The sequence below is a fragment of the Passer domesticus genome, chromosome 16 (genome assembly GCF_036417665.1).
Source record: "Passer domesticus isolate bPasDom1 chromosome 16, bPasDom1.hap1, whole genome shotgun sequence".
In the NCBI taxonomy this organism is placed as follows: Eukaryota; Metazoa; Chordata; class Aves; order Passeriformes; family Passeridae; genus Passer; species Passer domesticus.
Window position 1 is genome coordinate 8,033,879 of NC_087489.1, and position 55,044 is coordinate 8,088,922.

Consider the following 55,044-nt stretch of genomic DNA (forward strand, 5'->3'; position numbering starts at 1 on the left):
GCCATTCTGAGCCTGTCTTGGAAAGCAGCTGGAAGGTGCCAGGGAGATGCCATTACCACTGATCCAGCTGCCTTACAGGACCACTATTCCCCACACATTCCCCACCACCTCTCAGGTGCTCTTGTCCCTGCTGCACAGCCCATGCACACTCACGTTAGGCTCACCTCTGGCTATTCCCAGTGATGGACTTGCTCCCTTCTAGTGAACAACTGGCATCCCCTAGGGATCCTGCACATTTCAGTTATTCTTGTGGCTGCAGGTGAGGAGCTTTCTCCTGGGGTACACTCTGCAATCTCTACCTGGAGCCAGCTCTACATCTTCCCACAGGCCACACACCACTAATCACTTCACACTGGCATGCAAACAGGTCGAGCAAAAACAGAACTGGTGCTCAGGGATGAGACCAGAAAACAGATCACATTCTGCTTCTCACAAGCCCACACCAGGAGATGAGCTTGGCTTTCCTGTTCAAAGTCCATTTTATTGCCATGTGCACAGGTAGGCTGCAGGAGGAGGCTGAAGCCCCTTCCTCACTCTGTGCTTGTGGTTGCAGCCAGGTCTGTGTGGTCCTTTCCACCAGTGCCTAAATACCAGCATGGAAATAGAGCATACATGACACAGAGGGAGCTTCTCTGTATCAGATCACACTCACAAGGGAAGTTAAAAACATTGCAAAAGATAACCAGGGGATTTGGAATTTTTTTTTTATTACTATAAATAGGTCAGCTCTTCAGCTGGGGGAAGAATCTCCAACATTGAAGTGTCTTGTTAGAAACCAACCACCCCTCACTTTTGAGTCTTTGTTTTGAACTACTGTGCAAGGGGATAACCAGCTCTAGCATGGAATGCAGGGGACTGGGACAGCTCCAGGGCTGCAGGACAGGGACAGCCTCCAGCTCCTGGGACAGGCCAGGCTGGCTGTGTCCAGCTGAACAGGCCATGGACCTGCCTGCAGCCCTTCTCCCTCTCTAGTCAGTGTCTTGCAAGAAGGTAACACATGAGCTCTGCCCTCAGAAGCCACTGCAGGGTGCCATGCCAGGATGCAGAAGCCTGCATGCTGCAGCACATCCCAGAACTTCTGCTAGAAGCCTCTCTGGAGTTTCAGATCTCCTCACCCTACTGAGTGCCTCAGCTTTGATGCTTTGTGGAGCTTTCCCGCTTTAGTGAGTCCTGATATTTAGGAGCAATTTTTAGAAAGACTGTTTTGTAACACTTGAACCAGTGTTTTCCTTGAATGAGGATATTGAAGAACACAGAGCTGTTGGCTGATGTACTCTTGAGACCCAGGGTAGCTGCAAGGACAAATAAGAACCTGTGGAACCCCTGGGAGCAGCCAAGCTCCAAAACTGCTGCTGGAAGAAAAGCTGCCAAGTGATGCCAGGAACCTCTCCCAGCACAAGCTCTGCCATCCCCCACAGGAGCCCATACACATCTCACTGGAAGGTGAAGGGTTTGGGATCAGCCATGGGAGGGGATGGGAAAGCCACAGTGTCCCTCCCTTCACACTGTCCCTTCTTGTGCTGGTTCTGGACAGGCCCCGTGCCTGACCTCCCTCCCTGCAGCTACAGCTGCCAAAGCCAGAAACTTCCCATTGTTACAGCTCAACTGGTTTTCTAAAAACAAACTTTCTAGCACTTTTACACAGAGTGAATAACCTCTTTCAAAGGAGTGTTTTAGGGGCTGTAAACAAGGTTTTTAAACTGTAATTAAGTGCCATTAGGAAATGTATGGTTCATCACTAAAATTAGCTCTTGCAAAATGAAGTTCAAATTGAAAGCATCTTTTATAATGAAGTTGTTTATTAAAAGTACTTGGATCTACCCCAGGTGTCTTCATGGAGGGGAGTTTGGGTTTTGGTTGGATTAAGACAGGATAGAATAACAAGGCAGGTCAAAGACACAGTTCCCTACATGAAGCCAAAGAGGTTCTTAAATTTCTGCCAAGCAAAGAATTAGACCCACAAGAAAAAGACCCAGCACCCAGTGGGGAGGCAGCCACAGCAGACACCATTATCCCCTGTCAAGGAGAATAATGTTTGTTAGACACAAAGTTCTGGTCACTTGGTTTCACTAAAATTTCCAGCCCATGTGGCAGCATTTCAGACAAGCTCAGCCCATTCCCCCTCCCAATAACCCCAGCATGCACTGCTCCCCACAGGAGAACCAGGAGCAAACCTCAGCTTAAGCTACAACTGGCTGCAGGCACCAGCAGCATTTGAAGATGAAACAGGGCAAAGCACACAGGACCCTCCTGGGATTCTCCTTCAGAACATGGATTAAAAGCTGACAGCCATGATCAGTGTTAGGTGCTTGTCTAAGAATGATCTAGTTTTCAGGTCTAGTTTTCATTTCTAATTCAGCCACCATTAAACGTGCCCTTTCCTCAGCAGCTTTCCCCTGGTGCTGGGGACTGTGACAGAACATGGATACACTCATCTGCCAAAAATAAGTTCAGCAGGGATTGTCCTGGTGCTGGAGCTGAAGCTTCTTTTGCCTTTTTAAAGGGAGAAGGGATTATTCTGATGATTTCTGAGTTTTGATTCACGTATTTGCCAGCTCTGGTCTCACCCACAGACACTCAGCAGCCCCCGACACTGGACTCTAACCTGGGGGAATCACATCCATTGCTCTGCTGGGCAAATCATCTCAGGAAAAGGGAATTCACTTTGCCTCCCTCAGCCAGCTCTCCAGCAGAGGCTCGCTGATCTCCTGCCACATCCCCCCCAGCAGAAACACACAAGCTCTGGGAAGGCAATGGAGCTGGAAGCCAACGCTGAGGGCTCAGCTTCTGCAGCAGCAGCACTCCTCAGACTCCCTTCCGAGCTGTCCTCTCCCCTGTGCTGCTCTAAAGCACTGCCCAGCACTGCCACCCAACAGTTCTGCCACTCTGCCCATCAGTGCCACACGGCAAATGATGTGTCTCACACCAGACATGAGCTGCTCAAGTGATCTTACCCAGCAGCAGCAGATCCAAATGCCTCAACTGGTGGCATAATTACAATATTTGGCAGCATTCAGGGCATGCCACACTGGAAGAAACTTAAGTTTACTAGGAGAAAAATATTACAAAGAAAGCCAGAGTATTCCAAGCTCTGCTTCTGGCTGAAGCCACACATCACAGACCACAAGGGTGCTCAACAGGCCAAGTGTTACAAAAAGAAATTCTCCAGAAGTGGCTTAGGAGAACCCAAGAGAGCAGGATGACAGGACAATGGCAGATTTATTTACAATAGGACACAAAGAATACATACATTAATTAAAAATTACAAAGAATACAGAGAAAACACTTCAGGGAAGGGAGAGAAATCAACGCTGGCTGAGCCTCTCCACTGCGGCAGGGGCAGAAGAAAAACAGAAAAAAAATCAACGAAAATCTCAGAGAGGGACCTCAAATCAGAACTGACACAGGATTCCACAGCACAGTTGGCTCACACATCCCCTCCTCCTTTTGTCCATCCATGATTCCTGGCTGATTAGACTTTGGCATGACAGGCAGGGCCAATGGGAAGGGACACAGGCCCTTGCATGGACCTGGTGGAAACTTATGGTGATTGGTTTAAAAAGGCCCCAAAGCCCTCCCTGAGATCAAGGAGGGCTTTGGACAGTTTTGGGTTGGAATGATGTGACCTGTGGCAGCTGGTCATTGGAAGTTCTTACTCCAAGAAGAAAAATTTTCATAGATGTCACTAAAAAAACCTCTCCTCTGTAGTCCTGGCTGAATCCAGTGAGTCTGGGATGGAGGGAGCCCTCACTGCAACGTGGAACCTTTTTACTGATAAACATCACTGAAGTGACCAAAATAAAAAAAACACCACAACCCAACTTTAACTCTTTTAAAAAGAGCTTCCCACAGGCTGATTCAGGCATCAAGCCATGGGAAAAGAAGAACCCATATCAGCTACCCAGGAGAGCTTGGACTGGTTTTTGTGGAGAAGAACAAAATACAGCTATGGGGTGTACACTTTTCCTGTTCCCTGGAGGTAGAGAATTTCAGAGGAGGAGCAGAGAGCAGTAAGGGCAGTCAGAGCATAGGGCCAGCAAGAGAGCCCTGCTCCCAGCCATGGGACAGCTCCTGGGGCCACCTGCCTGTGCCAGCCCTTCAGCATGGCCTGCACCGCCCTTGGGCAGCTCGGGCCCAGCACTGCCTCAGATCACTTGGCACGAACACCACGGCACCACAGCCACCTCCTGCAGGCTCCTCAGGATCCCAGTGGCATTCCCAGGAAGGAGCCTGCCCTCATTCCTCACTCATCCAGAGCAGAGCTATTGACAGAACAAACTCTGGTAGTTACCTCAGGCATCCTTCCAGTCCTGTATTCCAGCACAACCACGTCACTTCCACCAGCACCTTTTGTCCTGCCTTCTGCAGGAGAGGCAGTCCCACCCTCCCACAGCAGCCTGTGCTGTCCGAGGCTGGAGGGAGGGAGAAGCGATACCGAAGGCTGCTCAAGCTCTCTCAGGGTGAAATTGCACTTCCCAGGCTCTGAATGGCACCTCCAGCAAATTGTAAACAAGCCGAAGCTGGGACTTCGGTGATCGGAGCGCGCCGGGCTCCCGCTGGGTGAGCCTTTGGGCTCCGGGTATTCTGCCACAGTCAGGCTCCCTCTTCCGTGCAGACACGAAGGCAGGAGAAAAACCCAGTCTGATACTTGTCTGAAGAGTCTCCCTGAATCCTAGAGCACCCCAGGGGCTGGAAGAAAACGTTTTCACAAGTGTTTCCACTGCTGTCTCGAATCCGCTCATCATCAACATAAAAAAAAGGATGGATTAGCAAAAAGGGCGTTTACTTATACAGAGGGATATTTCTCTGCTAAAAAACTCCCTCAAATATGGAACAGGATAATAAAGTTAAAATGTAAGGTATCTACAGACCCCTTTTCCCCACAGAAGTAGCCCAGAATCCATGTACACTGTGCCAAAGTTACATTCCAAATCGAGGAGTTAATTATTTCTCTTGTGACTCTCCCACTGGATTTTTTGTTTCCTTAAAAAGAGCTGGGAGAAGATGTCCCTGTCCCTCCCGGGAGGACACGTGTTCAGAGGTGTCTGATTCCTGCTGGGGGATCCCAGCTTCAGTCGATTTTCACGGCAGCATAGATCTTCCTCACAAACATGTAGGCTGCGTAGAAGCCAATGGTGCCCGTCAGGAGCCAGAAGGACAGGACCATGAGGGCAGTGTAGCCAAAGTACAGTAAGGAGGGAATGAACTCAACAATATCCAGCTGAAACAGAAGAGGATGAAAAAAGTCAGTGAAATAACGCACACAGGTGACAAATGAACTAGTGCCCTCTGCAAGGAGAGCTCTGGCAAAGGGAGGAAAACTTCCACTTTTGTCCAGCTGAAGGGAGATCCCCTTTGAGGTGGGGTCAGGGAATGCTGCTCTGCACAAGTCCTGGGGCACCTACACCCTCCTTTCCTGTCTGGAAGGGCTGTGAGCACTGCCTTGGGCTGGCATGGGCAGACTGGGACTCAGCAGGCCCACCATTTCCCTTCCCAAATCCCACAGTCACCCCCAAAAACATGGCACTTCCAGCCAGGAGGAATACCTTGTTCACAAAGTAGAAGACAGCATAGATCAGCACGTAGAAGGCAGATCCTCCAGACACCAGGAAGGTCCTCCACCACCAGCGGTAATCCTGACAGGATAAAGAGCCTCATGATCCCCCTGACTTTCTTCTCCCCAAGCTCTGCCTCAGGGAAGCTGTGACCTTTCCAGGAGAGGGGGAACACCACCCATCTTCCTTCAAAGGAAATCCATAATTTGGGACTGGGGAATTTCTGTCACAAACGTGTTTCCAAACCAAGGGATGTGATGCTGACAGTCAGGCTCAAAGCACCTGCTGCCCAAGGACAGGGCTCACCTTTGGTTCTGCATTTTGTGTTGTATGTGGATGGAATGGAACAGTTTGGGAACAGCTCAAAACATCCTGTGCCCACTAAAATTCCTGGTATGAAACCACAGCTTAACAGATAACCAAGGAGCTTTAATTCCCTGACACTGGGGACATTCACACCTGTGAAGCTGGGCCACACCAATCTTTGCTGAGCAGCAGCAATAATGTGATCTGTGCTTTTCCAGGAGCAAGTACCCTCTGCTACCCAAATTACAAACATGGAAATCTCACCTCAGCACAGAGCTGGAAATACACCATGACAATGCTGATCTGGGAGCAGGATACCACCAGAATTATAAATACCAGGAAGAGGAAGCCAAAAAGGTAATAGAACTGGTTCTCCCAGATTGCCTGAAATAAACACACAGCAGGAATTTATTTCCATGTTACTGGGATCAGTCACTGAACATGGGACTAACTTCTGCCAGCCAGCCAGGGGAAAATGAGGAGCCCCCTCAGCCTCACCTAGATGAAACCACAGATCTAATGCATTTCACAATGCCACTTCAGAGGATTCAGGTTGCAAAAAGGACAAGGACACCTCTGACATAGCTTGTTCATTCCCTTCCATCTCCCAAGCAATGGAACAGCAAATTCTTCCCCATCCAGGGGAAAAATGGTAGCAGCAGAACAGTGACTGTCTCAAGACCAGGACCCCTCCCTGATGTAATGTTACAGTAAATTTTGTTTTTACCACAAAACCACCAGGAGAGTCCCATAACTCTCCCTGGAAACTACTGAATGGCCTGGAAGAAAGCAGCTACCCCTTCAAAGAACACAGGAACAGGAGACTGCACCAGTGGAAGCATCCTCCCTTTCAAAAGCTTTGGCATGAAAAGAATCCCATTGAGGAGGAAAGTGGGTTAAACACTTACACTGAAAATGAAGAACAGCTCAATGAACATGGCTCCAAAAGGCAGAATACCAGCCATGAGGATCCTACAGAGGAGAAACAAAAACCATAAGCACCACAATATAACTGTCTGGACATTAAAAAGTCCTTGTAACCACACAGAACACTCCAAGCAAAGGCTCTACATTTCCAGATTACTAAATTTCACAGGCAATGGCACAGCTGCTCCCACTGCTGAGCACGTACCACAGCTACAAGTACCCTTCATACCACATCCAAATTATCAATGTGGCCTCAAGGAACCTGATCTGCCATCTGTCCATGTCCAGAGAGCAGCAGGTGACACTCAGCAACCCAAGGGGACCAAGGAGAGGGGGCTTAACTCACCGTATTTCCCAGACACTCATGACTCACCCCACAAATTTGTTCATATACCACCTCTGCTCCGGGATCTGCCTGGGAATCTGATTTGTCCGTACAGGATTGTCATAGGGCTGCTTGCGAAATCCAAAGTAGTAACCCAGGTAGACCAAGGGCAAGGAGATCCCAAACCACATGCAGAGCAAGGCCACCATGGTAGGGAAAGGCACCTGGAATCACACCAAGAGCCACAGAAGTGAGGCTGACATCTCTCCTGCCCTGGGGACTGATGTCATTGGCCAAGCCAACCCTCCAGTCACCCACCTGGAAAGGTCTGGGAAGCCAAGTGGGTCCCTATCAGCCCAGTGACCCTCTCCCACCCAGCAGGCCCCAGGCTGAGGGTGGCACCTACCGCACCAGAGGAGTGTTTCCCCCAGATGAAGCAGTTGAGGACAAAGCAGATGCCAAAGACAACGCCCGGGTACAGTGTCGCTGTCTGCAAGAGGAACCACAGCATAAGAGAAAGCACCTGATTCATCAGCCAGATGTTCCTGTGGAATGAGTCCCTCCCTGAGGCAAGGCACACGTGGAGAAGTGTCCCTTTTGTTACAGGACAAGGACACAGAGCTGGGCTGTGGGGAGGATCTTGGACAATCCTCTTTGCTCTGGTGGTGTCTTTTCTGTACAGCTACAAGGACTCAACCCACAGCAAAAGTGCAGCACAGCCAGACTGTGTCCAGCTACCACAAACGTGTGGAGCTTAGCCACAGATTCTGCCATCAGCAAACCTGGATAAACAGCACAGAACATCCCAGACTCACACAAAAGGCTCCCTTCTTCCATCGATGGCCTTTGAGAGTTCGGTACAAGCGGCCAGCAAAGAATCCACCAAAAACCCTGGACAGAAACAAGCCAGGTCAATGAAAATGAGCTGCTGTTGCTGGGGGGAGGCAGGACAGCACAGGGGGAAGCTGTGGAGGCACCTACCCCATGAACATGAAGAGGAAGCAGGCAGTTGTCATCAGTGCACCCCGGCTCGAAGGCGACAGCATCCCCAGCATAGCAACAACTGCAGAGGGAAACAGGACAAGGAACAGCAGCTCTGAGGGACGTGTGCTGCAGCAGCTCAAGGACAGGGGTCTGTCCCATCTGCAGCCCACAGCTGCCTGCAATCCCTGCACAGGCCTGATTTCCCTACAGCATCACATATCCACAGCCTCCAGCACCGGCCAGAGAGGAAGGCACAGCTTTGAACTCAGCTACAGACCAAGCTTCAGCCTCAGCTTCCCCAGGGATGGGAGCAGGTGCAGCTCAGCAGGCAAGGCACACCTGTGCAAAAGTCTCCCAGCCCTCTATCAGCCAGCTCACAGCTTGGCAAAGGAAATAAAATCACACAAAGCTGCCTTCAGCTGGGCAATGTCATCCAGCAGCTCTGCAGTGCTGAGCCCAGGCTGATGGCAACAGGAAGCAGCTTCATGGGCCTCACTCCAGCTGAGCACAGGGTGAAGTCAAACATCCTCGAGCATCATTCATGGTACAGCCACCCCATGCAACATGTGCCACTTACAGATGACAATCAGGATCATACAGAAGAGCTGAATTCCAGAACCCAGGAGGGAGCTGAGGATCATAGGGTACTGTGGAGGCCTGAAGACATCTCCATGCACAAGTTTCCAACCAGATTCCTCCATAGTATCTTCCTATAGCAACAACAGAAAAAGGAGGTTATTTAGATGTGATACACACTAGTGGAAATTAAGGTCCTACCACAGGCAGCCTAAGAGGTTAACTTTCCTGGATCCAGTTTTCCAGTTTTTTACCACTCTAGCCAAGTAGCTTCTTTCCTCTTGGGCTAAAAACAGCTGAGACCTGAATTGTCAGTGCCAGGGCACACATTTACAGAGCTGTCTGCAGTCACCCCTTAGGTCTGAAGACATCCTAACTGGTATGTGATTGTTCAGGCAGAAAAAGTGTGTGGCAGCACAACACAAGTGCCTGTCCCATGGCCAGGGCTCAAAGGAAAACAGGGGCAAGGGAAGAGACAATAGGGCCAAGTCTGCACACTGGATCCCCCCTGCCTTTGCTTCCCTCCCTCTAATCCCAGCCCAAGGAACAAACACATACAATGTCATCCTCTTTGTTGTAGTTGGCAATGTCCTTGCGCAGAGTCCGGATGATGATCATGCTGAGAATCCCTGAAAACAAGCACAGAGTTCAGCTCAGAGGCTCCCACATGGCTGTGCTGCTCTCATGCTGTGCACCTACATGGCTCCCACCAACACTCTGTTCTGGCTGGGAGAGGAGGTCTTGAGTCATCAGCAAAGACAGAAACAAAACCCCAAGGAGCAGGGAAGGCAGTATTCCAGCAGAAATGGGGCATTGGGGCTTTCTTGTGGTTTTTTTTAACTCCCTCAATGACCCCAGTAAGAGAAAGGCTGGTAACTCCCTGACCCCACAGGACACTGTTTGAACTGGGAGGCTTTAAATTGGTTTCCTGCTCCTTCTGACCAGGTTCTGATACCCACATCCTCCTCAAGCCACCTGCAGCTAAGGCTTAAAGAAAATTCCCTGCAGATGATGGTAAAGCCTTCCTCTCCCCACACATCCACTCACCTGAAAGGAAAAAGACAACCACAACCGAGTTAATGATAGAAAACCAGTGGATCTGCACGTCACTCATGGTCAGGTACGTGTCCCAGCGGGAAGCCCACTTAATGTCACTTTCCTGAAAGAACAGGAGAGTTCTTCTCACACCAGCACATCCCCAATGCCTGCCACAACTCCAGAACAGACACTTGGAGCATCCCTGCCAGCCAGCTCCTCAGTACTGCCTCACCTCCCAGTGCACAGAGTAGGTGAAGAGCAACTGGTTCTCTTTAGTAGGATCTATTTCCTGAGGGGCAGAGCCTGTGGCTTCGGGCAGGGTGCACATGCTCTTCTCATCAGCCTTCAAGTCTGTAGGGGAAAGCAGAGCACACAGTGAGCCCTTCCCTCACCTCTCCCACTGAGCAGCACTGAGGGCATTGGGTTGCAGTAATTCCAGGTGGGGAAGCAGTTGCTCCTTGCTCACCTGCTCTGCAGTTTGCAAAACTACTCTCCTGACCAGCAGTGGAGCACCATTAACAAGCTTTCAGGAAAGCTATGCACAGGGCTCTCCTTAACTGGAAGGATAAAAGCCAGAGGTTCTGAAGCCAAGGATCTAGACCATGACCAAATTCTCTATTCCACATGATATGGTGAGAAACAAGACCTCTATAGCAGTGCCTGCCCTGCCAGAGGGGAGCTGCATGGGGTGATCCACACCATGACCAACTGCCCTTCTAGACACCCTTTTCCACTGGGCTCACTGAGGTAGGAGTGTTTTCCCCTAACCATTATTTTTAAATTTCAATTCCCCAGAACAGTTCCAAACATCCTGTGTGTCCCTGAACCAGCACAGAGTGTCCCAGTTGGGAGATCTGTGCCACAGCAAGAGCTAGAATGCCAGACATGCCTCATACCAGATGACACAGTGCAAAAAAATCCAACCCCAAAACCTCAAACTCGGATCTTTTTACAGGAATTGATTTTCCATGGATTGCAGTTCATGGATTTGTCTCTATTGTTGGTACTTCCTTAATAACAAAGTGGTTTATTATTCTTGTAATTTAGACTCATTTCTGTGCCCTGTGAAGCAATAACTGGCACCCTGATACATCACTGGCATCTGCCTTTTGTCCATACAAGAGATTCTTCCCCCTTGCTGCCCTCCTCAAGGGTCTCTTACCTTCCAGTTTAATGCTTTGGGGAATCACCTCGAAGCGCACCACCCTGTAGGTGTGCTCCTGGCTCTCCTCCACATCCTCTCTGTGGTAGTAAAGGATGAAGGAGAGGTGGTTGTGCAGGTAGAACTGAAACAGTGACATAAAATAAAACATTAGCACCCTGTGGGAGGAAGAGGCAAAGCTGAGAAGCAACAACTGCAGAAAACAGCTTCAGTGAGGGAAAACTAAAGACTCCAGCACCAGAGATCAGCCAGTCTTGGTGGCACAGTGCCTTTGCTCTGCTGAGGGGAAGCCACTGCATGAGCCTGTCCAAAGTTACACAGTGAATAAAAGCAACGACTCCTGCTTTTATTCCCACCCTCTTCTGCCCACAAGAGACCCCTCTCTCATATTCCCACTATTAATAAAACCTTTTGGTTGCATTCCCAATTGTGATACTCTCTGGCAGTCCTCTAAGAGACACCCCAATCTCCTCCAGGCACCCTCCCACAGCACCTCAGTTCTCTACCTTGTTCCCGTCCATGAACCCAAGCCTATATCCGTGCTCGAACTGCACATCCTTCTCCTTCTTCTTCTCCTCTTCCTCACGATTGGAATAAAACTCCAGCCGTGTTGCCACAGGGAGATTATCAGCAATGCTGAAAACACAGATTTCAGATCAAATTTGTCCAGAGCATCAAATCCCCCTGCCACAAACCCATGCTCTAGTGACTCACAGGTGGACATAGTAATCCTCCCTGATGCGCTCGGCGATGAGCTTGCTCTGCTCCACTGTCAGAGTCACTGGCTTGTTGGGAAAGTTGCACAGAACTTCACATTTCTTCTCCACATTCATGGAAACCTGGAAAGGTGTATTTACAATTCGGTCCCCTCGAAGAACCTCACCTGGAAAACAGGAAAACATGGGCAGGGTTGGAGACTGCCAGGCTTCCTGCTGCTGATCCTGCTGCCAGGCACTGCAGCTGCAGGGACCACAGCAAGCCCAGGTGCAAGGATAAGATTTCCAGTCAGTAAAGCTGCTTTGTTGAAGTATCAAGCCCTACTTATGAAGCAGGTTACAGCTCTCCATCAGGACAGGCACTTCCTCTGTCCCACACATGGACACTGCCGTTTGCAGACAGCCAGCACACAGTGAATCAGAGGAAGCAGGTTCTCTCAGCCCAGCATAAGGGACACTTGCAATTCTTTTACCCCTGTAAACACCCCCCACACTGTCTGACAGGTACACACCGAGGTTCTCAGCCTTGTATGTGATCTTGCTGGGCTGGCAGAAGGGCAGTGAGTAGTACTCGTAGGGCAGCTGGGTCCGGGAGCTCGTCAGCTTCACAGCCTGCAGGAAGAATGGAAGGATTATCCCCAGGAAAAAACTCCAGATAATTTCCTGTCCTCTCAGCATCATTTAGAAGCTGATGCTTACTTCAAGACACCTTCCATAAAGCTCACTTCCAGAAGATACTACTACTATTAAAAATAGTAACAGAGACAGATGTTCCTTAGAGACTTCCAGTAGCAATTCATTCACAGAAAAACACTCAAAGAACAAAACATGGTGGTTTCACAAATTTATGTCTCAGTGGAGTCCTAAGAAACAACAAAGACCTCAAAAGAGATTCGAGAGTCACATTTCATATAAGATTTCCTCAAACAAAAATTCATGTCCCACTGGACCTAGAGGTCTGGCCTCCAGTGCTATGGAGAGTTCAGCAGTTTTAATCTCTGCAAGGAAAGGCAAAGAGCCATCAGTCTGGGAAGACAAGGTGACCAACCACAAACATTCCTGGAGAGTTTCCACAAATCACAGGGTACAAGGGAAGTGCAGAGACATACTACAACAGCCACGACCACAGTTCCACTGAAAAACAGAAGTGTTTTGTAACACAGCCAAGCTTGTTTATTGGAAGAGTGCTGGCAAACACACCGACTTGCCTAAGCACTTGAGGAAGCATTTAGCTCCTGAAATCCCTTTGAGAACAGCTATTCCAAAACCCTCTTCTTCTGGGAAGCTTACTGTAGCCACAGGCAAGTCTCATTTGCTTAAAAATAGCCTATGTCTGGCATTCTGTGGCCAAAGAGAAAACTGTGCTGCGCTTCACTTGAGAGCAGCCAACCTCAGCAGCCCCAAGGGTGCTGGATTTGCTGAGACAGAGGCCACAGCTTTAGAAAAATAAATGAAATGGGCTATAAATCACTGATGCCTGAAAGCACAGCCTGGCTTCCCCATGGATAGGTACAGCAGCTCTTGTCACTGAATACCAGCAATGCTGCACAGGAACAGCTCTCAGCAAGGCTGGGCTGAAGGATCTGCAAGGCTCAAGGACAAACACCTCCAACCAGGGAAGAGCTTCTCATGAATTCCCCTAAAGGCACAACATGAGCAAACTGGGTATGAGAAGGTCTGATTCAGACCTTATTCCACCCAAAGGCACCCTCTGCATAAGCACTTTTAGAGCCACTATAATGCTGGAGAAATTAAATTCATCTCAAAGCCACAGTGAGAAAGGGACCCTTTTCCCAGTCAGAGCAAAGTCTTGAGGACTTTGGTGCAACTGCTGAAGGAATTTGGTAGAAGAGATCATGGGCAAGAACAGGAATCGTGACGGGACCCGAACGTTGTGAAGCAGAGGACATATCTGAACACAAAATCTGAGCAACAGGATCCCCAAATTTAACTTTACAGCCCATCTTAGTTGTTATGGTATAAAAAAGAAAAAACCCAAAAGACAAAAACCCCCAAACCAAACAGACTAACAGCACTGAGTTCATCCTACCTTTATCTCTACGGGATCATTGCGGTGGAAGTTGATGGGAGCCACGCCGGGCACGTAGAACGAGTCTGTGCTGTGTAACAACAACAGCAGGCCCAGCACATAGCTCAGCCTTTCCTGCAAAAAGGACAAGGAACAGTAAAATACAACAGGAACACTGGAACAAGTGTTTCCAGAAACACTGGAACAGCATTAGAGATGGGCAACAACACTGGAAACGTTCATCCCAGACATTCGAAAGGCTGCGCAGTCAGGTGATTAAACAGAAATTAAACTCACAAAAGCTGTTCTTAGCTTTGTTTTGTGACCCTCAACAAGTCACTTTCCACTCAGCGTGTCTCTGCCTCTTCATCTGCAATCAGGAAAACTTTGGCTTTGCTCAACCACAAGAAAAATGCCATTTTTATCTGCACCATTGGGCACTGAGCAGGCCATCACTTTACTTTTCTGCTCACCCCCACTGAGCTCCCTGTGACAGAAAACTCCATGGATCAGTGGAGAAGAGGGCTGTAGCCCTGGCTCTGGACGTGTGTCAGCTCTGCACAGCAGCAGCTACCCTGGAGCTGATTACAGATGGATGCTCACAGGCCACTACCTGCAGGAGTAGCTACTGAGGAGTCAGGTGTGACACCAGAAACTGCACCCAAAGGGACAGTCACATCACCACCCCTCCTGCTCCATCACCACTCTGCCTTCCTCACCCCTCCAGGCCAGAGCACAGCTCAGTAACATGGCAAACACTTTTTCAGCTCTTTTTTAGGGAGCAGGGTGACAAGTCAGGCTGGAAGGTTCAATCAACCCTATGGGGACTCCAGGAGAACCCAGACCCTAACACAGCCACAGCAAATCCTTTATTGAACACACCTTGCTGCCTCCTCAGCCCCTCCCCTCACCTCAGGTAACCCAGCTGAGCATGGGCAGGAAGGCTGTGAAATGAAAACCGAGCTTTAAAGAGCATGAGCCAGCAGCAGCTTGCCTTGATCAGGACATCAGCTCTGGTAAAACCTCACAGCACTTCTAGATTCAGTCCCTTCTCCTGAACTCCCTGTGTGGATGGCACTTCTGGAAAACCACACAAAACCTTGGTTTTGGACAACTCTTGAGCTAATGCTGCAGACATAAAAACCAAATCCCCACTGTCCCTGTGTGTCCTCAGCACTGTCAGTCTGACAGCACCAGAGGGAACACTCCACAGGCCAGGTGTGACAAACAGCAGCTCTGTCATGGGGATCCTTCCTCAGGCTGGGGGGAAAAAAATGTTTAAAAAATCTGTGTTTATTGCCCCCACACCTCTTCTTCTTCATCATCTTCCTCCTGTCTCATTCCAAGGCAAGGAAAGTATGGGCTCAGACACCTGTGAGGCCAACCTGAGCATCCAGAATCAGTGGAAATGAACAAGATGGAAAAAAAAAAAGGCAGAAGTATCAGGGGGTTGAAAGTCTAAAATGTATTTAAGATGCAAATGCTAGGCACCTACAGAAAATATAAATACTGAATCATCAGATACATGTGGCCTTCCAGTACCTGAAGGGAGCCTACAAGAAAAATTGGGAGAGACTATTTACAGGATCATGGAGCACAGGACAAGGGGGAACAGCTCTAAACTGACAGAGTAGGGTTAGACTGTATATTGGGAAGAAATTCTTCCCTGTGAGGGTGGTGAGGCCCTGGCACAGACTGCCCAGAGAGGCAGTGGCTGCTCCATCCCTGGAATTGCTCAAAACCAGGTTGGATGGGGTTTGGAGCAACCTGGGATAGTGGAAGGTGTCCCTGCCCATGGCAGTGGGGTGGAACAAAGTGAGTTTTAAGGACCCTGCCAACCCAAACCATGCTGTGATTCTGTGATCTTTTTTGCTTACAAAGGGGATTTTCAGATCTACTCTAAGCACAGCCAAATACACTTGGAGCAGGCATAAAGCCCCAGCTTGGAAATATTCTTGTTAAAACTGCCTGACCTTCAACAATGATCTGCCTTGAGGCAACATGGGGCTTATTTTCTGTGCTGCACTAAATTTTGCCTTTCCAGTCTTTAAAGGGAGTGCTCAGTGGCTCTCCACAGAGCAGGAAAATGTCTCCTGCACAGGGAAAGCAGTGGAAGGAACCTGCACTCTTGTCCCACGCTGCACTCCAGCCCTGCAGTCCTTACCTCATTTGTCACTGAAGTGACAGACCTACACAATGCTACTCAAAAACCAAAACCACACCACTGCCACCTGTGCCCCAGCAAGCTGGGAGGTGAAAAGACCAGGACAGAACTTTGGCAGACACTCAGGAGACACACGAGCATGCAAGAGATGAAATTTTGGATGACAATTTTGGCACAAGTCAGGCTGTCTTTGCATACAGATGATGATGACTCAGGCAGCAACAGGAAAGACAGGAGGGTGACTCTGCAAAGCCTTGCCAGCAAAGAACAGTTGGTAGCAAGAAAGGGGGGAAGCTGCTCTGCAACAGGTGGGAAAAGCTTTGGAAGTGAAAGGTGAAGGAAATGCCCAGTGCAGGCTCCTGGGCTGGCAGAGCATAGGGAAGCTGAAGCCAGGGGCCCTACTCATCAGCACCTTTGTTCTTGAACTGACAAATGTGCCTCATCTTCTCCAAACAAGGCAGCAGCTCAGAAATGGCAACACGGACACCCCCCAGAAGATGTGTGTAACTCATGGGCCTGGCCAGCTGATTGTCTCACACGGGGCATGCCTGCAAGCTGAGTTCTCTCCTGTGCCAGGTCAGAACTTCCAGGAGGGAGCTCAGTTTTGGGTCAGTCACAGGGCCCTGGCAAGGCCCAGACTTGCAGCAAACAGGACACACAGCTTCACACCCTTTTCCATTTCCATTTCAAAAACATGCAAAAAAACCCCTCAAATGACAATCTTGCATCTGAGGTGCCAGGAAATCGTGTAATGGTGCAACAAGCAGCACAACAAATATGCACAACCCCAGACTGAGAAAAACCCAGCTGCAAGTGGGGAAAAATAGTTCAGCTTGCCTAAGCCTGATTATTTTCCTATATGCAGACAGGCAGAGACACCCTGTCTTAGGAGAATTTGATCTAAACAAAAGAAGTAACTGCAGGAGCACAATCACCCATTCCTGTCCCTCAGATCAGAAGCTCACACACAAACCCTCTCCAAGAAGGGCCCTCTGGACAATTATCACCAGTCTTGGGGTTTGCAGACCAGGTTTACCCCACTCAGAAACACTTAAAACAACGTTGCCACTTTCTGTGAATTCACAGAAGGCTCACAAACCACGCTGCCAAAGCTGAGGACTTGTTCTCTAAACCCCAGTCTGACCCAGCACGAAGAGGCCCTAAAACACCCAGTTATTACCACACTTGTCCCTCCAGCTCCCACTGCCAGAGTCTGGCCTTGATTTAAGGCACAGGGGAAACAGCAGCTGCTCCCTGGGGCACTCTGCAACAGCTCCAGAGGGTCCATGGCCTGGCCACGTGCACCCAGGACATCCCTGCCCAGGGTACTGCCAACAGCTTGAAGAAACCCTCAAGCAGCAGCAATTTCAAGCATCAGAATTGAGCCAGTGCTGCACCAGGGCTGGTTTAGGTCTTAAGAGCTTCACAGGCCACACAGGAACTGAAGAACAGAACACAGGATTTGTTCAAAGAGATGAAAAGGAAGTAGGAAGTGACAGAGATGGATATCACGAATCATCTCATCGCTTTTTGGCAGAGAGAGAGGCAAGAGGGACATCAAAGAGCCATAATCAAGAGCTGTTAACTTTCAAAGACAGCTTTGAAGAAAAACAGGGAAAATTACCTGTGCAGAGCCATTTGTCCAAATGGATTCACACAGCTCCCCCATTCCATTCCACTTACTGAAACTTTTTAGAAATGGTGACAGAAGGGGAAGAAAGCCACAACCTTTGGAAGGTTTGCTCCTCTGTGGGAGCAAAAAACCCCAGCAAGCTCTCTCACACATGTACCCTTCATTCTGCCCTCAGGCACACTAGCAGGACAGAACAGTACTAATGGCACCCTGACCCTCATCCCCTTTTCCAAGAGCTGCCTCCCTGGATGATCCTGAGAACTGTTTGGAAAAACTCATCTTTACTACATCCCTGCACTGGAGGAGCCACAGAGCCCTTCAGAAGGAGACAAGTGCTGCATTCACACTGACTTCAGAGCTCCTCTGACACCAGCAGAGCTGCTGGCAGCCTTCTCTGCCCTTCTCACAACAGGGAGCCACGAGGAAATTCCCAGCAGGACGATCCCAGCTCCCAGAGCCAGCTGAGCACTGCCTCCCCACCGCCTGGGAGGAAGCCAGCAGGGTATGAAGATGCTTAAAGCAAATGAAAGGAAAACCTTGGCACTCCCAATCTGCCCATGAGTCACCTCACAGCCCAGCCAGCAGCGACCTTTGTATCAGCACACATCCTTTATCCACACCGCTATTCCTGCGAGGCACTGCCACAAAAATACCCCCCTAGGAAAGCAAGGAGGAAATCCGTTTGGCTCCTACACGACTTCAAGGCAGATAACAAACGCCTCAGCAGCTCGTTTTCTGCTCTGTGAGGGAGCACTGATGCCCAGCAGGAACACCTTCGTTTCTCTGAGGGCTCAAGGCATCATTCCACAGCAACACCAGGGATGCTGGACGCGGGAAGCTGAAGCAGCTGCTCAAACCCGGACCCGACAACCGCCACCAAACATCTGAAAACCACACAGAGCAACAGGCTCCGCGCTTGGCACCGGCCCGGCCCAGGCGGACAGCTCGGCAGGGAAGGCACGGGACGGGCCGGTGCTCCCGGCAGCCCGAGCCGCGCCCGGCGCCGCCTGCCCGCGAACCGCACACGGGAGCCGACTCTGCAGCCGAGGCAGCGCGGGGCAGGCGGCACAGGAGCCCCGAGCGCTGCCCGCCGCAGGTGACAGCGCCGGGAGACGCGGGGCAGCTGCAAGGCCCCGGGCGGCACGGGCAGCTCCTCCGCCAAGGGGCCGGGCCGCACCGCTCCCGGCGCGGTGCAGATCCCACCGCAGCCCCCGAGCCGAGCCGAGCGGCGCCGGGCCGGGCCGGGGCAGAGCGGGCGGGCGGGACGCGGGGCCGGGCCGGGCCCGCCGCACTCACCATCGCCGCCGACGCCGCCATCTTGGATCCACGTGTCGGCGCTGACGTCACCGGAAGCGGCGCGCGGTTGGCTGCGGGGCCGATCGCCATGGCGACCGCGGCGGCCGGGCAGGACCGCGCCGGGGCCGCGCTGCCGGGGCCGGGCCCAGCTCAGCCCCAGATCGGCACAGCTCTTCTTACGGGCGGGCCGGGGCGGGGGTCTCCGCTCCGGTCCACAGCGGGTCTCCGGCCCCGCGAAGCCGGCCGGGGAAGGGGCGGTCCGCGCCGCCATCTTTGCTGAGGGCAGCGGGCTTTGCATGGCGAGCGGGCGCGACGCCGCGGCCGCCATGTTTGGTGAGGGCGGCGGGGCCGGGAGGCGCCCGGGGCGTCCCGAACCTCCCGGTCCCTCCCGGTCCCTCCCGGTCCCTCCCGGTTCCTCCCGGCTCCTCCGAGCCCCAGGCCTGCTCAGAGGGCGCTGCGGGTCTGCCCGGCTCTGGAGCCCCCGCTCCGCGGGGCGCTGCTGGCCCAGCTCGTCCGCGTCTCCCCCGCCCGGGATGCGGAGCAGCAGGAACGGCCAGGAGAGGAAAGGTTGATAAATATTTTATTGATTTCAAAAAAAAAAAAAGATCCCAAAGCAGAAGCGATGGCGTTTGCCTCTCGGTATCAAAAATATAATCACAGGCACCAGTCTCCCTGCTGTAAGAGGTACATGGCTGTCTTAAAAAAAAAATACTGTTTACTCCTTTTCCCCAAATAACCTCATGAAATACTAAAAATAAACATCAAGTGAGTGTGCAGGGAGCACCTGGCCCTTGCTGACACTGCAAATGCCCCAGCAGACAACGAATGGTGCCTGTAAGCTTTGCCATGGCTTTGGGCTCCAGCGGTTCCTCCCAAGGCAGGTGCGGGGGGATCCTGGAAAAGCCCTGTCTGTGTCCATCTGCCCCTGGCACAGCCTCACCACACCTGCCCTCTGCACAGGGCCTGCCATGAAAACACCGGGGAGGGAAAACCAGGAGGAGAGAGGAGGGCAGGTGTTCGTGACAGCCAAACCCCAGGATCCTGTGCTGAGGAGGAGCCCAGGGCTGCACTGCAGCGTGCCCCGGGGGATCCCCTGGCAGCGATCACACAGGGAGCACAGGCACCATGGCCAGCAGCTAAGGCACCTACTTGTGCAGAACGACGTGATAAAAATCTCAGAACTATTTTAAAAATACCGATCTGGGTTTTTCCTTGCAGCAAAAGCAGGCCTGGCCCCCTCCCTGTCCATCCTCCTGGGCATCCAGTGCCCAGCCTGCCCTTCCTGGAGCCGCTGCCGTGTGGACACTGAGGCCCCTGGGAAAGGCACAAGGTGTGGGCACGTCTCTTGTCCCTCCATGGTGTGCTGCCTGCAGCCCAGCCCCTCCAGCAGGGCTGTGGCTCCTGGGCCAGGCTGGCAGGGCAAGCAGGGCACGGGTGAGACAGGGAAGAGCTGGCAGCGACCGCCCCAAGCATCCCGTGCTAGGGCTCCTGCTGGTACTGGCTCTCTGTGGCAGTGAAGAAATCCTCCAGAATGCTTTGTATGTACTCAAAAGTGGGGCGATCCTCGGGTCTGGCCTTCCAGCACCTCATCATGATGTCGTAGAGCTCCTCGGGGCAGTTTTCCGTGCGGGGCATGCGGTACCCGCGCTCCAGCGCCCTGATCACCTCCACGCTGGACATCCCTGGAAAACGGGGACAGCTGAACATCACCTGCCACCGGTGTCTTTAAAAGTCATGAAATGCCCAAACCCAAAACTTCTCTGCCTTTGGGCACTGTTTCCAGGAAGGGAAAAGTGGTTAGAGGGGCTGGGAAGGGGGAACTGCTGTTCCTGGTCACGAAACATGTGGTCAAAGGAGATGCTGGGTTAATGTGGGATGGAGTTTTGTGCCCCAGGACAGATGGAGTTTATAATCTCTTTGTGTAAATTAAAATAACTTTGTATAAATTAAAATGCTAAGTCTGTGATGAGCCATTGCTTCCAATGAAAAGTCAGTGTGAGGGCAGAGCTGCTCCTCAGAACTGCCTGTTGTGCCACCCCAGATCCTTCATGGCCCACTTGCATTTACAGAGTAATTCCCCATTGAAAAAAAGGTATCAAAGTAATTATTAGTATAAAATACAGGATGGTCTGTTGCCATGATAATTTAGGGAAAAAGCCTCTGCTAGGATTTTTCCTGTCCTGAGGAGCTGAGAGCCTCAGGAAAGAAATGTAAACAATAACTCTCTGCTGCTGTGGAAGGCCACAGGTGCATCTTCCATTGGTTCATGTGGATTGTTTTCAATCAGTGACCAGTCACAGCCACCTGTGCCAAGGCTGTGAGCAGTCACAGGATTTTTGTTATTCATTCCTGTTCTATTCTTGTCTTTGTAGCCTTCTGATCTCTTTCTCTCTGTTCTTTTTAGTATAGTTGTAATGTAGTATTTTAGTATATTATATAACATAATAAATCAGCCTTCTGATCAAAATGGAGTCAAGCCTCGTGGCCTCGCACCAGGGGCTGCAGTTTAAGCAAGAAGGGTCCCTAATGATAAGGATTTACAGGGTTTTCCCATGGAGCTGGAGAAGCTCAGGTCACATGCCTGGAGCCCAGAAGGTGGAATGTGTCTTTTGGAATCAGATAAGAGGAGGCATTTCACCTCCTTACCTGGGTAGGGGATGCGTCCATAGGTAATGATCTCAGTGAGGAGGATCCCAAAGGACCAGACATCTGATTTTATAGTGAAAGATCCATAGTTGATGGCTTCTGGTGCAGTCCATTTAATGGGAAACTTGGCACCTGGACAAAGAGATCCAATGGGAAACACGAGCTCAACCCCAGCTGCTGAGAAAGGGGTGCTGAAATATGGGGAACAAGAAACAAACAGAAGAGGAACAAGCGCAGTGATGCAAATGAGAGGAGCTTCCCTCTGCCCATGCACCCAGCACACCCCTCCCGGGGTCAGGAGCACCGTGGTGGCAGGTGGCCCTAAGGGAGCCCCCCAGCCTTCTGCCCCCAGCACCTTCCCGGGCCGTGTACTCGCTGTCCTCGATCACCCTGGCCAGCCCAAAGTCTGCAATCTTGCACACCAGCACTGCTGACACCAGGATGTTGGCAGCTCTCAGGTCTCTGTGGATGTAGTTCCTCTTCTCAATAAAAGCCATTCCTTCTGCAATCTGCCACAGGAGAACAAGGCAGATGCAAATAAGCTGCTCGAAATAACGCACAGCCCCTCAGCACCAAAAAAGGGTGCTGGCCAGCACTCAGAAAAGGGTGAAAGGAGGCTGAGCCACGGCAGGAGATGGATGTCCCATCCCTGGAAGTGTTCAAGATCAGGCTGGACAGGGCTTGGAGCAACCTGGTCTAGTGGAAAGTGTCCCTGCCTGTGGCAAGGCGTTGGAATAAAATGAGCTTTAAGGCTCCTTCCAACCCAAACCATTCTGTGACTTTCCTGCATGGAAACTGCTCTCCAAGCAGGAAATCCCTTACAGGAGAGGTTGGGGTTTAGGTGACCAGCCCAACATAACACCTTTAAGCTGCTGTGTGAGGAAATCATGTGATCACCAGAGTCTGTGGGTGTTTGCAGAGCAAGGTGTAAGTGCTTCATCCACAGCCATGAGGATGTGGAGGAGGAGTAAATCATTCTCTGCTCAGGGAAGACGTGAGACCAGTCTCTGAATACAGCCACAATGGCTCACTAATTGCTGCAGCGAGGGTCAGCATGCCAGAGCTTCCTTAGCTGGGGCAGAGAAGCATGGGGGAAGATGCCTGAGTTCTTCCAGACTAGTTTCTGAAGTCACCTCTGCCTGTGGACAGGATTCTGTGATGGCCCCTGACAATCCCCCCTCACCACTGTGCCTCCTCAAGTCTCAGTGCTGTGTGTGCAGGTCTCAGCCCTGATCGGGCAGAGGTGAGCTGGTGTGTGCACAACCAAACCCCAAAGCTGTCCTGTCACCCCACAGAATCCAGAACGTGAAGGGGCTGGAGCAGCCAGAGGGGAGATCCTCCCCTCCTTATCACAGCCCCACAAGCTGGCCCGGGTGAGGTGCAGCTCTCACAGAGCTCTCCCCTCTGAATACAGAAGTAACCAGGCAGCGCAAGAGCGGAAGGATCATTTCCATGGCCACAGATGCATTTCTGCCCGCAGTGACTCAGCCCAGCACGAGGGCCGGGCTGCTGCCTGCCCCTGACAGCCCTTCAGCCTCTGCTCCCCAGAGCTTCTCCAGCAGCCCCTCGGAGCCGTGGGCTGAGCCAGGGCTGGCACGAGCCAGCTTGCTGAGAGCAGATGGTGCAGGAGTGCACAGCTGATCCACAGAGCCCAGCACAGCCAGTGACCCGATCCCAGCCCACAGGGCTCCCATCCTGCCTTTCCTATTGCTCAGGTGCCTCCATGAAATATTTGAGCTCAGCACAAAGGGTCCCTGGGTTCAGTCCTCACCCAGGGCCACTGGAGAAGCAGCAGGGACTCAGTGGTTGTGCAAGTGGTTGCACATGGAGTGAAGTGTTTGACAGCCTGTTCCGCTGTACTCAAAGACAGCTCCTGAAAATATCCCTGAAATAATTATCTCAGTCCTCCTGGCTCTCCACTGCCTTTCCCTGCCTGTGACAGCTCTCTGGTGACTTTACTGAACCACAGCCCTCCTGTAGGCATTCCCCTGGGGCAACACAGCCTGCTATGCTCCCTCCAGGAGGCTGGGAACCATGCCTGGCTCAGCCTCTGGGGATTGGGGGCACACAGGATCATGCTGCAGGATTCCTGTTAAACCCACAGGGCTCACACCTCCTGGTGCTGTCCTGAAGTAGTGCTGGGGGTGGGGTGGGATGGGATGGGATGGGATGGGATGGGATGGGATGGGATGGGATGGGATGGGATGGGATGGGATGGGATGGGATGAGCTGGGTGTGTGGCCATGCTGCATTTGTGGGGCTTTGGCCAAGTTTGCAGGTAAAGTTTGCAGGCAACTGTCACAGCAAATCAGAAATTATAGTTACCAGTATCAATAGTTATCAATTATAGAAATTGATAACATTGCCCTGGGCTTGGTTGGGCACACCAACCAGCACCAGCCCATTCCAGGGCTGTGCAAATGTGAGCTGTGGAAACAAGCCCCATCCTCAGTGCCACTTTCTCCACAAAGCAGAGTCTCCCATGGGCTGTGAGGGCTACAGGAACCGTGGCAGACATAGAAGCACAGCCAGTCCTCTCCAGCACCTGTGCAGCTCTGCTGTGCACTGCCCAGGTGCAGGTGGGCTAGCTGAGTGCTGCAGATACTGGCGTGGTGAGGGGGAAGCTGCCACTTCTCCTTTCACACAGCCCTGCTCCTGTGAGGTCAGCGGGATGGGGATGGTGAGCAGGCAGTGGCTGCCCACAGGAAAACCTCACTGCATCTCCAGCACTGCTCAGACCAGGCTCCTGGCTGGCCCTGCACAAGCTCCAGGTAAGTTCTCAGGCTCCTCACTCACGCTTTTCAGGGGGACTGAAAGGGGCACTCAGAGCTAGGGAAGGTCTGCTCCTTCCTCACCTGGGCAGAGAAGTCAATCAGCTTTGGGAGCGGCAGCTTGTTCCCCTCATTGCTCTTCAGGAAATCCAGCAAGCTCCCTGCAGACAGGGAAAGGTGCCAGGGCTGTTGGTTTAGCTTGAGCCTGCACCCACCCTTAGGGTGGCACAGGGTCCTGAGGAGCCAAGCAGGACAAGGAGGCTCTGGACACACACTTGATCCCACTCCCATGGGTAGGCCGAGGGGGGAGCACCTCTGCAGGCTCCCTCCTGCCTTGCAGAGTGCTTGTACTCCTCTGCCCCCTCTTAGGTGTCCCTCCTCTCCCAGTGCTGTCACCACATCCCCTCTCCCAGCACCTGCCCTGGAGCTGTGGCAGGAGCCAGAGCTGCTCCCAGAGTCCTGGGAGCTGGTGCAGGGCCCACAGCCGAGCCTGGGGATGTGGAAAGGATTGATCCTGCACCATCCCAGGGAACCTGAGTGCCTACAGACATCCCTCAGGATGCAGATTGACCTTTCTCCATGAATTCGGTGATGATGAAGATGGGCTCCTCCCTGGTGACCACTGCATGCAGCTTCACCAGCTTGTCGTGCTGCAGCGTCTTCATCAGGTTTGCCTCCTGCAGGAAGGCTTCCACGGACATGCTGCCCGGCTTCATGGTCTTCACTGCCACCTTGGTGTGCTTGTTGTAGGTAGCTGGGGGTGCCACAACAGATCATTCCCACACTGCCCTGGGAGCACTGGGCTTTGGAGCCAAAGTCCCAGCCCTGCTGAGCTGCTGTGGGAAGGCTGGAGACCACACACAGCCCAGGGCTGTCCCCACATGCCCAGCCCCATCCCTCTAGCTTCTCACACACCCCTCACCCTTCCTCCTTCACCATCCTCTTCATCATCCTCCCAGCCACCTCGCCCTCACTCTCACCCATCCACACTTCTCCAAACTGCCCGGCTCCCAGCTTCCTCTCCAGGCTCAGGGACTCCCGAGGGATCTCCCAGGCATCTTTCTCCCAGGGCTTCTGTGGTTTGGGTACACGGCAGGGGTGGGTGAGCTTCTGGCACAGCCCATCGCTCTGACCTGAGGAGAGCACCCAGGGCCATCAGCCTGCCTGTCCCACTGGCCACACCGTGCTCCAAGGGGGAGTTCTGGCCACCGTGGGTGTTCAGGGACACCAGCAGCACAGCTGTGACAGCCAGCAGGCAACAGGGGAAGGTCTGGAAGGCGCTGCATGTCGCAGCCAGAGCCCAGGGGTGATGGGCAGGAGCCCCTCAGCCTCTGCACCCCGGCTGCTTGGCTCAGGGACAAAGCCCCATTTGGGAAGGGGAGCCGGGCACCCCAGGGCTCACCCTTGTAGTGCTGGACCAGCTCCTGCAGCGTGCTGAAGTTGTTTCGTGGGGAGATGTAGAAGCCGCCGCCGTCCAGAGTGCGGATCTTGTAATGCTTCACTGCCCCGCCCCGCAGCTCATCCCCGTCCCGCACCGAGAGCGAGTAGGAGCCTGCGCAGGGAGGGCTGAGCTGGCAGCTCCCCCGGGAGCACATTCCTGCTTTCCTGCCGTCCTGGGTGCACTGAGCCATCGCCCAGCAGCACCCACCCCACCGCGCTGCCAGCACCCCTTCAGCCCCAGCCCAGCTACGCCTGCACCCCAAACAGCCACAGCAGCCTCAAAGGGACACATCCCGTGGGATTCAGACATGTGGGCAGCACCATGGGTACTGCAGGGGCACTTCCAGCCGGAGCATGGCCCCCCAGTCCCTCCCTGCAGCACAGCAGATCCCCAGGGCTGGGAGGGAGCTCCTCTTCCAGGCAAGGGTGGATGAGGGAAGCCCTTTGGGCAGCTGTTCCCCACCACGGTGCTGTGGACACCCCTCCACACCTTTTGTTGTCTCGCTGTCCCTTATCATGAAGGAGCCAATCATGTTCCCCGGGCCAAGGAGCTGCCGCTCCGCGTCCTTCCTGCTGATGTTCCTGAAAAACCACCTGCAGCAGAGCCAAGTGAACCAAGGAGCGCTGGAGTGGGGCAGGGCTGGGGCAGGAGCAGGGACAGTGGCACTGGGGAGGTGTGGGACAGCATGGGGCCAGGATCTGGCACATGGGGATGGACTCACTCCTCTGTCTCCAGCGAGTTGTCTTGGGCAACGTAGTTGCTGGGGATGAAGCCTTCACGTCCTGTCACCAGCGAGCGTGCTTGCCACCATTCCCCTGACCTGTGACACAAGTGGCATTGGCTTGGCTCCTGATACCTGGACCTCAGCACCAGCAGCTCATCCAGGGCAGATTCCAGAAAAAAATCCCAACAGGGCCACACAAGGCATCAGGAGATCCTGGACAGGGGTCTGGCAGCAGCACTTACTTCTCCAGGACCTTCATCCGCTCGCCCTTCTGGAAGCTGAGGTCCCCAGCGTTGATGGCCTCGTAGTCATAGAGTGCCAGCACCAGGCTGTCCCCCAGGCCTGCAGTGAGGGAGCTCCTGGGCACCCCTCCCCATGCTGGGATGGGGTGCCCGGCCACTCCTGCCATGAACACTGGCCAGGACCCCCACAGCACCCAGCACCTCCATCTGCATCGAGTCACGTCTGGCCCTTCAGGGGAGCCCAGAGCTCCCACCCCTCCAGGACTGGCAGTGCTCACCCCGAGGTCAGAGAGGATCTGGCCACGCTGCCCCCACACGCTCCAGCCCCCCGCACCCACTTGCAGCCCCCTTGTACCTACCATCCTCGGGCAGGGGCACAGCCGTGCTGGGGACACTATTGTTCTGGAAAGGGCAACAAAACCACAGAGTGACATCACAGATGGCAGAGACTCCTTTCCCATGGGGGGTCTTGGCCCAAGGGCAATGGCAGGAGCAGGAGGGCACCCGAAGGGCAGCACTAGCACCACCTGACATGACAGCCCGCCCAGCAGCAGCATCTCTACCCCCTCCCAACACCTTCCTTTTTCTCTCCCTTTCTCTATAATTCCTGGATTTCCATCAGGTCCACTCTGTGCTTTGCCTGTGTGGCCTGGGCTCCCACCCCATAGCCAAGTCCCTGTCCCGGGGCACAGGCACTGCCAGTGCCCTCAGCTGGCTCCACTCTCAGTGCTGGTGGCACTGCTGAGGAGAGGGGCTGAACCCCCAGTGACAGCTCAGCCCTGAAATGTCTCTCACTCACCCTCTTGTTGGTGGCTGTGGGGTCCCTCACATAGTGACCCTGCTGGATGGTGGGGCCAGGATCAGGGTCAGGAGCAGTTTTTATCTTCTCTTGGGCACCAGCTTCCTTTGACCTCACACAACCCATGCTGCAGCCAAGGAAGGGGAAGTGAGGCCATTGCAACAGAGGTGAAAACCCCGCTCCAGCCCCAGTCCAGCCCTGTTCCCATCAGCTCCCACCCAGCACAGGGCCCCAGTGCCCACCCCAGTGCTCTGCTGTGACAGAGAAACTTTGATCCTCCCACAGCTTCAGGGTGCTGGGGTGCCCAGTGACACTCCAGAGGGAAAGGGACCTCCTGGAGATGTCATAGGAGGTGAAGTTTGGGGACACAACAGCAGCAGCCATGGAGCAGCTTCCCTGCCCTTGGGGCGTGCAGGACAGGGTGCAGGCACTGGGCACCACGGCAGCAGAGAGTCACGCTCAGCATCCTCTGCAAAGAGGGGTCCTGATCACAGTGAGCTTTGCTGCAGCTTGGGGGTCCCCACACAGCACCCCCCGTGCCCATGGCCCCCCATCACCACAGGTCAGCACTCCACACTGTGCTCCCCTGATCTCTGCTGGGTGGGAGCTGCCCCAAACAGCCAGTTGAGCAAATGCTCAACTTCTCCAGCACGCCAAGAAATTTAGTGGAAAAGAAAGCTGCAAGAAGCAGCAAGAGTGGTAAACCCCTTGCAAATGTACTTCCCTTGGCCAGGGAGACCTGGGCGCAGAGAAAGCAGAAGGTGCTGGTGGTGGCAGTGAAGGAGGAAGCTCAGGGCTGAACCCTCGATGTGCACAGCACAGCTTTTGAGGAACATCACTGTCACCTCCACAACACCCCATGGTCATTCCCTGTCTTTCCAAAGCCTGGGTCAGCCTTGCTCCCGAGGGCAGAGCAGGAGCAGCGGTGGCAGCCACGAGAGCTCATCACCCTCACTGGGCACAGGCTGGGGGCTGTGCCAGATCCATCCTGGCAAACCCTCACGGTGCCCAGTTTAAACTCAGACGTGGCTCACACCATCACCACTGCAGGTATTTGCTGTTCCCGTCCCTCTCAGCGCATCCAGCCCTACAGAGCACGAACACCCCTGGCGGTCCAAGGGTCATTCCCACTGGCTCCTGTGGCATAGCTGGCATTCCTGGTGTGTCCCACCCTGGAGAGCCAGGTCCCAGGGCTCATGCCGTGTCCCCAGCCACGAGAACCAGGTGGGATGAGGGTGCCTTCGTTCCCGGAGCAAGGCTGTCCGCAGCCCCCTGCCCCTGCTGCCCGTGCCTTGTCCCCGGCAGCCGCTGCAAAGCCCCCGGCAGGGACCCGCTCGTGGGAGCTGCACTGTGCCCGGCCGGGGCTTCACCGGGACCCGTGAGACTCCCGGCCATCGCCTCATCCCGGCCACCCAGGCTCCGCCGCTCTCACCGGACCGGCGCGGCGCGGGCTGGGACCCGCCGGGCTGCCCGGGGCTGCCCCGCCGCCCTCGGGGCTCCGCGCACGCCTCGCACCCCGGAGCTCTCACCCTCGCTGCCGCCCTGGGCCACGTCCCTGCCGCCGCTCCCGCTCCCCGTCCGGAGCCCGCGCTGCCGCCGCCGCTCCGCCCTGCCCGGCCGCTCTCCCGCCGCCTGCCCGGTGCGGCCACGCCCCTCCCGGTACGGCCACGCCCCTCCCGGTACGGCCACGCCCCTCCCGGTGCGGCCACGCCCCCGGCTCCGACGGGGCGGGTGCGGCCGGTGCCCCCCGCGCCGGGCTGGGAGCGGAGACACCGTCCCACGAACCGCACGGACATCCCAGCCCTGCGCGACCCCACAGCCCTCAGCGACCCCCGGCGGGTGCCAGAGCCCGTCTGTCCGTCTGCCGTCCCCGGGACACCGGGCGGGTTTGGGTCTCCAGAGCACCCCCAGGATGTTTCCCCGCCTGGTGCAGGGCCGTGAAGGGTGGGGGCACCGGGGGAGCACAGGACACGGCGTCAGCCTGGGTCTGTGTCCCCAGGAACAGAAAAGAAAGCCGTGAGCATCCGTGGTGGGGAGCAGGACATGAGGGGGTCCCGGGCACACCGGGGTGCATGGGGCTGGCTTTGTGAAGCACAGCTCAGAGAGGTCCGGGCGTCCCTGGGCTTTGTGGTGTCCCTGGGCTTTGTGGTGTCCCTGCTGGCCCTGGTATTCCCGTGCCAAAGCTCCTCTCGCTCCCTACCCAGCCCCGCAGTGTTCCAGCCTTTCCTCTGGATTGCCCGGACAACCCGGGATGGAGGCAGCATCAGCAAGGGGACCCAGGGCTCTCTGTGACCCTGACCACGGGCTGCTCGGGTTCAGGGGAAGCAGCCAGGGTGGGAGAGGGTCACGCCTCTTGAGGGTTTGCATATGTAAATTTTTTTGTAGAAAAAATAAGTTGCTCCTGTAGCCCCAGCGTCTGCTGCCCACACACCGCCCTGGGCTGCAGCGCCGTCCCGTAGTCCCCACCAAGGGACATTGGGCCAGGGAATGTTGGCTCGGGGCCATCAGCCAAGGGCCAGCAGCCGCGGGATATTGGGGTACAGTGGCCAGGGGGAATCGGACGGGGACGGCGGCCGGGGAACAGCCCCGAGGTCCACGGGGCGGCGGGGAGCGCGGCCCTGCCCCGGCGGCGGAGCGGCTGCCGGGCGGGCCCGCAGGAAGCCGGGCCCCGGGGCAGGAACTTCCCTTTGTGAAACAGCCGCAGCCGCGGCCGGACGAGCGTCGCACAAGCGTCGCAGGCAGTAGCGGCCAGCTTTCTCTTTCCTCTCCCAGCACATTCTTGCTGACCCCCTCCATTGCTCTGAGCATCCCCTGGAGCCAGGCAGGAACAGGCGGCAGCACCCTGGCCGTGGTGGTGACCTCCATGTGACACTGGAGTGGGCAGGTGCCCTGCCAGCAGCCCCCTGCCCCAGCTCACCCCCACACCACAGCAACCCCTGCACGCTGGCAGGGCCTTTCCCAGGGCACAACCTGCTCTGCTCCCAGGCCCAGCATTTAATTGAAATCTGCACAAATTACAGCACATGTGTCTCCCCCACAGCCGCAGCTGCCCTGTGATTCCCACAGCCTTGACAAGAGCTGACAGGGCAGTGCAGAGGCCTGTCCCCTCCCACAGTGACAAATTCACCCTCCCTGGCTCTGGGGCAGAGCTGGGCACCCGCAGAGCCTGGTGCTGGAGGTGCAGCACCACATCAGCGAGCAGGGAGAGGAGCTGGGTTTTGCCGCTGGCTCACAGGTAGTTGTCCTCTTCCTCCTCCTCGTCCTCCTCTTCCTCATCCCGTGCCAGCGCCTCGATGTCGTGGGTGATGTCCGTGATCATGCGGTTGAAGGACTCGGACTCGGAGCGCAGGGACCAGCTGTCGTAGCTGCGCACGGCCGAGGCCGACGTGTTGCTCATGCTGCGCTTGATGCGGCCGAAGCTGTCGGTGAGGATCCCGCCCTCCCGGATCCCGATGCTCTCCAGGAAGGTCTCAAAGTACCCGATGTCTTGGTCGGGGATGAAGGGCCTCATTCCTGCCAGAGGCACCCTAAGCCTCGGGAGGTTGCCCAGGTGGGCAATGCCAGCCCTACTGGTTTGTCCCATCCTGCCCCCAGTGACAGGGTCCTGATAGCACACCCAGGGCCAGCCCCATGTCCCCAAGGGATGCACAGCCATCACCAGGGTGACACAGTGACACAGGGAGGCTGCAGACACTCACCCAGGAGGAGGAACTTCCTGCGGTCCCCGTAGAGGCGCAGCAGCTCCGTGCAGTATTCCTGCACCGGCGTGCCCAGCCGGTACTCGCGGAGCAGGATGGCAAACTGCTGGATCTCCTGTGGTGACAGCTTGTTGCGCAGCTGCGGTGACACAGGGGTGGCTTTGGCTTGGGGACACCACCAGCACACAGCCCCCAGCCCCCCACCCTGTGTCCTGCTGCTGCTCTCTGGCACAGGGAGCCCAGACCTGCCTCCTCCCCTGCCCCAGCTGCTGGCACTGCCGGCCTGCTGCTTGTCCCTGTGCCCACCCCTGTGGCCTCACCGTCACCATGTAGTCCTGCAGCTGCTCCAGCCCTGCGCCGCTCTGGTCACTGCCACTGCAAGCGGTGGCCAGGCTGTGGTGGGAGCGGTGGAAGGAGGGCGAGGAGGTGCCGCTGTAATAGGCTTCAAAGGTCTCGTGGGAGCCATTGCTGTGGGAGGACACGGGTCAGTGGGTCCCTGCACCCCTCGTGTGCCCAGCTGCCCCCACCCACTGCACAGCACCCACCACCAGGTAGGGCTGGGGCATCACTGCAGTGGGGACTGGCACCCAACCAAGGGCAGGGGTACCCACCCAGGGGCACCCTGGGGGGCCGGTGGGACCCACCCCAGCCCAAGGGCACCCTGGGGGAGCCAGACTCACAAGGAGCTGCAGCAGCTGTAGTCAGCATCGTAGCCATATGTCCCATCTGTGCGGCAGCTCTCGCCTGGGGAGGGAGAGCTGAGAGCTCACAGCAGAGACAAACCCCCCGCGATGTGTCTGTGCACCCCCACCCGTCAGCCCCATGACACCCCACTTGATGTTCCCACTGCTGTCCTCAGCCACTCACTCCTGCTGGAGAGCCAGGGCCGTGTGGGTGTGGAGGTGTAGTGGTACCCGGCTCTGTCCACGCACTCGATGCTCTGGTCGCCGTAGATGATCTGGAACACCTGGCAGATGAGCGCGCAGGACTCCTCCCCAGCATCCTGCAGCGGGAAGGGAGCGGGCAGTGAGCGCCGGTGGGCGGGCGAGCGGCCGGGGGCTGGCACACGCGGGCACCGCTCACCCTGTTGGGCACGGCGAGGATAACGAGGTTGGAGTAAGCGTCCGGGCAGGGCTCCTGGGGGTCCAGGGGGTTGCTCCCGGCGTGCCGCCGCTCCCAGCTGCCGAAGCCGGTGCCTCGCTCCCAGCTGCCGCCGGCGGTGCCGGCCCGCCGCCGCTCCCAGCTGCCGCCGCACGGCTGCCGCCGCTCCCAGCTGCCCGAGGGCCGCCCGCGCTGCCGCCGCTCCCAGCTGCCGCCCCGCCGCCGCTCCAGGCTGCCGCCCTGCCGGGCCTCCTGCCCGCCCCGCGCCGCCCGCCAGTCCAGGCTGCAGATCGTGTGCCGCCGCTCCATCGGGCCCCCCAGCCGCCCCTCCGGCCACGAGCCCCCCGCTCGCTTCTCTGCGGGAAACGCCTCCGGCAAGCCGGGCGGGGCCGCCTCGGGGTGCGCCCCGGCGGGGACCGGGTCCACTCCCAGCCCTGGGGGAGCGGGGACAGCCAGGGCGTCAGGGCGGGGGCTGGGCTGCCCACCCTGCCTGGTCCCTGCCCCGGCCTCCCTGTCCCACCAGCCCCGAGGTGTGCAGAGGAATGGGAGTGTGGGAGCCCCCAGTGGGTTGGGGACACTCCTCCGGGACTCTGTGTAGGAGGGGATGGGGCACACCAAGAGAGGGACAACGCAGATTTTGCCGCCCTGCTAGACTCTGACACCCATCACCCCCTGTGCTCCAGCCCCTCACAGCCCCTCGGGGCCGGCTGCACCTCGGCTGGTGGCCCCCGGCCGGACCCCCGCACCGGTTTTGAGGATGGGGAGGTGCAGGGCATCGCCGCACCGGTTTTGAGGATGAGGAGGTGCAGGGCATCGTCGCGCAGGTAGGAGGCCGCCGCGATCTCGTGCGTGGGGATCCGCAGGATCAGCTCCTCGTTGTCGCGCCAGGTGAGCAGCAGGCAGCGCGCCGAGAGGCTGAGGATGCTGTCCTGCTCCGGCGTGGTCTGCAGCGGCAGCTCCTTCAGCTGCTGCAGGGACAGAGCGCGGGGGGCGCGTGGGGCACCCGGCAGTGGGGGGTACCCCGTGCCCACCCTCCGGGGAGGGGGGGCCCCTCTTACCCTGGCCGTGTCCAGCAGCTGCAGCACCTCATCCCGGCTGGAGGGGTTCAGGGACGATGTCACCCATGTCAGATGACCTAAAAACTGGAGGGGTGGAAAGCCCAGGGCAGCTTGGGGAGGTCGGGGCATGCACCCTCCCCCCGGCCCATGGCCCCAAGGTCAGGACACATCTGCCTGGGGTTCAGGGACACCCTGCACTTAGGGGGTCCTCCCTGCACCGCCAGCACACCCTCCTCCTCGCTGGGTGTTTGCCTGGGCAGGGAGGGGACCCGGACCCTTCTGGCCGCTCTGTGTATGGCTCTCAACCCCACCCCAAGCAAGCAGTGACCCCGGGCACTTTTGGGGATCCCTTTACCTTCACTTCCTTCTCCACGTAGTCGTGCAGCAGGATCTGGGGGTCGATCAGGTAGTCGGGCGGGTAGAGGGGCACGGAGTGCAGCGGGCGCCGGTAGACGCTGCTGCGGAGCGCTGCCCTCCGCGCAGCCTTCGGGAAAACCAGCCGCTTGATGGGCGACACGAAACCCTGGCAGGGGACCGGGCACGGGCACGGGTCAGCACCGGGCACCCAACCCTGGTGCCCACACACGGGGTCCGTGGCACCCAGCACCTGGGGCGAGGGGAGGCGACAGCCGAGCGCCTCTGCTGGCTCTTGGCACTATTTGCGCGGCTCCCCTTCTCCCCGCCGTGCTGTGGGAGGGGTGCGAGGCCTCTCAAACCTGTGCATCTCACCCGCTCCCACCCTCCTGGCACCCCCCCGGCCCCCGGCCCCAGCCCCACGCACCTTCTTCCCCTTCTTGGCCTCGCTGTCCATGGCAGGACGCGGTGCTGCGGCCGCCCCCTCTGCCCCGCTCGGCGCCGCGGCGCTTTCCTGTGTCGGAAACTCCACCAGGATAGCCGGGATGTGAGTTCCTGCCTCTCCTGGGGGGTGCTGGGACTGGGCTGGGCTGGGCTGGGCTGGCACTGACACTGGGACTGGGCTGGCACTGGGACTGGGACAGGGCTGGGACGGGACTGGGATAGGGGCTGAGCTGTTACCTGGCCAGAGATGGGACTGGAGCAGGGACTTGGACTGGTGCTGGGGCTGGGGTTCACACCTATACCGAGGCTGGGGCTGGGATTTGGGCAGACTGGGGCTGAAGTGGGCTGAGGTGGGACTGGAGCAGGTGCTGGGGCCAAAGCAGGTGCTGATGGTGCCTGTGGGACTCTGCTATGGAGCAGCCCCTCCTGCCCCTCTCTGCGGGGCTCTTTCCTGGGCCTGGGGCTGGTTCTGCTTCCCTATGACCCCACATCACCCCCGTCCTCATGGGGCAGCCCTGGGGGCTCCCAGCCCTCGCTGCCCACATCCTGCCCTGCTCACGCGGGGCCCTGGCACTGGGAACGGCTCTGGCACTGGGAGCAGCACTGGCAGGAGCCCACACAGCTGAGCCAGCTCTCCGTCCCCAAGCTGCCCATGGGGTCTAAACCCACCGTGAGTCTGGGGGCTGCCCGGGGGATCGGGGCCTCCGGCGGGGGCAGGGAGGAGGCTGGCCCGGCAGTGGCCGTGTCCGGCAGCTTCCTCCCCGAGATGCCGCATCCTGCCTGTGCACCCCTTCCCTGCCGGCCACCACGCCAGGGACACTGGCACCGGCCAGGGCCACCGACACCAGGCAGGCAGCGCTGCTACAGCCACCCTGCTCTGCTAATGGTGTCCCCGAGCAGTCCGGGACAGAGAGGAACCATCCTGCCCTGCTTTGGAGCCCCAGCTGTGAGCTGGAGGTGCCGACAAGGACAGGATCCCACAGGCAGGGCTTATTGAAATGAATTTAATATCTCATGTTGCAGCAAAATTAAAAATATACAAAAAGTTTGTGGTATACAAAAAAGTCTCGGGACGGACCCCGGCCTCCCGCTCGCCCCCGCCCGCGCCGAGGGTCCCAGAGAAGAAGGTGGCACACAGAGTATTTACAGTACGTGACAGCAGCCGCCGGGTCCCAGCGCCGGGGGGTCGGGGAGGTGGCTGAGACCCCGCGGCAGCCCCTGCCAGAACGAACTTTTCTCACTCCCTGAAGCTGGAGCAGCCCTGCTGCCACCCCTGGGTGACACCCCCAGGGACCAGAACCCCGCCATCCCCAGTGGGAGCTCGAGCAGCCCTGGAGCTGTGCCCATGCTGGCCCCCGGTCGTGTCCCCCGTCACGGGGACCCGGCGCTGGGTTTGGCTGCTGCTGTGGCACAGGGTGGGTGGGGACTGGGGGGTGGCCTGGGGCAGGAGTGAGACTGAGGGGTCCCCCCGAACCCCACACGTGGCCAGACTCCTGTGCCCAGAGCAGCCCAGGGCTGAGGGTACCGTGGCTTGAGTGCATAGAAAAGTGTCCCTCTGACCCACCAGCGTGGCCCTGGGGTCCCCACACAAACCCCGGCGTGAAGGGTATGAACAAATGGCATCTCTGCCCTGGGGTGGACAGGGACAGGGGGAGCCCAGAGGAGCCACCCCGTGCTGGCACACAGTCCCCAAATGGCCCATCCCCAGATCCTCTGCGAGCCAGACCCAGGGAGGAGCTGCCACCAACCTGGGCACCGCTCGGGGGCTGCAGTGACACTGCTTGATGCCTGCAGCAGTGAGCCCCTGGACAGCCTGGCACCCCGGCTGCTGCCCCCACCTTCCCTGAGGAAAAGAGACCCCAACCCGGAGCTGCCCCACACCGGGGCTGCCCCAGCACAGCAGCACACACCACAGGAGTGCCCCAGCATGACCAGCACACACCACCGGGGCTGCCGTGGTGGCAGTGGAGGAGCCGTGCAGGTGGCAGGGGCCCAGCCCACTGCCCAGCCCCAGCCATGCTCTGCACCCTCCTCCTAAAGGGTTTCCAAGGCTTCCAGTTAGCACCAGTTAGCACCAGTGAACCCAGCGACGGCCAGCCCAGCCTGCTGTCACCCCAGCTGGCAAGAAATGGGGAACAAAAGCAACGTGATGCCACCGCCACTGCCACCACGCACCCTCCCACCCGGCCGTGTCACAGGGCTGGGCAGCCACACTGGCCCTCAGGGACCCCACGTCCCAGCCGTTCCCAGGTGCAGCTCTCCCATCCCACTCCTCCCATCCTCTAGTGCCTCACACGGTGCCCCATGGCACAGGGGGGCTCTCAGTGCTGCCCACGCTCCCGGCCCGGGCAGGGCTTGGCAATGTGGCTCGGGCAGCCAGAGGCTGGAACCCTTTGGAGCCGTGGCGGGGGCACAGGGGATGCAGGGAAGGCACAGGGGCCGTGGGTGTGGGGGGCAAGGGGGGCAGCACAAGGCTGGGGGGTCCAAGAGCTCCCCTGCCCTGCAAAGCCCTGCCAGCCCCTGCACACACACACACACACACACACACACACACACACACACACACACACACCCCGGGGCAGTCCCGCCCGGGGGGCACAGGGTACATTCAGCACAGCCCCTCGCTGGGGCCGCTGGATCTGGGCAGGACCAGGGACACATTCAAACCCAGAGCCCGAGCAGCCCCACGCCTCCGGGGAGGCAGGGGCAGGGACTGGGGACAGGCAGGGACAGGCAGGGGGCACACAGGGTGAGGTCAGGGCAGGGAGGGTCCCAGCTCAGGTTCACACTGCGGAGCTGGAGGGGGTGATGCTGATGAAGGAGTGAATGGAAATGCTCCCGGGTGGGAAGGGATGCCAGCCCAGGAGAGGAGAACGGCTGGGGGTGAATCCCACTTTGGGGAATCCGGGGAACGCCGGCGGCCCCGCACAAACCCCTCAGTGGTGCCAGCCAGGCCCTGCCACCCCCGGCCCCAGCGGAGGTAGAAAATGTCACACAAAATGTCACCATCCAGGTGAAAACAAACCCAATGAGATGAAGCAGTTCCTGTGGGGATGGGGGGAGGATGGGGTGCAGCCATCCTGGCCACAGCTGGGGACCCAGCTCCAAACCAGGGGGGCAAGGTTCGTGCCCACCCACAAGGGGCCCCCCCAGGCCAGGGCCTACGCCCCACAGGATATTGGAGACCCCATGGAGTTGGGGACATGGCTCAACCCTGAGCCTGGGGGACTGAGGATGGATATGAAGGGGCTCACTTCGGGTTGGTATGGGAGACATGGGAGGGACTGGATGGACCCCGGCTGTCCCTGCCCCAGCTCCCCGGGGGTCACAAGCCCCATGCACACCCCAGTGTAGCCATGTTCCACCCCCACGGCTCTGCCGTGGCACGGGCACCTGTGTTCCTGTGTGCTGCCCGCCATGCCCCACCGTGCCCCCGGCAGCTGCCAGCCCCATCCCAGGGTGCCCCCGGTCCCCATCCTGCACCCCTGATATGGGCCACAGCACCCACCGCCTGGGCTCAGGCACCGGTGAGGTATTTTGGCAAGGACGAGCCCTGGAGGGCGCGGGGGCGGCCGCCGTCGGGTGGGACGGGTCTGGGCTGCGGGAAGGCAGCGCGGGGAGGGGATAGCACCAAGAGACCTCCCCGGCCACCGCCCACGAGATGCTTGGCATGGCGACACGGCAGCGCCGGCGAACCCAAAGGAAGGCAGACAGCTGTGGAGACACGGGGTGGCCCGGGTGGCACCGGCGCTCCCGCCGCAGCCTCACGCCCCGCAGCCTACACGGTGGTCTCGTACTCCAGCACCTCCTGCGGGGCGCCGGGGGTGCGGTACTGCAGCCGGGGGGTGGTGGGCGACGCGTACTCCAGCGCCAGGATGGTCTTCCGCAGGCGCCGGTCGATGAAGTGGGCATCCCAGGCCGGGTACTTCTTCCTGGGCAGGTCAATGCGGATGACGGGCCCCTCTGTCCGCGGGGCGCGGGCGGCCGGCGCCGGCGGGGCACAGGGTCTCACCTGGAAGACGGGCACGCAGCTGTCCCGCTCCCCCGGCGCCCCGTCCCGCTCCCCCCCTGTAGTCCGCGGCAGCGAGCGCGGCGGGCTGGTGACGGCTTCCACGGGCGAGCCCGGCACCGGCGGCGGCTCCTGGCGGAAGATGCAGCCCACGGAGCGGTGGCTGAAGATGGGGCCGTTGGGGTGCAAGAGGCAGTAGTAGATGAACATGAAGAAGATGCCGAGGGCGAAGCTGGAGCTAACCACGCAGACGAGGATTAAGGCGTTGAAGTCGGAGGTGGCCTTGCGGTCGTAGTAGAGGAACCAGAGGATGGTGAGGGCGGCGTTCTCTGACAGCGTGATGATGTAGTAGATGCACATGCGGTAGCGGCTCCGGCCCTCCTTGACGTTGAACCAGCAGAAGATGTAGATAATGCCCACCACCATGTTGTAGATGATCTCCTCCCACTTGGACATGCAGAAATCCGTCTCGCCCTGGATGATCCAGAAGGTCATGATGCACCAGTGGGTGACGATGAAGATGCCGAAGTAGAGCTGGAACACGGAGGCGAAGAGGGCAAAGGCGATGGCACGAGCGGCGATGGTGAAGAGGTGCCAGAGGATCTGCACCACGGCACCCTTGTAGGACATGGGCATCTTGTCCTCCCGCGAGTCCCGCAGCACCTTCTGGTAGGACGCGATCATCCAGGCCAGCGAGACCAGCGAGGCCGAGGCTGAGAGTCCTGCGGGGAGCAGCCATGAGAGCCCACAGCAGCCAGGCACGTCCCTCCCCACACCCCGTCCCCTGCACCCGCCGTCCCTTACCCTGCAGCGGCTCGATGTAGTTCTGCTGCACCATGATGCTGAGCTGCAGCACGAGCTGGGGCGCGCTCTTGAGGAAGGCCTCCAGCAGCCGCAGCATGCTGATGTCGGCGCTCTCGAACATCATGCGCCAGTAGAAGTGGCGGCGGCGGTGCTCGGCCTGCCAGCGGCTCTGCAGCCCCAGGTACAGCGTGCGGAGGTACCTGCGCGAGGCAGGAGAAGGGTGAGGCGAGCCCACGCTGCCAGGTGAGCTCACCCCACTCTGTCCACACCAGGAATGCCCTGTCACCTCCGCCAGCCTGTGGATTGGCAGAGGTGACAAGGCATTCACCTCTCATGGTGACCATGCTCATTTGGGACCATGGAAAGCCCCCTGGTGTGCCAGGAGCTGCAGGGCAGCAGCAATGAAGACTGCATCCCTGTCCCAGGCCAGGGCTCCAGTTTGGGAAGGGGCAGCTTGTGCAAAGCCAGCTCAGCACCCCAGAGCCCTGGGCCATCACCACGCTGCCCACCCAGCCACACAGTGCCTACCCACCCATCACCCCAATCCTTAACCACCCATGCAGGGTCTGGCTTCCCCCAGCCAGGGATCCCATCCACAGCTTCATTTCCAGCCACCCATGGATCCAGGCTGCCCCAACCCAGCACCACATCCGGCTGCTTCTCAAAAGGGATATTTTGGTCCCAGCTGGCGCAGAGCCCACCCTGCTTCCTCCTGCCCCGGCCAGGATAGAGGAACCAGCTGGTTGTGCCGTGCTGCCCACAGGAAGCTCCTGGCGCTCATGCCGGCGTTGCCTGGGCTCTTGGCAGGGCTGAGGGTGCAGCCACACGCTGGCCCCGGCCATCTGCTCGTCGGCTGGGGGTCAGTGGAGTGTGCGTGGCACCGACGCACGCCCGGCTGAGTCACCGCCACCAGGGACCCTCCCCACGGCACCGCGCCAGACCTGGCACCACGGGAGGGGACACGGGGCTGGCCAGGCAGGGCTTCCCCGGGCAGCCCTGCCTGCACCACGGCCAGGGCTCTGCTGGCCAGGAGGAGAAGGGAGCCGGGTGAGGAGGAAAACAGGTGCAGCAGGAGGACATCAGGCCACAGATTCCTCCCAGAGAATAAAATCCTCTGGCAGAGCAACGGCTTCTCCATCAGCTCCAGAATGTGCTGCCAGACAGCTCCATCAGCCCAGAGCATGGGAGAAAGCCTGATCGCAGCACTTTCAGCTCATCCGTCAGCAGGAGGAGGCAGCAGCCAGCCCTGCTCCCGCTGCAGGGACAGCAGAGTGCTCCCACCCCTGGGGCTGCACGGCCCTGAGAGCACAGTGAGGGCCATCAGCTGGGGCCACCGAGCCCTCAGGACACCCTGCTGCCATCTGCTCTGCCCTGCCAGCCCCACTCCCAGCCCCCACCGGCTTCTCTGTGCTGGTGTCAAAGTGACGTTTTAACCTCCACCTCCGGGGCAGCACCTAATTTTAGCCTTTGCTGCAGCCTGTGCCTCACTGCTTGGGGTGGGGAGAGGCTGTGGCCACCTGGCTCCTGGCTCCTGGCACAGATCTGCATCCCAGTGCCACCTGCTCATGGCAGCCAGGCCAGCGCTGCCACTGTGGCACCAGCAGGGCCACGGCCCCTCAGAAGGGCCTGGTGAAGGACCCTCCTCTCTGGTGGGGAGCAAACCAGTGGGCAGCCCAGGGGTGGAAGGCACAGCATAGGGGAAACAACAGGGGAAGCAACGTCAAGCCCTGGCTGCTGTAGGGCATCACTGCTGCCCCAGGGTGCCCATGCATGAACCAGGCTTGGGAGCTGGTGACCTCATCCTGTCCCTGTAATTAGTCTTGATAATTGGGCTCATCAGTGATCCCACTGTCCACGGCACAGAGCAGCCCCTGCACACACACGACAGAGCCCCAGCCCTGGGTCCTGCACTGTTCAACAAGTGACCCGTGGCCTCCCCAGCTTTCAGCAAGGGCACAATTATCCCTCTGTCTGCCAGCTCCATAGGTCTCATTAAAATGAGATTTCATCTCCCATCAACTCTCCCGAATGAAATGTTGATTCTTATTTGTTCTGCATTTGATCATGCCGTGGCGTCTCAGCCCAGCGAGCGATCCCGGCGCTGCCAGCACGGCGGGCGCTCCCCAGCCCCGCGCCACGGCAGCTGCACGGGAAACACAGAATCAATCACTTGAAAAAAAAATCATTTAATTTTCAAAAAAACTGATGATGAGGCAGAAACCGACAGCGAGAGCTCTCAGGGCTAATTGCTCCCTCCTTTGTATTGCAAAGAGTGATCCAACAAAAACCCTGCGGCAGGAAGGTTGTGGCTTGGTTGGGCACTGGTTTTGTCAGAGCCCCACTACAGCTGGGTTTGTCACCAGTGTCACTGTTTGCCCCCAACTCCCAACTACTGAGACCAGCTCTCAAATGTTGGAAAAAATGAATGAGGAGAAAAGCCCAGCTGAGGTTACAAACAAATCCCCTAATCATCATCCTCAGATGGAAAGGGATGAGGGACCCTCTGGTCCCAGAGTGAGCAATAGGAAGTGTGATTTTCCTAGAAGATAATTTGGGATCTCATCCCTTAATCCTGTATTTAAACAAGGAGAAAATTGCTTCTCTGTTACAGCCGTTTTAATCCCTTACACATCCTACCAAGTCAGGTCATCAGGGAGAGCTGCACATGTGCCCATGTCACTGCACTCACTGTCCCTCCAGCCCCACACCCCGAGATGCCCTGGCTACTCGGGGCAGATGGGAGGACCTGAGGGCACCTCTGCTCAGGGAAAGGCTTTGTCTGGCCCTAAAAACCCCTTGTCCTTTGCAGCAGGGCCAGGTGGGGACTGCCAGCACTGGGTCCTGCAGCAGGACAAGCTGACACCCCAAAGCTGGGTGCTCCCAGGGCTGGGAGGGCTCCTGGCCCCACACAGACAGAGCAACGATCTATGGAGCAGAGTGCTGGGGAAACTGCAGGTCCCAGCTCATGAGCCCACCCAGGATGACCTTGCCCCCTGGACTGCTACCAGACTGGCACCAGGACCGAGGGGTGGCACTGGCTCCCCAGGCCAGCAGAGGATGGGGGTCACAGGCTGATGGGGGCTTTCAGGAAGAGAGGGAATGGTTGGTTTGTTCCCAGTGACTCCAGGCAGCCAAACCATGGGTGACCCTGGGCTAACACAGACACAGGCACTGATAGGGCTGTCCCCAGCCCAGTGGGACCTGCAGCACACCCTGGCCAGCTGCCAGCCCACGGAGGTGGCAGGGGACCCTGACACACTTCTGGGCAGGAGGCACACTGGCATGAGCAGCACCCCTGCCCTGCAGAGCTGTTTTGGTGAAGAACTGGGGACTTTGTGAGTGCATAACAATTCCTGAGCTGCAAAACCATCCAAGCATGGCCCACAAGCACAGTGGTGGTGTGGGACCAGCTGGGGACAGGCCCTTGCTGCTGCTGCTCACACGGGCACATGGCCATGCCACCAGCAGCATCTCTGGAAACCACCTGTGATGGAGCTTGTGCATGTGCACCATGAACATACCAATGACAGCTAACTTCAACAGATTTAATTAGGGATAGCCACAGAGCCAGTGCTCAGAGCTGTTTTTGCAGTGGGAAGCAGCTTTCTTTTTGGGGATTGGGGTCTTTATCACAGGTGGGGCTCGGGACTGTGCAGTGAGGTTGGTAGAGGTGACATCTGCAGAGGTGAGGGAGGAGGCAGGTTAATCAGGAAAGGGGAGATGTTTGGCAAGGGACACAGTGCTCTGACCAGAGAAAATCCTTTCTTTCACCTGCAGCATTTATCCAACACTTCTTTAACTGCCTCATCCTCCTGCACCGGATCCAACCCCACTAATGGATTTAACAAACTGCATTTAACTGGTCACCCCAACTAATCCCAAATCCAGAGATTAGAAAGAGCCTCAGCTGCTGCTTGAGACCAGCATGTCCTGGAGGGTGAGTGCTGAGAGTTACCGCTTTAATTGGCTTAGGAGTCTCCATGGCACAGCCGATGCAGGAGCTGGACTGACACCCCCAGGAGCAAAGCTCAGCTCCAGCCTGGGCCGGGATCAGGTGTGTCAGGATCGTGCCAGCTGCAGGCAGGGCCAGAGAGCTCCTGTCCTCTCCCTCACCAGCTCCCCTCGCACACCAAAGCAGGTTTTGCACCCACCCTGCAGCCAGAGTACCCTGAGTTGTCAGGGGGACGGGGAGGGCAGGTGTGCTGAGCACGGCACACGCTGCCCTGTCAAACAAAGTTAAACACCCGCAGCATCCCAGAAGGAGCAGCACAGGAATGAACATGCAGACACCAACAGGGAACGAGCAAAGAGCCTCTACCACAGCACCCGGGAGGGGAAACAGGATGGAAACCCGAGCAGGGAGTGCTGCCGGCTCCAGGCATTGTTCCGGGCACTGCCTTTGTCTGCCCTCCCGGCACCGGCTCCTCCAGAGGCGCTCGGTGCCAGCGCCCGGCTCCTCCCCAGCGCCTGGGGCTGCAGCTGGGAGGGCGCGGGGCTGGGTCCGCGGCACAGCGGAGGAAGGTGCCAAGAAAACATCACCTTGTGCAGCTGGGGGGTCTGTAGAGAGGCGGATGAAGGGCCTTGAGCTCCCCCAGCCTGTCTGTCTGCTGCTCACCCTGCCCATGACACCAGCCTGTCCCCAGGACTGGGATGGGGCAGCAGCAGAGCCTGGACAGGCTGGGAACCACCAGCACCTCCTTGCCCACCACCCCACATATACAGGACAGGAGCCTGAGGTGTTCAGGGCCCAGCATAATCACTTCACACCCCCAGAACCACGCTGCCATGGCCAGGCAAGTCCCCAGCAGGCCCAGCAGCACCTGGCAGCAGGGATGGCAGGGCTGTGGCACTGAGCTGGGCTGTGGCTCCTCACCCACACCCACAGCTCCTACCCACACCCACAGCTGCTACCCACACCCCCTGTGCCCACGGCTGGGAGCTCTCCTCCATCACCCATCTTTCTGGGGCTGCAGAGACACTGATCCCTGTGCCTCCCCCAGCTGCCTGGGCCCCTGCTTCACCTCTCATCCCCACCCATTTGCCCATGCCTTGCCAACCCCTCCTGAAGTCTCCATGCTGTTATCCCCACCCATGTCCCTGCTGCACTGTGCCGCTCCCTGCAGGCCCCGCCTGGCTCCGTGACCCCCGTGTGCCCCCCTCCCCCTGTGCCTCCAGCCTGCCTGAGCTTTAGCAGATGGATCAGGCCCTGCAGCAGCCCCATCCCAGCCCCCTGTACCCTCACCCCAGGTACCCTCGCACCTCCAGACCTGCCCCAGCTGCAGCAGGTGTGTCAAGCCCAGAAGCATCCCCATGCCCTCAGCACCCCTATCACCCCGACACCCCCACGCCCCCTGTACTCCCATGCCTCCCATACAGCCACACCTGCCCCATGCCATACAGCCTCAGCAGGTGGATCAGGCCCTGCAGCCGCCCCATCCCCGCTGTGCCCCCACCCCCCGGGCACCCCCCTGCCCGGTACCCCCGTACCTCCAGACCTGCCCCAGCTGCAGCAGGTGGATCAGGCCCTGCAGCAGCCAGACGCAGAGGCGGCAGCAGCCGCGGGGGCCGCTGTCCTTGGTGCCGCCGCCGCTGTCCTTGGTGCTGGCGGCGAAGTCGTAGACGAACCACCTGAGGCTGAGCATCTGCACCACGAGCGAGGGCAGCAGCACGAAGAGCAGCGTCAGCCCGAACCACCAGCGCTGCCCCCGCACGTAGTAATGGGCCGCCAGCCACAGGTCCGAGGCACCGTCCGCGAAGCAGACGAGGAGCGCGCAGAACACCCAGCAGCCGTCCCGCAGCCGGTACCGCCGCGCCGGGGGCTCCGCGCCCGCCTCCCGCCGCCCGCCGCCGCCCTCGGGGCTCTCCAGCAGCACGGCCGGGCCGCCGCCGCCGCCGTCCGACTTCGCGGCCATGTTGTCGGGGGAAAGGAGGAGAAAGGAGGGAGCGGGAGAGACTTCCGGAGGGATGGAGCCCGCCCCGGCAGCGCCCGCCCCCGCCGGCCTCGCCCCGCGCCCGCCGACAGCGGCTCCCGCCCTCCCGGCGCCGGGAGCCCGCGGCGGGTCCCGCCGCTCCCCGCCGGAAGGGGCAGCCGCCCCCCCGCCGGCGCCGCGGGGTCCCGCAGGAGCGCTCGGTGCCGCCGGGCCCGCCCCGCGCTGGGAAGGGCAAGCGGCCCCTCCCCCGACCGGCCCCCGCCCCCGGGCCCGCCGGTAAGGGCCGCCCGGAGCCGCCGAGCCTCGCGCGGGGCACCCCAGCCCGGTGCGCCCCAGCCCGGTGCGCCCCAGCCCGGTGCACCCCAGCCCGGTGCGCCCCAGCCCGGTGCGCCCCAGCCCGGTGCACCCCAGCCCGGTGCGCCCCAGCCCCGCACGGTGCACTGTGTCCCACCCCCTCCCAGCCCGCCGAGTACCGCAGCTTCCCGGGAAGCTCCTGGGGAGCCCCGCGGCCGCCCAGCCCCGGGGCTCAGTCCGGGCAAGACCCTGCCCATGAGTCCAGGCTTGGGCCGAGGGTGGGTGGAGGTGTGGGTGCCTCTTCTCCCCTTGGGCTGGGACCACCAAAACCCTGCCCCATGCAGACAGGGAGGGTCCCAGCAGGGACTGGCTGGGCTGGACCTGAGCCCTGCTTTGGAGGGAGAGGCATGGAATCATCATAGGATGGTTGGGTTAGAACGGACCTCGAAGATCAATTTATGCCAACCCCTTGCCAAGGGCAGGGACATCTTCCACTAGACCAGGCTGCTCAAAGGAGTTGTATCCTCTTCGAGAAGACCAATGATGGGGTTTGGTAGGAGGCTTCTGTTGTTCCCGAAATGAAACTCGTCAAACAGTTACAGATGTTATTCCCCAGCTTTGGGAATGACCCTGAAAGTGAAGTACCAAGGCCTCTGGAGTCTGGGCGCACAAGAACCCTGATGCTCTGCTGCTCCACCTCCCCTGAGCCTGCTGCCCGCGGGAGTGTGGACACAGCGTGTGGGGCAGAGCCAGGGGCTGCACCCGGGACAGGCTCACCCGAGGAGCAGCGCTGTGCCGGCACCCCCGGCACTGCTGGGGGGAAAGGGCTGAGAGGGAAAGGGCTGAGAGGGAAAGGGCTGAGAGGGAAAGGGCTGAGAGGGAAAGGGCTGGGAGGGAAAGGGCTGAGAGGGAAAGGGCTGGGAGGGAAAGGGCTGAGAGGGAAAGGGCTGGGAGGGAAAGGGCTGGGAGGGAAAGGGCTGGGAGGGAACGGGCTGAGAGGGAAAGGGCTGGGAGGGAAAGGGCTGGGAGGGAAAGGGCTGGGAGGGAAAGGGCTGGGAGGGAAAGGACTGAGAGGGAAAGGGCTGGGAGGGAAAGGACTGAGAGGGAAAGGGCTGGGAGGGAAAGGACTGAGAGGGAAAGGGCTGGGAGGGAAAGGGCTTTCTCTCCTTCGTGGCGGGTCTCCAGGGAGGGTGGCTGCACACGGGCAGTGCCTCCTGCAGGCAGCCCCAGCGCACGGGGCCGGGCTCGGGCTCTGCGGTTCAGCCCCCGAGGCTCAGCCTGCTCCGTGTGCCTGCGGAGGAGCCCGGCTGGAGCCTGGCCCGTGATCAGCACGCCGTGGTACACTGAGAGGGGAGCGGCTTGATCCCAGAAAACACAGCTAACTTCCAAATCCTGCCTTGCAGGGTGGCCAGAGGGATCAGCACAACCCGGGGGTGGGGTGAGCCTGGATTCCTGGGATGAAACCCAGGGGGTGAAGATGTTACTCGGCACAAGGGAGTGGCCGGCAAGGCAAGGCTCTCCCCGTGCTGCATGTATTAGCATCGATAATGAAACACCTCACCTTGAGATGCTCCTGGCAGATCCCCTCCACAAATGCCTGCCTGGGGGAGGGGATGCTCCCAGCATCCCAGAGCCTGAAGAAAGCAGCCTTTCATCAACAACCAGGCAGGGCAGGGCCCCTTCCAAGGATGGGGTCCACTGGCCAGAGCCCCTGTCAACATTTGGCCACTCCAGACCTCTTTGGGCTTGTCCCTGGGGACTCTCTGTCCTTGGCTGGGTGATGGAGCACAGACCACATTGCCATGACAGTGGGCACTGTGCCAGGGAGAGGGGACTTGGAAATCAGGGAGAGACAGACCCACCTTTCTCCCCTGACCCTGAAACACCCCCTCTGAAGCAGCAGCTAAAGATCCACAGCCTGAGAACATGGAGACCATGGTTTGAAGTCTGATTTATCTTAACAACAGGCCCCAGCAGCCACATGAAAGGAGAAGAGAGAAAAAAACCTTATAAACATCCCTGAAGCTTCCTGTGCAGCTGCCAGCAGGCAGGGAGGGTTTCTGGCTGCATACAGAAAAGGGCTGCAAGGAAGAAAAAGGAACATGATGAAACCAAACCTGCTCTTTCCACAAAACACACAGCAAAGCAAAGCAGCTCCCGGCAGCGGGCGGGTGGCTGCTTCCTCTGACTGCCCAGTTCCCAGGGGAACTGGTCCAAATGGACCTCTGGTTCCAGTCTGAGTCCAGCTTCCAAGCAGAATGTCTGCCCCTGGCGCTGGCTCCAGGAGGAGAAATCCATGATGATTTGTGGCTGGCTCAGAGCTCGGCTGGGGACAGGCCGCAGAGTGCAGCACCAGCCACTTCTCACCACTCTGACAATGTGTTCCAGATGCCCATGGCTTGGAGATCCCTCAGCTGTGCTTCCCCCATGCCTGAGCTGAGCTGGGCCCCACCTTCCCAGGGAGAGCAGCCCCCACCCTTCCATGCAGCCCAACATTCCTGGCAAAACCCTGCCTTCACTGCACTGTCATTGGCAACCCCAGAGTCACTGCTTCCTTCCACTGCTGCCAGGACACAGTCAGCCTGCTCCCTTCCCTGTTCCCATGCCACATCTCATCCCTTCCCATTCCCCCTCCCATCCCCATCCCCATCCCCATTCCCATCCTATCCCCATTCCCATCCTATCCCCATCCCCATCCCCATCCCCATCCCCATCCCCATCCCCATCCCCATCCCCATCCCCATCTCCATCCCCATCCCATCCCCATCCCTGCTGCCCAGACTCTGACAGCCCCCCCTCCCTCCTTCCTGCTTTTTCAGATCTCCAGCCAGCTGCTCCCACTGACAAATGAGCATTTCCCAGCATTGGCATCCAGCCCCAATCCCAGTACATTTTCTGGTTGATGTCAGGCAGGAATCTAACCCAGTGTGGATCCTTCCCAGCCTGTGTGTGCCCCAGCACTGGCTCCCACTGCTCCCTGGAGCTGCAGTACTCCATTCCATGCTGCCACAGACAGAGATCTCAGTTAACTGAAACAAATGACTTTATGGGATTAGGGCAGTAATCTTCCGATCTGGGTAATCTCCCTTAAGGGATTATTTGCCCACAGAAGTGTGGTGACCACCAGCCAGCTGCTGCCTTGCTCCCTCCATCCCTGTCCCCTGTGGTCCCCATCTCTGGCAGCCAAAGGAGCTGCAGCACTGGGGTCACCACCTTGGGGAGCTCCTTGTCAGATGAATTTCATGAAGTGCATGTGCCAGGGTCCCCAGGTGCTGGGGATCCTCCTCTCCCTGGCCCTGTTTGCTGCTTCAGGCAGGTTTGGGGCTCTCTCCCTTCAAAGCACTGATCTAAAACAGATCAGAGGTTGCCCCGATTCATCAGGCAAGCAGCAGCTGAGTGGCACAGCCAGGGTGGCAGAGATGGACAGCTGGGGACAGGGCTGCATTCCGAACCTTGAGATGCTGTTTCAGGGCTCTGTCCAGAGCAGGGGCATGGGACATGAGAACCTGTGTCCCCTGTTACCCACCAGCCCTGGGTGGGCTCTGGGGGCCCTTTCCCATGGCAGAGTGCACACAGTGAGGTCTCCCTCATCTCCCACACCCCATTTTTCCAGCTCCTCTTGCTCATGGCTGGGTGGGGCAGAAAGAAAGGGATTAAGAGCATTTTGAGGAGCAATAATTTCCCTTCCTGTCGTTCAGGGCAGCAGATGGACATGGTCCCCTGCCAGAGCCTTCCCGGGAGCAGCCCCTGCCTGACACAGACCGGGGGCACCGGGCTGGCTGCGGGTGACTCAAGCTGCCGGGACCACGATCGCCTCCAGTCCCCGGGGACGGCAGGTCCTGGACGCTGAGCTACAGATGAGCCACCAGCTGCACGAAAGGAAACCTGAGCTAATCGCCCCGCGCTTTGAGTGCCCTTTATTGCTTTCTGGGATGACAGAGGTCACCTGGTGCTCCAAGGGCCCAGCTGCCAGCGGCGGTACCGTGCTGGGAAGCAGCGAGGAACAGGAGACAGACGGTGCTGCTGGGGGCGAGGGGGCTGTGAAAAGTGATCAATAATTCACACACAGGGGACCAGGCGGGGCTGGGCTCGCAGCCCCTGCCCCTCGGGGCTCAGCGGGGTGGGCTGGGGCCGGCTGCGGGGCAGGACCCCCACGCTGGGGCTCAGCGCCACACGGCCACGCTGCACCGGAGTCCCGGGGGCAGCGGCAGCCCCGGGATCGTTAGCCCGCACTACGGACGAGATCCACGCTGGCACCGGGCTCGTCCCTCCCAGCCCACGGCCACTCACGGCCGCTCTGGCGACCCCCGCCACGCGTGTTCGCAGCCCCGGTCTGTCCCCGCAGCCCCGGTCGGTCCCGCAGTCCCGGTCAGTCCCCGCAGTCCCGGTCAGTCCCCGCAGTCCCGGTAAATCCCCCCAGCCCCGGTCAATCCCCCCAGTCCCGGTCACTCCCCCCAGCCCCGGTCACTCCCCGCTCTGTCCCCCAGCCCCGGTCACTCCCCCCAGTCCCGGTCACTCCCCCCAGTCCCGGTCGCTCCCCGCAGCCCCGGTCACTCCCCCCAGCCCCGGTCACTCCCCCCAGCCCCGGTCACTCCCCCCAGCCCCGGTCACTCCCCCCAGCCCCGGTCACTCCCCGCAGTCCCGGTCACTCCCCCCAGCCCCGGTCACTCCCCCCAGCCCCGGTCACTCCCCCCAGTCCCGGTCACTCCCCGCAGTCCCGGTCACTCCCCCCAGCCCCGGTCGCTCCCCGCTCTGTCCCGCAGCCCCGGGGTGCCCAGACCGGCGGCGCTCCCGGCGGCGGCCGCGAGAGGGCGCGCTGAGCCCGGCCCCTCCCGCCGCGGAACGCGCCCGCGCGGCTGCGGCGGCGGCCCGGAGCCCACGGGCGGCGGACCCGGAGCGGCCCCGCCATGGCCCGGGACCCGGCCTTCGTGCTGCGCTACCTGGCCGAGGTGGAGGAGCTGGCCGAGGACGTGCTGGCGGCGCGGCAGCAGGTACCACCCAGCTCCGGCGGGCCCCCCGCCCCGCTCTGTCCCGCCGCCGGTAGCCCCGAGTCCCGGCCGCTCCCGCCTCTCTCGCTCCCGTTGCAGATCGTGGACCTGGACGTGAAGCGGAACCGCAACCGCGAGGCCCTGCGGGCGCTGCAGAAGGACCCGGAGCCCGAGGGTGAGGCCGGGCTGCTGCGGCCCCCGTGACCTCGTGGCCGCGGGTCGCGGAGCGGCTCCGCTGACAGCTGTTCCCTTCCGTCCCTTCCCGTTCCCTTCCCGTTCCCTTCCGTTCCTTCCCGTTCCCTTCCCGTTCCCTTCCCGTTCCCCCTCTCCCCAGAGAAGGCCATGGTTTGCTTCGGGGGCATGTTCATCGAGCTGCCGAAGGCGAAGACCCGGGAGATGCTGCGGCAGGGTGAGTCACCCGAGGTGTTTTAATAAGCACCATAATTAACAAGGTGTTGGCTCAGTTAATGAACTTCTGCCCAGGGATGGGCTTTGAGGTGCCCGGAGCCTCTCGAGAGGCTGATCCTGATCCTTCCCCCTGGAAGCTGCTGGGCCCCAGGGGTGGGGGAGGCAGGATGGGATGGGGAATTGCTGGGGAATAGAGCCTTCATCCCGGAGCCCGCCGCAGTCCTCCTCACCCGTGCCTCTTCCCCAGACCAGGAAGAGCTGGACGAGGAGATAAACAAGCTCCGGAAGGAGCTGCGGCTGAAGGTCAACCGGCTCTATGAAGCTCAGGGTAAACTCTGCACTGGAACCTGCTCAGTGCTGGGCAGCACGCTCGTGGGTCAGGAGATTGCTCAGTTCCACGTGTTCCTGCAGCCTCTTTCCCACTGCCTTTGCAGTTCCCTGCCTGCCCCAGCAGCCTTGTCTGTCTGTGTGTGGAGCCCCCAGCTCCCTGAACCCCTCTGCCCTGTGCTGGGGTGACCCCACTTCAGCACCCAGGGCTGTCCCTGCCCTCCCCACAGCCCCTCTCGAGTTCACCACCAGCTGCTTCACTTCTTTGGTGACAAACTCCTGACGTTCTCCCTGTGTTTTTCTCAGGTAAACCTGAGCTGAAGGGGTTTAACCTGAATCCCATGTCTGCTGAGGAGATGAAGCTCATCAACCGCATCCTGGAGGGCTGAGGTGGCCCTGCCACTGTCACAGCCTGTTTGCTGGCACTGGGGGCTCACGTTTCATCCCACAGTCCGTTGGATTTGCAGGACGTTGGTGTGTCCAGAGCCCACCCAGGTGAGGTGGGAATTGTCTGGCTCCTCAGCTGCACCTCTGCAGTTTCTTTGGACCACAAACCCTTCCCTGCTCTGTGCTGGACCTGGGGTGGCAGAGCTGTGCTGGGCACAGAGCTGGGCAAAGGCTGGGCTGGAAGTGGGATCATTAAAATCAGAGCAGTGGGACATTCCTGGCTCCATGTGTATGTTCCTTGTTGGGGGTTTATGTGAACACTTCTGGGCTTTGGCTTCAGAGCTGCTCCTTTGTCACGCTGGGAACAGGAGTAGGAGGGATTGGGAATCCTCCACATGCCTGAGGCACAGAAGAGGGGTTGTGCATTCAAACAAAGCAAAGCTGTACATCTGAGGCACGTCAGGAATCTCTCAGGATGTGTAGGGAGGAGGAGGCAGCATCTTTCTGGTCTTGCTGGGAAAACATGTTCCACTGTTGGAAGGCAGGAGAAGGCAGAAATGAGGCTTTCAGGACTGGATGAAGGGATTAAACTTGGGTATGCTTTAAAAAGCAGCCTGAGGAGGGCTGAGCAGGAAAGTCACTGAGTTTGTCTTGTAGTAAAAGGACAATTGATGTAACCAGTAGTAGTTTCTGCAAGGGTTTTTAAATTTGCTGTTTTTTGCACTCCCCCCTCTGAATGTGCTCCCCCAAGTGCTTAACTTAGTCAAGAGCATAGGATTAAAAAATTAGTGATAATTAGTACATGACTACAGTGAGTTTGATTTTTTTTTTTTTTTTGCATACAGGGAAGTGTCTGGGTCCAGCCAAGCCCTTGATTGAAGTTCTGTAGAGATTTCTGGGCAGAGTTTCAGAACTGTAAACATGGCTTTGTCCTTTCTCCAGCCCTGAGCTTGCTCACCTGTTCTGCCAAATCTTGCATGAGCAACAGAGCTGGGCCTGGCTCCTGGGCCTGGTCCCTTGCTCTCTTTCCTTTTTCCCAGCCATGACAACATCAAACACAGCACTACCATTTCCCTGGCTCCCTGACCACCTCCAACTTAGCAAGGCCTTCTCCTGCCCTGGCCAGTTCTAAACACACTTCAAATTACACAGAGTTCAAAAAAATATCCTCTATCTGACCCCTTAAAACCAAGGTGTGATTTCTTTAAAACAAAAAACCCAGCTATTTGTCATTTAATCACAATGAAGGTTAGAGGATTATGATCTGGGTCCTACTTTTAAAATTCTCCTGCTGATGCTACATACCCTAAAAGTGTCTCTGTCCACTTCAGGCTTATATTTCAGACACACAGACTAAAAATAACAGACTTACCACCCGAACTGTCTTGCCTGCAGCTTTTTCAGAAGCCTGCCTGTCTCCTGGGAGCAGGAGGAACTCACAGTGCCACATCCCAGTGCTGGAGCTGCTCTTACATAAGCCATGTGCTGCAGCCAGTCCGTGTCTCCATAATGTGATGGCAGGGTTATTTTTACAGTCTCATGGCAACAGGTTTTCTGCTCTGACATGTTTCCATAGTAGTAGCAGGAGGAGGATCAGGTGCTTGCCTGCCCTAAAAGCTTTGTTTTGCTGTGCAGAATGTGTTTAGCCCCTTTGTTTTCTTACATGGAACAGAACTAAGCTCTGCAGTGCAGAGGGCCAGCTGAGCAGCCAAGCATCCCTGTGTCAGCTAAAATACCTCATTCCAGCCCACTGCAGCTTCCAAACTGGGAAACTCTCAGAAGCAAGAGAGCCACTGCTTTGTGCTGGGCCAGTGGTGTCCAGAGGGAGGTGGGAGCTGCTGCTGCCCAACACAAGGGGAGAGTGAACTTCATCCATGAGGGGGTCTCCCACCCCAAGCTTGGGATCAGCACTCTGCTGTGCAGCCAGATTCCTGAAAAGATGCCTCATTTCTTTCTTCCTAGGACAGCAGCCATAATGAAAGGAAGCATTAACAGACCAGTTACACAGCACCTTCCTCTGCCTGCCTGTAGAGGTGAGGTGGTATTTCTTTCACTTTCAGGAGAGGTTCTACTCGTGTTGTTAGTGAGACTCCACAGCCAGAGATGATGCTGGACACACTGAGCTGTGCATGGCAAAAGGAACAATGTGTGTCAGCTTATCCAGGTGTGGAGAATCCAAGTACTGCTTCCCATCAGTAAAATACACAACTAGCTTCAGGAAAGTGCCCAATAAACAGTCACCACAGTGACTGCAGAGAGTCATCTTTGGAAAACATTTGGTCCTTTTGGTCTCCTAATTCCATAAGAGCTCACACATCCATTCTTGCTCCCCAGTGAAGATGTGCATTGCCCTCCTGTGCCAACACCTTCAGGACCCAGCAGGACACCTGCCAGCACAGGATGAATTCTGCACCTAAATGTGTGCTTGCCATGGTGTTCTCATTCACAGAACACCCAGATCTGCCCCTCTGCTGACAGGCCTGTCATTCCAGAGCAGGTCAAAGCCTCCACCATGCTGCTCCTTCCCTGTCAGCCTCAATGCACTGAAGCACCTGAGCAATGACAATAGCCCAGCTGCGTGCAGGAATCAACTCCCAGACAAGCAGGGACACAGCTGAACAGCTGAAAGCAGGGGACATCTCTCTGCTATTAATATCTGGGGTTGTGTAGTCAATGACAAAATGCTGCAGGACCAGCTGCTGGGAACAGAGTGCTCCAGCAGCAGCACGAGTGGGAGGCACAGTGCACAAGGACCTCTGACAGAGAGCTCTTGTGCAAGTCCTGGCTCCAACACGGGCTCCAGTCCCTTGGCAGCCCCATGCTGCCTTGTTTTCCCACTCTGAAGGGGCAACTTGCTTCCTTACTCTGCTCTGCTTCTGGATATTTGTCATTTAATCACAATGAAGGTTAGAGGATTATGATCAGTTGCCAAGCAAATCATGAAACCAGATCATCCATCCCAAACAGTGTAATAAAACCCCTCAGAAAGTGATAAACATCTTCACCCCCCTGCTCTCCCTGTTCACAAGGCAAAGGGAGTCTTTCAGAAGATGAACTCGAGTTCAGAGTCTCGCTGGCAGCTGGCAGTGCAGGAAGGTGAAGTGTTTACCTTCAGAACCCAGCTGAGGAGATATGACAGTAAATTAGGGAGAAACAGGCAGTTTTGCCAATGGCTCATTAAGAAAAATGCCTGCCCACAAAATCATTACCCTGCTAGCAGGCAGGAGTGAGTGTGAAGCAATAGGAAATCCAACCCTAAATCTCTTTCCCATGTGCTGAGCCAAAGAACATTCTGAGCTTGTTGCAAAGTTTCTATTCCTGTTCTTGATGATACTAAAGAAAAAAAAAATCCCTTTGGCTTCCAGAAAGAAAAGTAAAAAAAAAAAAAAAAAAAAAAAAAGTCATGTTGAAGCAGTAAGTGCTGAGGAAGATTCACAGAATGAGCATTAACCCTTTTAGATTGCAGATGTGGGTGTCTGCAGGAAACAGGTTCCCAGCAGAGTGTTCAGATATCTCTCTGAGAGCCCAGCAGCACTGTGATGACATCAAGGACTTCCATTCCAATTAATTTATTTCCTGACTAACTGAAGTTACTTGGGCCCTTTACCTGCAGGCAGCCTTAGCAGTAATTTTGTTTGAGGCTGTGAACATAGTAGATTGTGCACATTAGAGCTATCCCAGACAAGAAATGAGCTTAATTTATTTGTTCATTTGAAATAAAACTGTCGCCAGTGGCACCACGTGAAATACTGGGCTGAAGCTGACAGGACACAGTGCTGTAACACCATATCTTGTTAGAAGGAAGAGTTAAATTAGAGACATTTCATAGGACAGCACCATCAACATAAGTCACATCTAAGGGAAATTACCTTACCTAGGTTTCTGCTTGCTCTTTACATGACTAAGAC

General features: G+C 57.8%; 5 protein-coding genes across 9 annotated transcripts; 1 reads left to right on the forward strand and 4 right to left on the reverse strand.

Moving 5' to 3' along the window:
* Nucleotides 1–3,200: 3,200 nt before the first annotated feature.
* TM9SF4 (transmembrane 9 superfamily member 4) lies at nt 3,201–18,841 on the reverse strand. Of its 2 annotated transcripts, none has more exons than XM_064391864.1 (18): nt 18,712–18,841; nt 13,640–13,753; nt 12,102–12,201; nt 11,588–11,756; nt 11,380–11,509; nt 10,874–10,997; nt 9,944–10,062; nt 9,721–9,832; nt 9,232–9,302; nt 8,675–8,807; nt 8,095–8,176; nt 7,929–8,004; nt 7,520–7,603; nt 7,162–7,337; nt 6,770–6,833; nt 6,126–6,245; nt 5,547–5,636; nt 3,201–5,221 (listed from the first exon to the last, which is right to left on the reverse strand). In XM_064391864.1, exons 1-18 carry the CDS (start codon nt 18,799–18,801, stop codon nt 5,072–5,074), a joined length of 2,004 nt encoding a protein of 667 aa, XP_064247934.1. In that variant the 5' UTR covers nt 18,802–18,841; the 3' UTR covers nt 3,201–5,071. The 2 variants fall into 2 exon arrangements, with proteins under 2 accessions (XP_064247934.1, XP_064247933.1); XM_064391863.1 differs by lacking the exon at nt 18,712–18,841 and adding an exon at nt 17,407–17,466.
* A 443-nt stretch (nt 18,842–19,284) lies between these two features.
* On the reverse strand, nt 19,285–28,945 carry HCK (HCK proto-oncogene, Src family tyrosine kinase). Of its 2 annotated transcripts, XM_064391865.1 has the most exons (13): nt 28,864–28,945; nt 27,335–27,461; nt 26,895–26,937; nt 26,536–26,635; nt 26,291–26,389; nt 26,059–26,162; nt 25,531–25,680; nt 25,109–25,261; nt 24,700–24,882; nt 24,213–24,289; nt 21,713–21,866; nt 21,358–21,489; nt 19,285–20,393 (listed from the first exon to the last, which is right to left on the reverse strand). In XM_064391865.1, exons 2-13 carry the CDS (start codon nt 27,458–27,460, stop codon nt 20,191–20,193), a joined length of 1,524 nt encoding a protein of 507 aa, XP_064247935.1. In that variant the 5' UTR covers nt 27,461; nt 28,864–28,945; the 3' UTR covers nt 19,285–20,190. The 2 variants fall into 2 exon arrangements, with proteins under 2 accessions (XP_064247935.1, XP_064247936.1); XM_064391866.1 differs by lacking the exon at nt 25,109–25,261.
* A 1,368-nt stretch (nt 28,946–30,313) lies between these two features.
* CCM2L (CCM2 like scaffold protein) lies at nt 30,314–34,837 on the reverse strand. 2 transcript variants are annotated; one of them, XM_064391420.1, is made up of 10 exons: nt 33,973–34,837; nt 33,547–33,714; nt 33,192–33,275; nt 32,918–33,077; nt 32,116–32,567; nt 31,900–32,035; nt 31,713–31,776; nt 31,353–31,500; nt 31,033–31,171; nt 30,314–30,847 (listed from the first exon to the last, which is right to left on the reverse strand). In XM_064391420.1, the coding sequence occupies exons 1-10, from the start codon at nt 34,000–34,002 to the stop codon at nt 30,564–30,566; spliced, it is 1,665 nt and encodes a 554-aa protein (XP_064247490.1). In that variant the 5' UTR covers nt 34,003–34,837; the 3' UTR covers nt 30,314–30,563. The 2 variants fall into 2 exon arrangements, with proteins under 2 accessions (XP_064247490.1, XP_064247489.1); XM_064391419.1 differs by having other exon boundaries at nt 32,918–33,101.
* Nucleotides 34,838–34,979: 142 nt separating this feature from the next.
* XKR7 (XK related 7) lies at nt 34,980–44,907 on the reverse strand. Its single transcript, XM_064391422.1, has 3 exons — nt 44,290–44,907; nt 38,803–39,002; nt 34,980–38,720 (listed from the first exon to the last, which is right to left on the reverse strand). Exons 1-3 carry the CDS (start codon nt 44,712–44,714, stop codon nt 37,768–37,770), a joined length of 1,578 nt encoding a protein of 525 aa, XP_064247492.1. The 5' UTR covers nt 44,715–44,907; the 3' UTR covers nt 34,980–37,767.
* Nucleotides 44,908–49,841: 4,934 nt separating this feature from the next.
* PDRG1 (p53 and DNA damage regulated 1) lies at nt 49,842–51,410 on the forward strand. 2 transcript variants are annotated; one of them, XM_064391090.1, is made up of 5 exons: nt 49,848–50,017; nt 50,114–50,189; nt 50,349–50,423; nt 50,670–50,750; nt 51,056–51,410. In XM_064391090.1, the coding sequence occupies exons 1-5, from the start codon at nt 49,934–49,936 to the stop codon at nt 51,136–51,138; spliced, it is 399 nt and encodes a 132-aa protein (XP_064247160.1). In that variant the 5' UTR covers nt 49,848–49,933; the 3' UTR covers nt 51,139–51,410. The 2 variants fall into 2 exon arrangements, with proteins under 2 accessions (XP_064247161.1, XP_064247160.1); XM_064391091.1 differs by lacking the exon at nt 50,349–50,423 and having other exon boundaries at nt 49,842–50,017.
* Nucleotides 51,411–55,044: the final 3,634 nt, after the last annotated feature.

What these genes read in the sequence shown, in the direction of transcription:
- TM9SF4 (XM_064391864.1), bottom strand. Translation starts at nt 18,801, where the DNA reads ATGGCGATCGGCCCCGCAGCCAACCGCGCGCCGCTTCCGGTGACGTCA. An exon ending in TGGCGGCGTCGGCGGCGATG is followed by an intron (nt 13,754 to 18,711) that starts GTGAGTGCGGCG and finishes TCCTTTTTGCAG; the next exon opens with GAAAGGCTGAGCTATGTGCT. An exon ending in GGAAACACTCCTCTGGTGCG is followed by an intron (nt 7,338 to 7,519) that starts GTAGGTGCCACC and finishes GTGTGATTCCAG; the next exon opens with GTGCCTTTCCCTACCATGGT.
- HCK (XM_064391865.1), bottom strand. Translation starts at nt 27,460, where the DNA reads ATGGGTTGTGTGAGGTCAAAGGAAGCTGGTGCCCAAGAGAAGATAAAA. An exon ending in GTTTGGAGAAGTGTGGATGG is followed by an intron (nt 24,883 to 25,108) that starts GTGAGAGTGAGG and finishes TGGCACCCCCAG; the next exon opens with CTACCTACAACAAGCACACC. An exon ending in TGATTGACTTCTCTGCCCAG is followed by an intron (nt 21,867 to 24,212) that starts GTGAGGAAGGAG and finishes CTCCTGTGGCAG; the next exon opens with ATTGCAGAAGGAATGGCTTT.
- CCM2L (XM_064391419.1), bottom strand. Translation starts at nt 34,002, where the DNA reads ATGGACAGCGAGGCCAAGAAGGGGAAGAAG. An exon ending in TGCAGGACTACATGGTGACG is followed by an intron (nt 31,172 to 31,352) that starts GTGAGGCCACAG and finishes GTGTCACCGCAG; the next exon opens with CTGCGCAACAAGCTGTCACC. An exon ending in CAGGAAGTTCCTCCTCCTGG is followed by an intron (nt 30,848 to 31,032) that starts GTGAGTGTCTGC and finishes TGCCTCTGGCAG; the next exon opens with GAATGAGGCCCTTCATCCCC.
- XKR7 (XM_064391422.1), bottom strand. Translation starts at nt 44,714, where the DNA reads ATGGCCGCGAAGTCGGACGGCGGCGGCGGCGGCCCGGCCGTGCTGCTG. An exon ending in CAGCTGGGGCAGGTCTGGAG is followed by an intron (nt 39,003 to 44,289) that starts GTACGGGGGTAC and finishes TGCCTCGCGCAG; the next exon opens with GTACCTCCGCACGCTGTACC. An exon ending in CTACATCGAGCCGCTGCAGG is followed by an intron (nt 38,721 to 38,802) that starts GTAAGGGACGGC and finishes TGCTCCCCGCAG; the next exon opens with GACTCTCAGCCTCGGCCTCG.
- PDRG1 (XM_064391090.1), top strand. Translation starts at nt 49,934, where the DNA reads ATGGCCCGGGACCCGGCCTTCGTGCTGCGCTACCTGGCCGAGGTGGAG. An exon ending in CCGGGAGATGCTGCGGCAGG is followed by an intron (nt 50,424 to 50,669) that starts GTGAGTCACCCG and finishes CCTCTTCCCCAG; the next exon opens with ACCAGGAAGAGCTGGACGAG. An exon ending in CCGGCTCTATGAAGCTCAGG is followed by an intron (nt 50,751 to 51,055) that starts GTAAACTCTGCA and finishes TGTTTTTCTCAG; the next exon opens with GTAAACCTGAGCTGAAGGGG.